This window comes from Gadus morhua, chromosome 14 (assembly GCF_902167405.1).
Source record: "Gadus morhua chromosome 14, gadMor3.0, whole genome shotgun sequence".
Lineage (NCBI taxonomy): Eukaryota > Metazoa > Chordata > Actinopteri > Gadiformes > Gadidae > Gadus > Gadus morhua.
In genome coordinates, this window is record NC_044061.1 from 8,307,268 (window position 1) to 8,374,882 (window position 67,615).

Sequence of the window (67,615 nt, forward strand, 5' to 3'; positions counted from 1 at the left end):
CACTCAGATGCCTAATGGAAAGTAGCCGATGCCAGCTGTGTGCCTGTGAATAAAATCACTTTAATTAAAGGAGCTACAATGGACAAAAAGGAGTCGGGATGTGTGGGGAAGAATCGACAGGAAACGGCCTCTCTTGGTTGACACACAGGCATGGATTAACGAACATGCACACGCACACACAGACGCACACAAATTCATGCAAAAAGTCAGACAATCAATTACAAAGATGCACAAGAATACAAACACAAGCATATCTGAACACATCTGCCGTATACAGTCTTATAAAGAAACTCACATGAACACCCATACAGTAAACAGCTATTTATTGAAATCATTCATATTCATAATCTACACATGCTTCATTCTACATTACTCGATGTGCTCTGATATTCAGAGACAACAAGGTATGAAGGTATTATTTTTTTTAACGTGATGTAGACAACAGGTGAAGGTTAAGTAACAGCTGGCCAAATGCTGTCTTTAGGATGAACAAAAGGTGATATAATGCATGGACCAAAGCTAAAATGATTCCAATATTAAATAGCCTTAAATAGTCTAGTGTGTGTGTGTGTGTGTGTGTGTGTGTGTGTGTGTGTGTGTGTGTGTGTGTGTGTGTGTGTGTGTGTGTGTGTGTGTGTGTGTGTGTGTGTGTGTGTGTGTGTAATGAGGTCAGCTGTGGCTCTTGACTTGATGTAAATAGTCCACTGCTCATTATGGTGTGTGTGTGTGTGTGTGTGTGTGTGTGTGTGTGTGTGTGTGTGTGTGTGTGTGTGTGTGTGTGGCATTTGTTATGATCTGATAAGTAACCTATAATTAACTGTCACGCAAATACACAAATCCTGGATGTGACAAGACCAGCTAGTTCCTCGGGGACAATCGCCTCTCTCTCTCCTCTGAATATAGGGGACACAAACTGCTTTCTCGAGTGGACCTGATGTGGTTAATTAGAGTGGCCACAAGAGGGAGACAGACGTAGGTTTAAACACCGTGACAGAAAGACCGGCATGTGCAGTATATTCCCAGTGCGAACTGACATGTACCATAGAGTTGAAACCTGGCAGGCAGGGGCTGTTCTGGTTCCTCATTATCCACCGGACTTGTTCTCGGACTGATAGACGTGGATGACATGCTCTGCATTTAATTGCAGTCACTTATGCGGCATTTTCTGATCATTAACTAGGGGAGTTTTGGAGCGCACGGATACTTTCGCATGCAACTTTGCTGCAATCGGAGGAGGAAGAAAAAAAAAGAAAGAAAGAAATGAAGTCAGACGGGTGACATCAAAGCGTCTGCCTGATATACACTGAAGCTGCTTGTTTACACGGGACGGTGTCAGAGCCCTGAGGGAGGTCTGGCCCCGATCTAACGCGACTCAGCTGTCGCAAACAACACCGTGGGTACTCGTGGCAGCGCTGGCGCTGCGAGGAGGGGTAACCCATAGGGACCAACAAGCCTACATCTGCGATTGGAGTTTTACCCCGGTTACCCAACAATATGAGGTTTAAACCGCAACTGATCTAGTTTTCATGTGACGCACTCCTTAATAGTCGATGAAGTTCTTCGTTGTTGTATGGTGTTGCGTGTCCAGAATAGGGATGGGGGTGTTCCCGACAACATCATATAGGCTACGTGTACACATATATAAAAAAAAATATATATATATATATATATAAATATACAAAAACATAGGCCTAACCCATTGATTTATCCACTCTTCTAACATAAAATATCTTAACTTGATTATTCATAATTATGCATCATAGGATTGTGATGTAATATCATCTTGAAAATGTTTTGTATTAGTCATTTTGACAACAAGCTTGACAGTTGGCAGACAAACAGGCACACACATCTCAGAGCGCCGGTCCAAAAGAAGTCATAAAACAATAATAGTATGTACTATTTACACCAGATAGATCTAAAAGACAACATTACCACACGGTCAAAATTATTAACATTAAATCCGAGAGCCATATTAAACATAGCCTATATATCATGTATAAGCCAAACACTCCAAACAGAAATATACAGTGATTGTTGTTTGGACATTGGTAGACGGCCTATTAGTTTTGAAAAAAAATGTAGCCTAACTCCAAGGGCTGAAAATCAGTATATATGGGTAGTATTTGAAATCTGTACATCACCAGCTACAACTCATTTGAAATAATTCTGTAGACCATTTTCTAAAAGTCTAAAATAAAACCGCCGTGTTATACTGCCATCAAGTGGTCGTTTGGTCTAATGCAGAGTACAGTGGTGAGATGCTGAATTAGCCTCAAACGATATCACGTCATCTTTTCGTTTCAACTGACAAGTTTGACTGTATAATAATTGTAGCACTAAGAAATAAGGTAACCTAGCTACATAAATTTAAATTGATAGGCTATATTAATTTAAGTTCAGCCCCGAGAGTGACCCAACAACATGTTGGGTCACAACTAATGCCCTATACCGTCATTAGCTCAAACAGTGATTAATAGTGAGGTAGAGGGCAAACTTCATGTTTTTACATACTTTCACCGTCGTCGTTATGGGTCTGAATATGTTTTACTCCCGATTTTTACTTTGATAGAACATTCACAATGACATGCGTCATAATAACATTTATCTCTAAATATGGCCATTCTGTGCAGTTCAACGCTGCTCGTCTACTTATTTAAACTAAATTGATGCAACCTAGTCGACTAGTTCATCACAACTTCGATCATTGACTTCTTGTTATCGTCGACGCACCTGAGGCATCTTTGTCCGTATCAGAGCCATATTAGCAAAGAAGTTGAGCGTAGTCAAATGTCGAGCAATGATTAAACAATTAATACTGCGGTGTCGTACCAGTACGGCTCAAGTACTTCTTCAAACAATAAATGTTTTGTAAAATACCATTATAAATGGTGTCCATTTACATAAATGGACACCATTTGTAGTGCTTTTCCAACCTGTCGCCACTCAGGTGCTTTACAATTAGTGGCTCACATTCAGCCAGTCATAAGCACATGGCGGTGTCAACCACTCGAGGGAACGTCCAGCTTTTGGGAGAATAGACGAGAGAGCAGAATGTTCATCATAAGCATATTGATATTGTAGTGTAGAAGGTATTGAAAATGGAAGCCGAAGAAGTTGTCCTTGTTTCTCCTGTTTGCTCAACAGTAAACATAGGTATACATTTATATAGGTTTAAATAAAAGCCAGAATATAGAAAATGATCTTTAGACAATCTTTATTGAAAAATATATGTAGCAGCATTTCAGTTTAAAATGTCAAATATAAATCTTACCGTTGGTGGGAAAATACGGTTTGGGAGGGATTAAAAACAACAAAAGAAATACAATCAACCATTTGAGCTTCAGAAGCTTGGCTGGTTCACTTCTCCATTAAGGTAGCAGAGCTACTGGTCCCATATGGGAAATAAAAAAATAATAAATTGTCCCCTCCATCAAAATGGCATGGTAGGAGACACAAACCCATGCAGGCGCACACACACACACACACACACACACACACACACACACACAGGCGTACATTTCCCCACCATTATGCAAAGTCCCCCTTTAATAGCAGCACAGAGTCAAAGATGACCCTGGTAAAATGTTTGTGGGCTAGTGGGTCCCCTGTAAAAACACCTGCAAATAATATAATTAAAAACACTCACTCCAAACAAAGAAAATATTAAAAACATATTTTCAATTAGTTCAACCTCTGCCTAAAAAAAAAAGGAAAAAGTTACAGTTGACAAAAGGGTCCTCACGGTAATTAATCCAAAGCGTATTCTTGTTTTTTCTGGAATTCCTAAAAGTGACTGAGTGGTCTTGTTCCAGAGAGCCTTTCAATTTCCGCCTCAACTATCTGCTCAGCATGTGGACCGAACACCAAACATAAGTGGGCAGATGAGAAGGAGCAGCCCAGGGGAGTATCCATTAAGTTATTACGTACAAAGTTAGCATTTCCCCCACTCAAAGCACCCCCCCCTCCATTGTGTTGAAGTCAATTCATCCCACTCGATCTCGAACAGAACGAAAAAAAAAAGCTTTTGGTCTGGTGTGAGCAGCACGAGCAATAATTAAAAAAGGACCTCTTCAACGATTAATTAACAGCCTGGTTCGCCATCTCAGCCTCCGTCCCGTCAGAGTAATCCACATGTCTGTAATGCTGGCCTCGTTCTTCCGGACGGGCAAAGTGAAGATAACATTTGTTTGTTTGAAAAAAGGGCCTTCCGGTTGCCACTCCTCTAATGACGCGGCCTGGGCTCCGGATCAGAGCTGGCGCTCAGCCTTTGTCCCATGCTGCAGACAGCGGCGACTGCGGCAGCGTTGACTCTGAGCACCTCCTCCGTCTTCTCGCTGCTAAGGGGCGGAGTCAGGACCCCCGAGGGCATGGGGCAGTTGCCAGGGTGCTCCAGTTCAGAGGCCTGATACGAGTGGGCCTTGTCCTGTGAATGCAACGTACATAACGTTTTTATGTGGTGCCATCAAGTGAGCTGCAGGGTCGTTGCTGCCATTTTGAGAATGGGGGACTTAGTATTTTTCTTTCGTTTTGTACACTTTGCTTGACACTTAATTAGCAATTGTATATTTCGGAACAGGTGGTGAACCAGCCATGTTGATCGACTGCCAGCTGAAAAGCCCTAGATTCAAACCTCAGTGTGACGGTATACTTCAGCAAAATGCCCATGAAGTCTATCGTTCTATGCTCACAGCAAATCGCTTCGATGTAAAGTTAACTATATAAGAATGAATTAATAAAAGGGGTTTAGGACTTTGCAGAGACTGAACTATGCCCATCATTCACCTACATGTAGCAGAGTATGGTTCATATTAGAAACAAATATGCAATTCTTTCTATTTGTTGCTTTTCCGTCGGGCCTACACCACAAGTACGCTATCGGCAATCCATTTTTATTGTATTTTCCGCAAATGAAACCATGAACCGAGAGCTTTTCCACATATGGCGGTGTCACAAGCCATTGGCTTTTACTTGCAAATTCGGTAGAACACACATTTATCAATACATTTTCTTATGCTACACAATTCATGCACCTCAATATGAAGGAGAAGCAATTAGTCATATGAAAAGTAATAAAAATAGCCAATCAATACTTCTGAACATGGATTGCCTAGCTGCAATTCTATGTCAAATACTCTATATTTTATGCAATAGGTCTTGTCTTTTTGTTTTAAAATCGCTTTCCATAATAACTGGCGTTCCATGAAATTAAAACAATTTCAGGTTACACAGTAATTGTGTCCATAATTTTAGCAGGGCTCATTTTGAACTCCCCGAGACGTATTGTACCCGCTCAAACCCCTAGCACAGTGTATGCGTGGTGGTGCTAAGCCTTACCAGCCATGTCAGGTAGCCGGTGTGTATCTGGATGTTGTGTACGTCGTCCTCCAGGACTCCTGGGAAGGTCCTCATGGGGGAGCCGTCGCCTTCCTCCCGGAGGGCCATGGCGAAGGGCACCATCCACCTCACGCACTCATCCACCTCCATCCTCTTCAGGGCTGCATTGACGCGAGCGAGAGAGAGAGAGAGCAAGTGGGACCGTCAATATGGAGCTGGTCCCCCAAATACAAGGGACATTATACAAATATGAATGGCTTTCAGGAATACAAACACCTTTGAATAGAGTCAAATTGCTACGGGTCTAGTGGATTAGGGGTTTTGTCTTTGACCAGAAAGCTCCTGGCTCTGATCCCTAATGTTCATCTTAAAGTATCCTTCAGCTTAGGTCACATAGTATGGATAAATAATTAATAAGTAAAATAGATGAGAAACTATGCATACACTGATTAACGGTATCCTGCTCAGAAAGTCAAAGTCCTAATGCTGTGCCAGATTCATAAAATTTGTGAATTCAGTAGTTGCACCTTGTTACTTGCAACTAGCACACAGATGCAGTGGACTGGCTGAACGGCGTTAGGAAGGACAGATGCTCCCTTAACCTCTGCGCATGTCTTTTACCTGACACGTTCTCCACCAGCTCCAAGGAGGAGAAATGGAAGAGGGCCGAGGCAGCGAGAACACCGTATGGAAACTCTAGACACCGCACGTCCAGCATGCAGAGGTCCAGCAGCTGGGGAAGAGAGAAGGGAAACGACCACTTCAAACCGCATGTTCCCATTTAGATACATACATCATACAGCTGTATTACCATGTGTCTATACCATTGCAATAGTCAGTTTAACATTTATTGTAAATTGACTGGCACTATGGTTTAGGGAAGAATTACAATCCCTGAATCCAGATATAGAGCACACCTTGGTAAGTGACACATTACCAAGAATTCAACAAGTCTACTCGTACGCACCTTCGCGATCTGTGTGAATGTGGCTTGGGGGTATCTGGGGATGAGCAGCTCCTCTGTGTCCTTCAGGTAGGCCACCTGCATGTAAACGTTGAGCCAGGAGATGGGCGTCTGTGGACTCAGGCTCCAGTTCAGCTCCTGAGCACAGAGGACGGCGTTGAGAGAAAGAGAAGACATTTGAATAAGCACCTGACAGGAGCACGTAACGCAAACTACTGCAAAGATGGAGGAGCATGTTCCCTGCATCGCCATCTTGCCCTACCTTCATGATGATGACCTCCATACTGAGGATCTCATCTTCAGTGCAGGCTTCGTCCGTCACATAGGCGAATTGGTGCACCTTTGGAGGGTACATCTCCTGAAAAAGAGAGAGGCCACAATTGATCAGAAGCAGCAATGACTATAGCGGTTGGAGCAGAGTGTGTGTATCTAGAAAGTCACAAGTTTGATCCCTGGCAACTACTGGAGCATAGCTCCCTGATCCCATTTCCCTTTAAAATGATTGATTGGCTCAGCAGAATACCAGGTTTATGACTCATATTCACACAGGGAGAAGCTGGTGCATCCAAGTGCTGAAACTGATTACAGACGAGAGCCGAAGACCATCTTGGATCGGGCAACACCCATGTGTTCATAATTAAAGGACTGCGAGACACTGCTGATAAAAATCGTGATCTATTCAATAACTACACCACACTTTTAACAACTCCATCACATCAACAAAAAGAAGAGTAGATCTTCATTGTGAAACATTGCATAAAAACCCGCCACACCATGCACAAGCAACATAAACAACGCACACGCCAACAGGAAAAGGGCAATGTTTCCCAAGAGCGGCTATCATGCTAACCTCCATCTTGGCGGCGATAAAGAGGCAGCTGATGCCAATGAGCTGCAGCGTGGACTTGAACACGTTGCTCTGCGTGGCCATGAAGCGGTCAAAGTAGTCCTGGGCCAGGTGATACGTCTCCCTATGCAGCTTGTACACCTCACTGACCTGGGATTCAACACATCATTGGTCACTTCATTGTTGTGGTCAGAAAACGTGTATGCATTATGACAGGACATTCCATTTGTAAAGACAAATACATGAGCAAAACAACTAACTATTTCTGCAGAGTGTGGCATGCAAAACTAAGATTAAAATGCATCCTTTCCCTTAAATTGATGAGTAGACTTGTGGCCTCCCCGCAATCCCCCTGAACCATACTGTGCAACTCCCACAGTATGAGGGAAAGGGTGGAAATGGGCCTAATGTCTTAATGGTTAGAAAGAGTTCCTTCTAGCTAAGGGGAGTGCTTCATCATAACTATTTTGTGTTCAAATAGTCCCAGCCCTACTGAGACACAACACGGAAATACCACCACAATGGGTAATGCACTGGGCACGGATGGATTTATGAGCTATACGACTACATGACACTTCAATGGATGTTTTGAGCAGATAAAGACCAAATGCCAAACAACTTTGTATGAGGCATCAAGTTTAATTGGATTTTTGTTTGACAGACCTCCATGAGCCAATCCAACAGTATGGCCCTCATCTTGGGCTGAAGATGCGGATGCTTGTCCATCATGTGGACATCCCTGATGTAGCTCTTGTCCTTTTCCAGCATGTTGTGCCACACAACGTCCTTACTGGCCCAGCTGAGCGTCAAATTAAATAGGGTAGGAAATACATTTTAATAAATATCTTTTTAACACAGATTGACAAACCAGTTATATCAATTTTTTCGTTACGACAGTCACTGATTATATCTAAATATATCTAATACAATAAATATCTAAATGTTCTAAAGACGTTAGGATTTCATCTTAACTTCAAGTCCTTTACCCAATGTTAAGGAACATTAGAAGGTAAAAACTTGAATTAACTTCCCGTTGACCACAAGGCGTGCTCACCATAGTGCAGGAAGCGGGGATGATCGCACAGGGGTGACAAAAATGTGGCCAAATGTGTAGTGAGGGAATCCCCCACTGATCAGGGTAACCGGTTGGTCCTCTTCCTGATCAGGCGTGGGGTTCCACCTCTGTGGACTTGTACAACCAGTGTCGGGACACCTGCCATGCTTGAAAAGACAGAGAAAAAGAATCTTAGGTTGACGACACAGAAGCCATTTACGATACTAAATGAAATACAATGAATACTGATTTCCAGGGACGGCAGCATTTAAAACCTGGAAAACTATTGGGGAGCAATTACCGTTAATTAATCTTGGAAAGTTCATAAGATTTCACCAACATTTGACTAGCCGCAGGGCAAATGTGATACAGGTTTGCCCTGATGGGTGAGATCTAGGTAATTAGCTACCTTTGAATCCCGAAGTTTCTTCTGGGTCATCTCGGCCACCTCCTCATCTGGATCACGCAAATACTGAGGAATGAGCATAGAGATAGGTGAGCTTCATATGCTGCTGCCTTGATATAAATGTGGATGCAATCTGTCAAGTATTGAATCAAGGTAAATATAAAAAACTGTACCCGCATCATCATATGCCATTCATGTCAAGTACTTTCCAATCACATAACTTAATTAATAAACACAAATCAGTCTAGCAATGTGACCTAGACAGCTTCATCCTACTGAAATATATGCTTAGGACACTAGTATCAGACTAGATTAATGCGTTCACTGTATTCATCTACCCAAGTTCTCTATTCAATATAGCTACGTCCTCCGTATGTTCATGTCAGACATGTTACGCTGCAAAATAAAGCTAGAGCAACAATCAACAAGTAACCAGCTTGCCATCCAACAACTTACAATAGCAACATCTGCCTTCCTCTTCCTCGACCGCGTTGCATTATCATGAGGAAGCGCAGCAACAGACTTTGGTTTTGCCTCTTGCCTGCGAAGAAAATAAAATAAACATCTGTAAAATGCAATGTAGACAACGTTGACCTTTGCATTAGGGTTGAACCCCATTTCAGTACAAAAAAGGGGAGATATAGTAGCAGCGGGCTAACTAGCTGAGCCCGCTAGCAGCGCACCAATCCACACAACTTTCTTTGACGCCACACTGTAGGCTCCATAATAACGTTAAACTTACCTTGTTCCTAGCATTATACCCAAAGGCGTATCCCTCTGTCTGAGAGCAAACCTAAGGAGACGATGTTGGCTGTTAGTTTATACAATTTTCCACTTTTAAAACACAGTAAAACACAGTCCCAACCCCCACTCTCAGCTCGTTTTCTGCGGACACAAAGCCCAGCTCAGCGCGGGGAAATAAATGGAAGGCGGACATGATGTGTTCACGTCAACAATATACACCGAATATTGCAAATATAACTCATACAATCACATTGATGGCAAGACCGAAGCCTACATGTTGAACATCGTATGTTGGTGGAGAATATCGTTAATAGGAACACCATTATTTTTTGCCAACTTTGGACAGCTGGCTTGCAAGATAATGGCCGAACACCAGGCAGCTGGGATCTCTAGAGTTCCATTCATCAATTCTCTTATGCGACTTTAATTGCAATGACATGTCGGTGATGGTCATTGGTAGGGATTAACTCGAAAATATGCGCAAGCATTTTAATTGTTAGACCTTAATTAGCATTAGCTTAGCAATAAAATAGCCCAACAAAGTTAAAGTGTACACTGTACTCAACTCACCTCAAGATTGCCCGCTTGAAGTACACTCTTATTGCAAATGAGCTTTGCTTTTAGTACGCAGGAGTCGGCAAATTGTTAAAACACTAAGAGTGTCAGTATGGTTGGAGTCACACAGACGGTTGTGTGTGAGCCGACAGCTTGCTGGTTCTTCTGAGCTGCTGGCGCGACTATTTTGCGCCTTCTTTGGTAACAGATGACTTGATGCATTACACGTCAGGAGGTTGGATTTAACTTGGCGCTAAACAACACACTGCCGGTCCTCTTTATACCGCTGTACATACAGCACCTCGAACCCGCTCGGTATTCTCCCTTCAAAATAGTGTTTCACAACACAGTTGCTTTAATAAATACCCCATAATATTAAAAAAACTAAATTTCACATTTTACCGGCAAATCAAGTGGGGGGCGGGTCGGCGGCAATGACAGAAGGGGCGGGGCTTACAAACAGGAAGTGTTGAATACCGCGTGGCTACGCTGTCAGATGTAAACAAAGTGCTGTAGCCTTCTCCAAGCAGCCAAATAAACCATATTTGATTACTTTATTTCGCAGGGATAATGGCTTAATCTTACGGAATCATTTGCAGCAACAGAGGTCCCATGTTGTCATTGTGTATAAATGTCTGCTTTGGCAATTATTATCAGGGTTGGCGTGTCAAATCGCATACCTTGCACGTCAACGCGGGGGACAACAATCTTTAACGCTTTCAAGCATAACATCCACGGAAACCTGTTAGGATGAATTTGATACATATCCGTTTCAATTGCGATCTTCAATCTGTTAAAATAACTCGTTTGGTTAACTATTTTGATTAGTTGTTCAGTAAAGTAAACTTGGACATCGGACTGTCACGTGACCCAGATAGCCTCTCGCTCAAAAAATGGTTTCAAATCTGTATTTGCATTTCTTGACCGTACGAAAATGAAGTTCTCGCAACTTTTTGGGCGACTTAAATCTGTAGTTATTGGAATGATTCATGTCCAAGCCATGCCAGGTAAAGCTTTATTAAGAACTACTGTTTTCTGATTTGTTGATTATCATCCAAACGTTGTCTTTGTACTTTGAAATGATTGAATATTTTATGCCATGCTGTATGATATCCCAGGTACGCCTTTGAATAAGATGAACATTTCCCAAATTACCTATGAGGCATGCAAAGAAGCAGAGATATACCTAAATGTGGGGATTGTAAGTAGATACATTGCACTAAGAATGGTGAAGAACAGCTATCAAATAGTATGTTTGATTTTAAACAAAACCTCTGAAAAAAGTGTACAGGAAATAAGTAAAGTTTTGTCTCTGTGTTCCTTTTTAGGATGGCTTGATCATTGAAAACATGCATGATATCCCCTACTCCTTATCCGTGGGGCCCGAAGTGTGTGCCTCCATGACAGCAGTGTGTACCACTGTGAGGGGCCTCTGTCCTACTCTGCCCCTTGGAATACAAATACTGTCTGCTGCTAACAAACCCGCCATAGCTGTGGCTCTCGCTTCAGGTACAACACCCGCTACTATGTTTGAATACATCTGTTCTCTGTTCATGCATCTCAGATGCATGATCATTTGTTGTCATTCAAAATCCCACATAATCCATGAATGGGTTTTTTGTAGTTCACCCACATGTTGCTCTATATCCGTGTTTTCGTCTGTTGCCTTTTTATCAGGTCTAGATTTCATGCGAGCCGAGGGCTTTGTGTTTTCCCACGTGGCGGATGAGGGCCTTTTGAATGCATGCGCTGGGGACCTGCTGCGGTACCGCAGGCAGATAGGAGCAGAGCATATCCAGATCTTCACTGACATCAAGAAGAAACACAGGTGTGCTCACGAGAAGTAGGGAATGGGAACATGGGAATGAGTTGGGAGTCCGATTCCCTAGGCGAAAGGCCCTGGGTTTGGTGTCCATAGCCCAACCTTTAGGCCTCCTAGATGCCTTGGATGCGAAGTAAATCACACACTTTCAAAATACCTCCATATTGCAATAGCTAAACATTGTCTACTACTACAAACGAAGACGTATGTCATTAAGAAGCCTTTTCACAGGCCCTCTAACCACTGTACAACATGCACACCATCTAGGTTGATGCTTGAATAGGGCCTTGTCTTGATCTTTCAACAAGTGCGTTTGTGTGTTTGCTTTCCAGTTCTCATGCCCTGACGTCTGATGTGAGCATAGAAGAGACAGCGAAGGCAGCCGAGTTCTTCCTCTCAGACGGCATCATCGTCACGGGGATCGCGACCGGGGCGCAGGCAGATCCACAGGAACTCAAAGGTGGTTTTCGCTAAAAGATGATGTGTATAATTACTGTCCTACTGTGTACACTGTCTTTCCAATGCCTTATGCAGAAGTTAAAGATAGTTTATTGGTAACGGTGACACGCAGCCCAATGGTTGTGTGTTTGAACCCCTGGATTGTGACTGACCTAGGGGTCGTGCACCGTAGTGTAATGTGGTAAAGGGTACAAGGCCCTCTCAAATGTGATCAAAAGGATTCACCTTTGATTTAAGGAGCACGGGAAGCACTCCCAACATTCCTGATGTAACTCTCATGTCTGCCAGCCAGAGGGCCTCCGTGAGCGTAGCAGGGTTTTGAAATCCAGACTTGGCGTCAGCTTCAGAGTTTACATGGGTTGTTGTTACCCAATAAGGCAGGCGGAAATATGGTTGTTGTGCTTTTGAGATTGTGCTTTCTGAGGAAAGCATTTGTACAGATACTGTACACAGACCACCACAGGCATGCTCCTTGTGAAAGTTTTAAATGAATAACTAAAATAAATTATCGAGTTTATAATAAGAATATGAAACATACTGAGCACTTAGTGACAAAAACAAAGTTCAGTGACCATATTTGGGTCAGTAGGACATTCAAAACCTCTGACTTACCAACAGTCTGTGATAGTTAAATTTAAATTGAATGTGGGCAGGACAACCTGTTCAATGTGTGAAGCATACTGTACAAACCTGGCTGTTCCCCCATGATGTGACACTCCGACTTAGCTCGCCTGCATACAAGGCTCAGTGTCCTTGGGACTTTCCAAGCTAATTTGGGCCTCGGCATTACTATTTAAAGCCCCCTGACCAACCCACCACTTCAAAATACAGTATATTTCTTATACACAAAGACAAAGACATGCAGGCAAGAGCTGGGAGCAGGGATCAAATCACAGTGTCAGGGAGGTTAGCTTGTACAAAGTCCGAGGTTCCCCGGGTGCATGTTTGCCAAAACCTTAACGCTTCTGGGAAGTATCCTACGCATACGTGACAACTGCAAGAAACCTGCACGAGTGTCAGTCAAAGAGAGAAGAGTGCCAACACAAAATAGGTCACGTTGATCCTTGTTCCCCCGCATGAGATGCAATACATCTGGCTATAGCTGGCCGATGCCCTTTTGTACAATACTTGGGGGCATGTGTGTTGGGTTGCAAGGGCCCTCAGCTGATTGGAAGGTTTGTGATTTGAAGTGTTGTTCATCTCTGTGGTTGAGGTTAATGAGCTATATACTGGCAAGGGCCCTGACTTGGCTGATTCTTGGCTTGGGGTCTTTGTGGCTGAAGGGGCTGCGGAGGGTAAGGGCCCAGGAGATCTGTGGATTTGACAGCTGCTTCATAGTGCTTTCAGAGTGTGATTATGGAAGCCACTTGTGAACACTGTATACCATTTCAAACTGCTATAGCAAGTCATGATCATAATTCAATAATGGCTTACCTTTAAGAACATATATGCTTGTTGCATCCTTTTTCAAAATCATTGCCGTATAGAAAAAGCATAAAATAAGCTAAAGAAATCTTACCGGTTAAACAGACAACATCAAGAGATTCCATATCAAGAATGATTCCAAATATTGTTGTTAACATGCAATAAATGACAAAATGGTCATCTTTTTGTAATGAACCATTCAGCGGTTGCCCTGAGTGTGAACATCCCTGTGCTGATCGGCTCAGGAGTGACGTACGACAACGTAGATCACTACATGGACGCAAACGCCATGATCATTGGCTCTCACTTCAAGAAGGACGGCCACTGGGCCAATCCTGTCGACCAAGAGAATGTCAGGAGATTTATGAGCAAGATCAAGCAACTTCGAGGATAAGGCTGTTGGGTGGTACTGACTTCTTATTTCCCCAGGTTGGAATGTGTCCAAGTGTTTTCCTTTCGTAGAAAATGTTATTGTCTTATAAGTTGTGTGCTTGGATGATCACTTAACCTGTAGGCATCCTAGAGACAGATGCCTTATCCCCACCTGCTCCTGTATTACCTTTATCACAATTCACTGCAAGATGCTATGGATACAAATAACACTAAATAGTACAAATTGTTTTTTTTTTACTTTATATTTTCTCAATAAAATGACACCCAGGCCACAATTTAAAAAACAAGATTTATTCGATTTTTTTTGTACATTTTTATAAATATTCACAAATACAAAACGGCTGTACATAATACAATTTCATACATTATGTAAAGGCTTCAATGATGTAACATGTTAAAAATAAGAATCCACTGAATATTATAAAATGGTATACATTCTGTAATCTTTAATCAGAATTAATTTTAATTGCAAAGACGTTTAAACATTAAAATGACAAGTTATGTTTCTTCACATATCATAATTTCTGTTGTTTTGTATGTTTGGTAGCGTGGCTCATACAATGTTCCCGAAAACATTTGATGCATACGGTGAAAGAGTGAAACTGCCGTGTACCAACAAGAGGCAAACATGTTCATGCATACACAAGGAACGTTTGTGTCATAATAATTTTTGGTAACCATAACCAATAAAGGTTTTTAGATGTAATCTGGCTAGCAAACCCAAGTACGTTCATGTAAAAAAAAAAAAAATTATCCAACAGTACATTGAGCGATTTGCCCCGGGGTCAAGGGTCAAAGCACTGTGCCGTGCCGTAAATCCACATGTTTGACAGGTCAACCACAAAAACCCACCCCACCCACCAGGCCAGGGATCAGGCTTCTAGTAGTTGTAGAGGCGCTGACCCGGCTGCTTGAAGTATCCGTAGCGTTTCTCGCTGGGGGAGAAGCGTGTCTTGACCAGGTTCTGCCTGTTGAGGGCGCTGCGGCTCATCTTGTGGCGCTCCCCCTGGCTCTGGGACCGCTGGAGTGCCAAAAACTGGACTGCACTCGTGAGGGGGATGCCCCAGGCAGCCAGAAGCCATGAAATGTGCCGCCGCACCGCCACTGACCTGTTGGGGAACACCAAGAGGGGGCAGTAGTGAGCTTTGAGTAACGGTAAAACAGTATCGGATGTGGGGAGGATCTTGCTAGACCTGCGTTTTAATATCCATCCGTCTCGGAGGTCCGAGGACGTTGCCTAGTGACACGCACAAACACGCCCCTTTTCCTCGGACGGCGAACTCGCCATCTCGGTTGAACTCAGTGGTGACAGAGCAAAATTCCGAGACAGAATTCAAGATGGCTGCGCCCAGTGTGACTTGAAGCATAAACTGTTTTCATTGTGCTTTGACCACTTCGGTGGTTTAAATGCTAATTTCAATCACTCGTATTACTGCAATACCTTACTGCGTCCGTATCTCTGCCTATGTACACAAATATATTGTATTTGTGTACAGCACTTTGGTCAACTACTGTTGTTTTAAATGTACTATATAAATAAACTTGACTTGACTTGACTATGGCCTATTGCCTACTACTTAAACGCGGGACGTGGGCGTGGCGTCAGATCCGAGATCCGAGTCGGCTCGCAGAGAATACTCGAACGCATTATAGACAATGGAAAGCCAAGGCAGGAAAGAGATGACAAGTAAAAATTGTATCAAAAGAAAATACATATTTGTTTATATTGGCCTTATTGGTCAAGTGCAGGACACATTGGATCAATTGGCTTTTGGACGTCTGCAAACTGTAACTGACTTGAGACAGTATGTTTTGCTTTGCGTTCCTGCAAATGTAGTAAACGTACCTGGCCGTGTCGCCTTCTTCATCGGAGGCCAGACCCTCTCCTTCGGTGGTCTCACATCTCCTCTGGTACACAGACATGCTGGGGTGTTCAATCAACAGGTTCTCCAGGGGGTCCACCAGTGGCACAGACAGAGTCACGTCCTCTGTGCATTGATACGTACATAATAAGTACATAATATATCCGTGCAAACAGCTCTGTATTATTTCTGTCATTAGTTGGCCGTTACAATATTCCATACGGCTGCAGTGAAAAGCTGATAGTTTAGCTTTTTTTTTTTTTACATTTTCAGATGATTGTGTGGATCTTCACCTGAGACGTTGACTATAACCCAGCCTCCCTCCTCGAACTCCATCAGGTCTTCATAACTTTCTTCACCAGCTTCAAAGTCTTCAGCGGAATTTCCAAGGAGATGATAAAGAATCTTGCCAATCATTTTTTCACCTCTATCACAATCTGAAAACACAAAGTAGTTAAAAGCAGTGGGGTTGATTATTGGTCGATTGGTAAAACGACGATCTTTACAGTATATGATCATCATGTGAAATGGCGCCCCCTTGCGGTCAACCCGGAGCGTTTGAGAAGAAGCCTCCAACGAAAACATTTTGCCACTCCCCCAGACTCAATGGTCAGCATTTCGATCTAGGCTTCCACCACCGCTGTCATTTGCTTGCTTAACTCATCTGGGAAACCCGAGTCGCTTCGAGGCAGACGATCGGCTGAATTGCCAAGGGCTAGGGGCCTGGAAGTAAACAAAGTTCAGTCTCACGAAATGGCAGTGCCCCAGCTGTCACGCCTCATGGAAAGTTAGGTTAGCTGGCTTGTACGTCATCAGCCCGATTGTATAGTTTAAACCCTCATTTTTATTTGCTTGTTTTGACGAGATGGTTTTCATCATTACATTTTGGAATCCACTAGATTTATTAGTAAACATTTATTTGCATGTTCGAGAATATCCATCAGAAAAACACACCATTAAATTTAATCGCAACATTGCAATTCGTAGGCTTTGCTCAGCATACTGAAAGATCGAATCATTTGATCACTGTATTCAAAGTAGTGTTCAGATGATTTCATAGAGATATGCCCCTGGATATTTGTAAAGCTTTCTAATGCTATATTAGGGAAAATTAAAATCAATCCATAGGTCATTTGGATTTTTATTCACAGAGAGCAACAGCTGATTAGCCTCCTTGTTTATCGTCTATCGTCAAAAACTGTCTACCAAAGATACAGACCCAGGATTATGCCATATTGTTAGGCTTTTTGCAGTTCAACAGAGACACAAAAGCGAAATGGCTTTTTCTGTGCAGAAAAAACACTTATTGTTCGAATCGCTTTAATCAGTCCAATCTTTGGTGAACAGGCGGATTGAAGAACAATAGGCAGCAGAATACAAACCACTTCCCAAACCACAGGCCGACCCCAAAAAACACAATAGAAATACAATTGGCTTTCTGTTGAGAAAATGCTCATGCCTTACCTTTCAATTATACCAAAAAAAGTATATATCCTTTGAAGCGCCCTCACGTTGAGAACAGTCTTCAGGGATTGTTTTTATCTTTAAGTTGTTTACGTGCCCGAGTGCGTCCCCATATACCGGATACGTCACAAAGCCCCGCCCCCAAGGCGTCTGTGTTTACGTCCACTGCTCTCACCTCTCAAAATGACTCATTGTTTCGCAATGCCTTGCATTCCTAAACAGAGACGTAAAACTCACAAACATGTTTTGATCTCTTTCTCCTCTCAGCACAGGAGAGACGCACTTTTTTGTATTATTATAGCTTCATGCTCTCCTGTCCTGACCTCTCTGGCCCTCATTATGCCAATTATTAAGTATCCTTTTTTGATTGAATGTGTCTAACCCTTTTAAACAATTGATTTTTTAAATGATTGTAGACCATCGATTGAATTGTTCTACTTTGTAATAGGTTCTAACTATTGCTAAATCTGAATCCAGTAGGCTATATGTACCGCGGTTAAGACCAAAAAAATCAAACCTCTGTTCCGTTTTTTGAACAATAATAACTCAAAATATTCGACTTGCGTTATTCGACTTTGTGTGTTTTTTATAATGTGTTTATGATATTTGACATTGGTGAGGAAGCGATATCTGTATAGCCTGCTCTCAACGCGAAAGCCCATCAACATCCTGGGTTCCCCTGTCATCGATCCCATGATGCATTGCTGCTGAACAGACTAAAGTTTCCAGTTAAAATCGAGTTGAAGAAGGTAAGATTTATTTGTGTATTCAATACTTTTGTTCTGTCATAACGAATCGAATTTGTTCTTCGGTCGGTTTGTGCTTTTATGACCATGCCTTACTATCCCTACTTCCACACATGTATCTCACCGCTGCCTTAGGTATCAAACCTTGTCTGGTTTGTGTTCTTCTTACTTTATATGTGATATTTTATGAACTGAAAATCGAGTAAAGAAAGGATAATTATTCAAAGGGTAATCATAATGTGGCTAGAGCTACTGGACCCCTATTGTGTGAATTCGCTTCAACATATTCTCTTGCTTCCTACTCGGCCTTTGACAACACTAAATGTGGATTTATCAACTGTTTATCTAACCTTTGTTTTTAATCCTCAATATATATTACGGTCTATATAAATTGTCTTTCTATTAAGTGCTCTGTGGGATTGCCTACTTATCAAATTATCCTTATTTTTCGTAACTTGCCGAACTTGAAAACGAAACCTTACCAGCAGATGGCAGTGTGCAACCAATAATACAATAAAAAGTTCATGAATATTTTTTACACTTATAATGTAAGGATACTGATAATAGATAATTTCCCAGCAGCTCTTCCTAATGTCGAATTCCAATATGTCATGTTTATTTTTATTTGCATGTAAAAATTGTTGTTGTCTCCTGTTTTCCAGATACTGGCATATTCCTGGTGAACTGTGAACAGAATACTCATAGGTGATGTATATTAAACTAACATATGTGTGGGGTTTCCATCGATATTTGTGTCACATTTAGTGTTTTTTTCAACTTCAATTTTCCTTTTTAAAGGGGTGACATTATGCCACATGATGTGAGTGTGAATAGCCATTACAATTATTGTTATGTCACTAAAACACAAGAAAAGGCAGATTTCGAAACAGCTTGTAATGGCTATCTCAAAGTTATTGTGAAATAGGATAAAGGCAGTTGTACTTGTTTGTTCTGAATGATTACTAAAGTCACTATGGATTAATCGGACAAAACAATGATCCTTGATCAGAAGTGATTAATTCACTGCAATGCTAATATCCCAATAAGCAGTACAGGGTACTCAGTACATGAATCAATGTAACGTAAAGTTAAAACGTTTGTTGTCTTATTTTATCTCCCCAAAACCCCAATGCAGGGATGTCTCCACGAATGGAAGACGTCATGCGCCTCTGCTGTGATGTCTCGGCTCAGCAGAACATTAATATTACATTTCGGCAGTCTACCAAAGGAGCTATGATGGCTGGAGGGTGTGCCTTAATAGGAGGGCTGCTTGGCGGGCCACCGGGAATAGCCGTCGGTAAGAGTCTTCTCCCAAAACCCCCAAAACACATTAACGCCATTTCAAGAGCCGGGAGTGCCCTGATGCCTAACTGAAATGTCCTCTGATATGACCTCTAGGATTAAGGATGTTTACGTGCAAACATTTATGTTCTAGAATCATTTGCTTTCAGATGCCCTGACAATAATCAACCAGTCGAGTCACTCATCTATATCCAAATGTATTATTGTGAGTTTATTGTCTTTTTCAGTCTGTAAACCTTTTAAAAAACTGCTTTTTACAGTATAATACCTGATATCTTAGGCCCCTTCCATACTGGCAAAAACAATCTTTTCCCCTCCGTTTTCCTTTGATGCGTTTCAGGAATATCTCTGTAAAGACGGAATCATTGCGAATACGCATCTAGCTGTAGAGACACTGTAGTACATATTGAAGGCCACTCTGTGGCGCAGGTTCTCCACCAATGAAAGAAGACAGGCGGAGAAAGCAGTTTTTAAACCTTTTAGATTGAGCAGAAATTACTTTATAATGTACAGTTAGTAGGATTTATCAAGGGGCTGTATTTAAAGCTACAAAAAGAACACAAATCAAATCAAACAAAACCAATTCGACTGAGGTTCCCCTCCTGGCCGGGGGGGACGACAACGTCATCGTCTGCGTTTTTGGTGTCCGCACGAATCCGAACACGAAAACGCATAGGGACGTTTTAATCTTATCCACCCTGGGACCTGGTTTCAAAAAAGTGTGTTATCGGCCACCGAAACCGCCCGATCCGTCCGGACGGTCGGCCCAGCGCTAGACGTACGCGTATTCACAAATCGTTTCTTTGGTGCACGGGGCCTTAATCTCAAGCAGAATAAATGAAATGAATATCTGGCCGCAGGCGGTGCTGTGGGGGGCCTGATGGGCTGCTGGGCGACGGCGGGGGAGTTCCGGCCCCTGCCCCAGGTCCTGATGGAGCTGCCTCCCAGCCAGCAGAAGAAGCTCACCGCCTCCGTCATGGCCATCCTGAGCAGCCTGGACTGGACGGATGTGGCGCAGGTCGTCGCTTTGGTGATGGGCAACGCCACGCTCCAGCAGCAGGTGACCGCGGCGCTGCTCAACTACGTCACCAAGGAGCTGAGGGGGGAGGTCCGTTACGGAGCTTGAGCACAGAGAGATGGCCCCAACCACGGCTTGGTCCTCCGGCCTACATCCAGGATGGACAGATGTCTTCAGCAAGACTGTGCTATGCCGCTATATTTACATTATATAGCCGTCTATAGCCGTTTGTTGAATGTGCCTAGAACGGGTTAACTGGAATTTAGAAGTACCCCTGTTTTACCACCAAGGGATGTTGATGTTGATGACCCAATGGTGAAATCACTCATGGGGGTTTCCACCCAGATGTATGTCATCCTACCAGCCTAGCTGACTGGATCACCTGGTAGGCTGGTAGGCTACCTCCCAGATGTGATGATCCTGAGGGTTGGTCAACTCAAGTCTTGGGCATATCTCCAAAAACAACACAGGTGGCTGGCACAAGCCAGGTATCCGAGTGCTGCATAAAAAAGTGAATTAGTTGCAATTAAATAATCCACAGACTACTATTGTGGCTTGGCTGAGGCTATATCTGCTTCAGTGGTTGTTATTGTGTTTAGTTTGTATCAGACTGATGAAGCACTTTAAATGATACTTGTGGTACCATAGTTTAAGGCTTCACCTGGATGAGTTTATATATGACCATATGTTATTCTATATGGTTCATAATGTAGCAAGTATTATACATTTAATACCATTTGATCATATATATACTTCAGTACAATTCTCCTTGACCATTTAGTTTTAAAGATACATTTAGTCTTACATTGGCTTTGTTGATCTAGTTGAGTTATGAGAACAGGAAGCACCTCCACAGGGTTTTCAGTAAAGGAGAAGTCTGGCATGTAAAATAGTCTGGAAGGCATCTTGACCTCAATGATAACATCTACATTACAGCACATTACTTTGAACAGTGGCGCAACAGATTTTGCGATGGAGTTTTCTGATTGCTTTTAATTTCCTTCCCTTTTATTTGAAGACGATCATGTTTTAATAAATACTTAGTGAAACACTTTTTTATTTTGTTATTGATTTAAGTCAATCAGCAGATACTTTTATCGAAAGTTATGCATAAAATAATCTGCCTAGAATAGAGTTTAGTGTAAAAAATATTTGATAAAGAAAATACTTAATAGAATGCATGGTGGTCATAGTAATCAGAAAAACAATAAAGATACATCACATATCTACATGCGCTTTCTGTTGAGCTGTTGAGCGGAACAGCTGCTAAACAAAATGGATTTAGTCAGTTGATCCAATGAACCGGTTATGCACCATGACTAAATGCACAAGTGAGTACCAGTAACCTTATGTTATTACAGTGGGTTAAAGCAAGTGCCAGTTAACCCTTTTAAAATTCTGTGAAAGTGGTGTCTGTGACTTATCAGTCCTTATATAGAAGGGCAAATAAGAAAAGCAAATAAAAGCTAGTAAGGCTTATCGATTTCCGGTAACTTGCCTCTTGTGGCATCCCATGTATTGCGCCATGCACTCAGCTATAATAATAATAAATTGGAATTATATAGAGCTTTTCGCGCACTTAAAGCTATGCATTGAATGGATGTTTAATTAAGGAACCTGGTAGCCTAATCTCTATAGGTTCCCCTGAAAGGGCCGGTTGTAACTGTAAGACTACATAATTTAACTATTCCTTAAGATATTGTTAAATAACTGTCTGATTATTATATATTCAGGTGCATAAATATACATTGCATACTTGTACATGCAATTACATACATTTGAATATATATGCAAGCAACTAAGAAAATTGCTCTGTTACATTAACATAAATCCTTTTAATTTATCAAGTGAAGAAAACCAACATAACTCAAAGATCAAACTGTTCAAGTGAATAAAAAAAAGTAACATAAGTTAAAAAACATAAGTTATTAAATAAACGTTACCAAGCTCAAAAACTTGTTTGAGGACTGCAGTCCTACCACCTTAATTCTGTGTAGGGTATGTCACATCTCAATATTCTTAGCAACCTCCTGCAAAAACTGCTGGAACTGGCGCAGATCCAGGCCACGAGCCTGAATCACTGCCATATAATGACCAGTTGACCGTTGTCATTTTATCATCCAGTTCTAGAACCATTTCCCACAGGGCTTTTTGGTGGGGAATGCAATGATAGGTTATCAGAGATGTGTGGCAGAACTTTTTTGCATTTTTGTACGATTTTCAAATTCATTTGAAGCTACTGCGGGCCACATAAAATGAGTTAGCGGGCCTGATTCGGATCGCGGGCCTTGTGTTTGACACCTCTGCCCTAGATCAATCCACACTCCCCCTTTAAAGTGCATTTCGAATAGATTTTGTAAACTACTAACAATTACAAATGATGCTTCTTGCGACAGACATGGTTGGGAAACAACTTCCTTCGCCACTTCAGTGTACATATATATTTCTCAAGTCCCGCTCTGTTTTGTAAATCTTTTTAAAACAAAAATCACATAAGAATGTCTGGAGAATTGTTCATTTTCCCAGGCCGCAGGTGTGCTGGCTCCTTAAATACGCACGGGGACCAGGTTTATGGGAGTCCAACCTGCTGGGCCCTTGGAAGTCCATCCCCGACCCCCTCATCATCATCACTGACTTCCAGGCCCTCCCCCCCTGCTGTCCCCCATCCTTTCGGTCCTCTCCTGCCCCTTGAGGAGGCTTGTGTGGCACAGTTCGCACACCCTCTGGGGCTCGCGGCGGTGGATGTTGGGAAGCACGGCCTGCTGCTGGGAGCACGCCGCGCACACCAGGAAACCGCAGTTCCTGCAGTGGTGGCGGCGCTGGATGAAGGAGAACTTGTTGGGACATCGCATGCACATGGTCGACACATGGTCTGGGATCCAGGTGGGGGCGTAGGGTTGGAAGGTGGAGCTGTGCTGGCGAGTGGCGGCGCCCTGCAGCAGGCGTTCGCGGCACTCGACGATGCGCTCCATCCAGGCGCGTTTTTCCTCGGGGGAGCCGGCCGCCACGTAGAAGGACTTGCGAGGCGTGCGGATCAGCCAGTGGTTCTCCATTGGTGGGCTGTCCTCGTGGTCCTCCAGCTCGATGTCCTCTACAACCATAATATAGATTTATATTATTTGAAATCCTTTTAATATATCTTTAAAAACGAAGATTATATCTTGATCTCTCTCTGACACACACACACACACACACACACACACAAACACACACAGTGTCTCACCTAGACGTACGATTCTCCGGTTCTTGTGCCACTGACACGACGCGACGACTGTGCCGTACACCAGCACGTCGTTGAAGAGAAAAAATGCTTTGGGCTGATTCCCGCCGCGGCTGCGCTTCAATAGCCGTCCCTCTCCAACCAGCACCCTGCCAGCCTTGCAAAGGGGCCTCGCACCGGGTCCGAACGAGCGCTCAACCGCCTTGATGCGGGCATGGTTCACCTTGGTGAACGATCGGTTGTTGGCTGCCATGACTTGACTTGCACTGTTAAAAGTCTAGTGTTAAGACGTTGAGCAGCGAATGCAGATCAATGAGGTTGTGTGGACAGATTTTGGTGTGCAGTACATTTCAAGACTCATTACGAGGATGTTGGCACACCATGCTCCTCCCCCAACAAATGACAACCCTGAACTCCCAAGGAGGCCAAGTTCCCCAAAATGTGAAATCTTCACCCGAAGGGTAAAAATAGGTATTCATCATTATTTTACACATTCAGATTACTCAAGAGTTGTATTTATTTGGAACCCAAAAACAATAGACTCACAAAACGTTTTGTGGTCACTCGTTCTACGAAAGAGGTCACTCCATATGCTTTATCGATATGACAATAGGCCTACGTTTAGTGCAGGTCAACGTCATCACAAGTCAATATTCAATGTGGAAAAAGCCCATCCGTCTTATCATGGCAACACTGGTACACATGCTTAACCACTTGCACAGAATAGGTCATGGGGCTGAGCCAAAAATAAGTCCAGTAATGCTTCATGTTACTGGAAAGTATTTGATTAGCCGTAATTTAAAAAGAAAGAAACATACATAAAAAAGGATCATTTAAATGCTGAAGAATGTGCTGGTTTAGTTGACTACCATAAAAAAACCTTGAATGCTTTGTCAGCAATGTCAGGTCTGTCACCATCTCCCAACTCCAGTACTGGCACACGCCATGCGCCTGTGAAGTCTCGGCTCAGCAGAAAATTACTGTTTAATTTCAAACGGCTACCAAAGGAGCTATGATTGTTGCAGTGTGTGCCTTTTTTGGAGGGCTGCTTTTCGGGCCTCGTGAAATTGCCGGTGGCAAGAGTCGTCTCATAAAAAACCCAAAACACATTAACGCCATTCAAAGAGGCAGAAGTGCTCGGATTTCCTACCTGAAATGACTCTCTGATATGACCTTAAATGACCTCTAGGGTCAAGGATACTTGAGTGCAAACATGTATGCACTAGAATAATTTGCTTTCAGTCTAGAGGCCCCGACATTAATTGACCAGTCGAGTCACTCACATACATATCAAAATGTATTATCCTGAGGGTTGATTGTCTTTTTCAGTCTGTAATCCTTTTTAAAAGCTGCTTTCCTACGTAATATTCTCTGATGATTGAATCTCAAGAGGAATAAATGGAATAGATTCCTGGCCGTAGGCGGTGCTGTGGGGGGACTGATGGGCTGCTGGGATGTGGCGCAGGTCGACGCTTTGGTGATGGGCAACGCCACGCTCCAGCAGCAGGTGACCGCGGCGCTGCTCAACTACGTCACCAAGGAGCTGAGGGGGGAGGTCCGTTACGGAGCTTTAGCACAGAGAGATGGCCCCAACCACGGCTTGGTCCTCCGACTTACATCCAGGATGGACGGATGTTTTCGACAAGACTGTGCTATGCCGCTATATTTACATTATATAGCTGTCTATAGCCGTTTGTTGAATGTGCCTAGAACGGGTTAACTGGAATTTAGAAGTACCCCTGTTTTACCACCAAGGGATGTTGATGACCCAATGGTGACATCACTCACGGGAGTTTCCACCCAGATGTATGTCATCCTACCAGCCTAGCTGACTGGATCACCTGGTAGGCTGGTAGGCTACCTCCCAGATGTGATGATCCTGAGGGTTGGTCAACTCAAGTCTTGGGCAAATCTCCAAAAACCACGCAGGTGGCTGGCACAAGCCAGGTATCCGAGTGCTGCATAAAAAAGTGAATTAGTTGCAATTAAATAATCCACAGACTACTATTGTGGCTTGGCTGAGGCTATATCTGCTTCAGTGGTTGTTATTGTGTTTAGTTTGTATCAGACTGATGAAGCACTTTAAATGATACTTGTGGTACCATAGTTTAAGGCTTCACCTGGATCACTTTATATATGACCATATGTTATTCTATATGGTTCAAAATGTAGCAAGTATTATACATTTAATACCATTTGATCATATATATACTTCAGTACAATTCTCCTTGACCATTTAGTTTTAAAGATACATTTAGTCTTACATTGGTTTTGTAGCTCTAGTTGGGTTATGAGAACAGGCACCACCTCCACAGGGCTTTCAGTAAAGGAGAAGTCTGGCATGTAAAATAGTCTAAGGAATCTTGACCTCAATGATGACATCTACATTACAGCACATTACTTTGAACTGTGGCGCAACAGATTTTGCGAGATTTCTGATTGCTTTTCTTTTGCTTCCCTTTTATTTGAAGACGATCATGTTTTAATAAATACTTAGTGAAACATTGTCTTTACTTTGTTATTGATTTAAGTCAATCAGCAGATGCTTTTAACCAAAGTTATGCATAAAATAATCTGGAACATTTAGATGTTGAAGAATGTGCTGGTTTAGTTGACTACCATAAAAAAAAACTTGAATGCATTGTAAGCAATGTCAGGTCTGTCACCATCTCCCATCTGTCACCATCTCCCATCCTGCTGTCCTCTGGTGGCCACTAACAGTGGTACGGCCACACAGAAAATAAAGTCTAACAGTACTGTTATTGTTGTCAGTTTTTCAGATGGATAGCCTAGAGATACCAGGCATGAATGTGGGCAACACTGCTCAGAAAGATTTACTATGTGTATGCCGTGCTAAAATCCTTAAAGGTACTTTTCCTCGAGTGCGAACATGCAGATCTAGCTCATCTTATTTCACACCATGGTGCCCAACTACAATCAAGACGCATAGTACACTTGACAACAGCTGGGGCCCCAATACGGACAATCCAACTCATGGCTTCCCAATACCAACAACAAAGGATTCGGTACACAAGCACCAACTTCACCAGTCCACTGAGGCCCATGATAGCTTTGGTTCCAAGGTCCTCCCTCCAAGTCCAAAAGTGAGTAATCCATGACCGCCGTCACAAGTCAATGCTGCCCTTGACTTTAAACTTCTTGACCGAGCGCTCGCTGGCGCGGTACTGAAACTTGCTACCGTAGATATGGGAGACAAAGCCGTTGACTTCTACTGCAAACACGCTGTTCTTCTTGGGGATTACTACGTACGCAAAGACAAGAGTGGAAAGAGGGCAGGGAGATGGATTAGAAGAGACGCAAAGTTATTATATTTCTTTAAACAAGCTTCTCTTGTGAATTAGAGAGTTTATAAGATCGGACCACAAGTTTGAAGAGGACTCACAGTCTGTGAATAAGAACCTAGTTCATCAGTCCCAGAGATATTAACTGAGACATCATCTCAATGATTGCTCTGTTAAAAAAATATCTAAACTTATACTGCAATCAAATTTAATATTTCTAATACAAGTATGTGCAGCCATGTAGAGCTGGAGTTCTGCTACAAGTCATTACCTTTAAGACGATCCTCCTTGGTGATTATTTTAAAGATGTGCTTGAACTCCTGGACGAGAATGCCTGTGGCTCCAACATAGGATGGGCACTTGGACCGGACCACTGTGGAAGGAGAATCCAAGTTTATGGTTGTAAACACACAGTCCCCATCAGTGTCCTAAACAATCTAATATGTGTGAAATGCAGCAACAGAACACTAGGGATGGAAGATGTAGCAACAAATTGGAATCAAATACAGTGTCCATATCCCAGCGGGTACTTTTGTATTCATTTTGTATGCCCTTACAATTGTCTACTGTTGTAGCGATATCAGGATACACTTTTATTGTTATATCCACTGGGGACAGTTTTAAACATGAGATGCATCCATTTTAAATGCATTTTTGTTAGTCTAATGTTTAGTGCAGGGCACTTTGTAATGTTTAGTGCAGGGCACATCTTCAGTAGAAATAATGACCAAACCAAGTCTCTCAAGAGGAGTTGGTCTCCCCAGAAGGTAAACGCTGCTATACTCACTCAGACTCATACTGGTGATCGTGTCTTTTAGTTCCATCTGATCGCTGTTATTCAGTGCCTGAATATCTGGCTGAATATCCATCTTTAAAAAGAAAACCGACCATGCTATGCTGGCGTAAATTAAGCTTTTGATGTCGGGACAAAATACTGTATGAAAGAGGTCAGGACCTTCCTTGTAGGCGCCCACAATTGTATACAACTTGAACGCCTACCCGGGCTCACTCATCCAGTGTGGAGCACCCCCTTAGAGGAGAAACGGCTGCCAGAAGGCCCAAGTAAGAACACCACACACTGGCTGTCAAAGTGGAGAGATGCGGATTGATGAAACTATCTAATTACAGACTGGGGTATGATTAGGGGGCCATGTTGGTACAAGAGCCGGGTTTGGAATTTAACCAGGGCATCAGGGTCATCACCCTTCTTTGGCGATGAGTGCAATGGGATTGCCATGGTGATCGCAGGGAGTCAGGACCGGGGTTTAACGTTGATTAGGAATCGAACACCCTAACCACGACAGGTTTTTCCAGCTGCAAGGTTCCTGGGGCGTCGGGGGCCGATCATGCTAAATCGAAGATGGATAGTGAATGGTCAAGTGAAGCCTACCTGTTAGGATGGCCCCGTGGAAGTCTGCTTTCAGTAGCTTCTGCTGGATAAGTTGTGGATTACTGTAAAATAGAATGAGATTCTCACGAGAGACGCAAAGAACTAAATCTTGCGTATTAAATCTAAGGTTATAAGGCCCAAGGTCAAACAAAAGAATATGAAATCCAATCTTTACCTCGATGGTCTCAATCCGTTGCATATGCTGAGGATGTACTGTTTCCATAAGTCATTCAGGGGTAGAAAAAGCTCATATCTTCAAAGAAAACATAATGGGTATTATATTCAAAGCACATTGTGCAGAAGTACATCCTGTAATGCATGCCCCCATCCCAGAAAGAGCTGTTTTGTTTAAATTGATGTTTCACACAAACTTGCATCTTGAAGTTTGACTCTTCGTTATCTAAATTAATACACACTAGAAGGGTTTTATTGATATTCAAAAATTAACACAAAGTATGTCTCACAACAACAGAAAACAGTAATAAGTGAATTGGGCAATCAATTTCCAGTATGTTACACGGATTTTATATGGATTTAGCCTATGCCGCATGGGCTGATGAAAGTTAATGTTTTCTTGGTAAACTGAGTTCCTCTATATTTATTGAACCAACCTCTGGTGTTCCGGCTTGATGTCGAACACCTTGAGTCTCCTTTTCTCCCCGGCACTCAGTGCCTTGCTTTTCCTCTTGGCCGTGGGCCGTTTTTTCCGGGCGTACTCCAGGACCTCTGCTTTGCCCTTCCCCTCCTTGCTTTTCCTCTTGGCCTTGGGCCGTTTTGCCCGGGCGTACTCCAGGATCACCGCTTTGCGGGACAGGGCTGCCTCCAGGAACGGTGCCTCCGACTGCTTCATGCTGTTCGCAATGAAATAACGGGTGAAACGCTCCGCCACCTTCAGAGTTTTATTCTGTAGCAAGAAAGAGTAGGCCTCAGCAAGGTTGGCGAATACACCCCCCCCCAAACACACAAAATACATTGAGAACAACTTGGGACTATTGCGAATGCGCATTAGTATTTCACATGCACACATAGCCGTTACATGTGACATACAAGATTAAAATTGCATTAATCCCTCCGCCTCGATTAAAATACAAATATATACGATTAATTCTGCACGCAAGAAGGAGCAGGTCAAAGCAGGACGATTACACCCCCCACACAATCCCTGTTCCAAAGAAAATACATGGAGAACAACTTGGAACCAATGTGAAATACCACACATAGATGTACCACACATATAACTTCAGTTCGTCACAGAGATAGTAGTGACGAAATATAATCACTACGATAGTAGTGACGAACTGAAGGATGGCCCATTAAGGCCACGTTTATACGTATAAGGGTATTTATAGAAACGAATATTTCCCCCCCTCCGTTTTCAAAAATAACATCGTGCACACAACATCGTTTTCAAAAAAGTTGTCGTTTAAATCAAAACGCATAAATACGCCGTCGAGCGCCATTATAACTATGCCAAACCTATGGGCGACATTGTAGGGAGAAGGATAAAGCCATGCAAGCCAATCAGAATCAACAACAAAGAATAACACGAGGGTCTTCCTGTAACAAACAAACTGTAAACATAGGGCGCTCATATGACGTTAAGCATTTCCTGGCGCATAATGTGACGTTTCAGTACCTAAAACCCTGTTTCTCATGGTTTCTCCACGTTGACACGACAACACATAACCACTGTTTTCAGAAATCTCCACTTTGGCCGGAGTTTTTTTTTTTTTTTAGAAATGATCGTTTTCTGTGACAAAAACTGCGTTTTCGTGTAAATGAGAGGCCAAACCGCGTGAAAATATCTGCGTTTTCCCTTCGTGTGAACGAGGCCTAAGAGATTGTTTCAACAATAAAAAAGTAATGACAGCTGAGGATAATTGAATAATTAAGTTTGAGTACTTACGCCAATACCAAGAACCTCTCGGATCTCGGGGGGATTCTTCAACTGCAGAAGTCTCTCTGCAAAAAGAGAAAGTTACTGAATACTGTAAATAAACGACATGCCCCGTCACTAGCAATAATAGGCTACGTTAGTAATGCGGAATTAAACATCTCACTTGATACACGAAAATACCAAAAACGCAAATATATAACAGAAGGCTTTATTAATAAACTCACCTTCCATCGTTGTGTTTAGGAAGTGTCCTTTGTCTCATCAAAATAGTTACTTTAGCAATAAGGCGAAAATGTTGGCATAATAAATAACTAGTGAGTTGCAACGGCAGCATGGACGGCAACAGAAGGAACTTCTTCCGTTTTTACTTTGGTTTTAGAAAACAACTGCAATGGCGCATCATCGCCACCTACTGTTGGCAAGTACCGGCTTGGTAGGGCTTTGCTATGTTACTCCCATTTGTGCTGAATGACAAAAATGTTTGGATTTCTGTTTTTTATTACCTTGACTGATTGAGTGCAGTTGAAACACTACAACAAAACTATAATCAAGCAAAACTATATAAATAACTAACTTCATAAATAATTTAAATTCAATATTTTAATGTTGGCACTTGGCAGACCTGAAGAACGCATGAAATGTCACCATAACAGTCTCCTGCTCTCTGTTGGGTCATATTTATTTTTTTCAGCAATAATGTGATTAATTTCATCAAATCATAACATAACATAACATAACAATCATCTATTTTGTAACAGTTTATTTGTTCAGGTAGGTTTTCTATCAAGTGGTTTTAAATCCCATTGAATCGTTTACAAAACAACAAGGCATACAATTTTAAAAATATATCCCCACCCATAAATAACAAGATCTAAAAATATCATAATTTTTCCCCTTTATCTTTTTTAATAAAATATAATCTCAACAAACTGGAGGCCTGTGCTGCCAACCCTTGGCAGCACATTGGAAAAAAAACATCCCGCCTTGGATCCTTTAAAATTATTACAAAACTATTATTAAGTTTTCTACTCTTTGAAAACTAGTATGAAATCAGCTTTATGCTTTATGCTTTGATTTGTTTTGCTTTGTTTACAGCTCTGAAGATAAAGTTGGCTATTGTCTCCGAGGATAATGTAGTTGTTTTTTCTCATCAAGTTAACACATGTAGCCTCCATACAATTTGTGACGGCACACTCATTTACTCCTTTTCTCATAATTAATTAAAAACAGATACATTTTCCCAGTGGTTATGTCAGAAAATCTGAAGTACATACACAACAGCTTCAATAACTAAAATTAACTTCGACAACAGTAGATATGGTTTCATCACTGCTTGTGATTTTAGTGAATCTGCTGATGGAATACTTGGCTATGGATATTGAGTGTGTGTTTGTGTTTATGTGTCAACAGTACAGTGTATGTGTAGGTGGGGATGTTGCTGCAGTTGTCTAAGTAGCTCCTCTTCGGTCGGTTCCTCAATGTGTTCTCTGAAGACCGAGACAGAGAAGAGATACAGACAGAGACAGACGAGAGACAGAGACAGAGACCGACGAGAGAGAGAGACCGAGACAGATGGACAGAGTCAGACCGGCAGAGACAGAAAAAGAGAGTCAGACAGAGACAGAGACAGAGAGAGAGTGAGAGAGAGACAGAGAGAGGTCAGAGACAGTTTAGAGGAAAAATTGAATTAGGCAATGGCAAATTAACGAATGCAATAAAATAATAATACAATGAAATTATTTAAGATTCAACATGTTAACAGAACAATGGGCTATTTTGACTACACACATTCTATGCTTGGAGGTTTCCTATCAAGTGCAAACGTAGCATTTTAGGCAACATTAATCTTGTCAATCTTGTACAGATCATCATTATGACCCCTTGAGTACAGCAAATAAAAAAGGTCACGCTTTTTATTTGACTGCCAAAACCTACAGATACGCATGTCGATGTGGGATGGCTTACTTAAACATGAGTTGCACTGAGGTCTCGTATCTCGTCTTCTCCATGTCTGTCACCGAGCAGCTGTGACTGCGGTCCCACTTGTAGATGAAGTTCTGATAAAGAAAAGGGTTGAGATCTGAGCCACCCTGAATACTTTTGCTGCTCATCCGTTGTGCAGTGATTTAACTGATTCCGATTAATTTTAAACAGCTTTTCACAATTTGAGTCGTTTCTCAACAATGAATACAAATGCATCTCTGTCTACCACCCTCTCTAAGTTCCCATCCGTCCATTCATTTTTAATATTCAACAACTATTCAATCACTTTTTTATTTAAACAAAGAAAATACATTTCAAGCTCAGTTAGAAACCCACTGGGCGTGTTAAAAACCACACCACCCACCATGACATAAATTCCATCCATCTCATGGGTAACGTGAACCTACCTCTAAAATCAGCGCCACAAACAAGTTGACCCACATCACGGAGGAGGTCAGCCACCAGCACACAAAGTACACCTTGGCCCACCTGGAAGGACACAACCAGAAACCGTCAGCAGGAGTACCAGCCACAGCTCCTACTACCAGCACTACCATCCAGGCAGTAGGACCTACTCTGTTGTGTATCTGCTATAGGCGTCCATGAAGGCCTGCCAGTTGTTGACCACCATGACGTTGTATAGGAGGATGATGGCCGCCTAATAGAGAGAGGGAGGGAGGGAGGGAGGGAGGGAGGGAGGGAGGGAGTGGTGAGTCAGTGAGTAGGGGGCAGAGGGTGCGGGTGATTTTGTTAATGTTGTTCCATGATGGGACAACGTTACTGAATGTGACGGATATTTCGGGTTTTACTCACGGCAAAGTCATCAAAGTTGTTTGGCCAGTACTCTAGCTGTTCATAGGTACCGCAGGTCGTGGTGTAGTTAGATGTGATGTTTTCTATTGTGGAGTTAGAGATGATACTGTTGGAGGAGGAAAAATAGTAACAAATAGCAACCATCATCAGGATAAGGACAGGAGAGTGAAGTAGTTAATATGAAAAGGACTGAGGAGTTTTTGTCAGTAAATGTGTAATGGGATACCTCATCGTGGTCGGAGGCTTGATCGCTCCCTCAAAGAGCCAGATTCCAAACACAGCGAACACATAGAAAACCACCTGCAGGGAGACAAAGCCAACCGCTCATGAATGACACGCTTCACTGCTGCCTTGACTTACAACCAGGAGACACCGTGAGGTTAAAATCTGGGTAAAGTGCCATTTTTTTTTTTATTTCCATAACACAAAAAAATGAAGAAAAATCTGAAAATAACATAACTGCAAGGACTATAATATTTTAAGATAAGATAAGACAACTCCTGAAAAATGTATGTGCAAGTGAAATAATCAATGTGGATACTACTTGAATAGAGTGACAAACCAAGTAGTGGCTATGAATATATCAAAAGGTTATCAAAGTAGGAATATCAGCTAGTGCATTATCAGTTGGTAACCCTGGGGCCATGGCCCAATATCTTATAAGTACCTTGGTCAATGTTTGATGTCAATAAAGTGAAGTAGAGCAAAGATAGTTTCGGTAGATGTGGGATTAGGCAAAATCTCAAAATAAAATGCAAACCACCGCTAAAATTACAATATAAACTTGATGAGACACAAGCATGTGGATATCTATTTCTACATCTGACCCTTATATTTAAAGGTCTCGGCGAATATAATTAAATTACAAGAAGCCAAACAATCAAAATTGCTCTATATAGCCACTAGATGGCGACGAAGGGCAAAAGGCCCCATGGACGAGTACATCCTTAATGATTATATTGAATTGATATATCCTTAAAGTATAACTAGCAATCACAGCCCCACAAAGTATAGCAGACACCTTTTCATTTTAGCTTCTAAAAATATACTAACATTTTTATATTGTAGGGGCTACGACTTGACTTGATTTTTCTCCTTGATTATGAAATGAATAGCAGTGGCGGTTCCCTATGTAAGCATATCCTGGTTAACAACAGTAAAACAAGAAACTTGAAGAGAAGTGTGAGAGAACACTCACCACCAGTATCCCAGCAAAGGCGCGGAGGTTCTTCACGAGGTCAAGAAGAGTGCTGGCGACAAGATTCATGAGCTGAGACCGACAGAGAAGAACCATCAGGAAGGTATAAGGCCCATCACTAAATCTACTGAATAATTAATGATATAAATGATAATTAATGATAAACTGTCATGGCTCCACTTTTAGTTTAGGTTCAAATTACATTCGAATTTGCGTTTATTTTGTAACATCAACCCTTATTTCCCGTTTTAGGTATTTTACTGGTATATAACTACTTCTATGAATGGTGAATTGATGGGGTTACACAAAGGCTTCTTGTATTATTTGCTGATGGGAAACGCAACAGCCGTCACAACTGTACCTTGATGTCTGGAATGATGCGCAGAAAGCGGAAGACGATGAGCAGGTTGATCAGACGCACCATGTCCCACAATGACATCGCATGAGATATGGGCTGCCTGGGGGACAGAACGACAGGCAGAGAGACAGACGGACAGGCAGAGGGAGACAGACATACGGATAGGAAGCCAGAAAGACAGCCAGGTAGAGAGAAGGACAGACAACAGGCAGACAGAGAGACAACAAATGCATGTGATTGCAAGTTTTTAAATCAAACCTGAAACTATACCAAATCTCAAATGAATTCAGTGTGATAGCAAAAAGAAACATACCACTTGGAAAAGGGAACACTGTAGTTGATCAATATAGTGATCTGCAGCACCTGACGGAAACATACTTAAAACATTATAACAGAATATTGACAATGACAGTTTTCAGCACATTGTTATGTCGTTATCATGCCTGATAGTCCATAATCTGCTACATCAGCGAAGAGTATTGCCAGATAATAAATGTTTCCAGGAGGACGTGTTGGCTCTTGTCATAACAGGGTAAAAACAGGGCAGTCCCGGTGCATGATCGTCTTACCATTAGCAGGATTGTGAGGAAGCCATCAAAGATGTTATTCCGGTAGGACAGGTAGCCTTTCAAGCCAAAAGCTAGAAGCTTCAGAGACATCTCCAGCAGGTACCAGAAGATGAAGCAACAATTGATCACCTGTAAATTAAGATGGAACAAAATAACATATTCAAACTATTTCTTTTTTATTGTAAAAAGAAACAGAATATTTCATAGCATTTGGTTAATACTCGTGGATTATCTCCATTGTAAGTGAAGATTTTTTGCTATCACAAGACTACCTTTGTGTGACATCTGCAATACAAATAAATAAGTAAGAAATGTATTTTATTTAGAGCTATTGCATTTACATGCAACAATTAATTGATTTATTAAAAACCAAATCAAATCAAGTATATCAAAAACTGAATAAGACCAGTCCCAGAAAATGACCGACCTCCAAGTAGTAATCATTTCTCTCTGCAGTAGACTTTTCGGCATTCAACACCAATATTGTCTGTTGGGACAAAACAAGAAGTTATGTTCAGGAACTTATTGGTGCATTGCCGTATGCACACAAAGCAAACAGAACTTACGCATATGCAGATGACGTTGGCCAGTGCAACTGCATTGCCGGCCAGAGTCGTGTAGTAGTGACTGAAGATAAACTGGATCTTCTGCAGGCAGGTGTAGTTATACTGTGGTGGGGCAGGGTGCTGTAGGGGAATACACGCGCACGCGCACACACACGCACACACACACACACACACACACACACACGCACACACACACACACACACGCACACACACACTCACTCACATGCACACACACACACACGCACACACACACACGCACACGCACACACACACACAAATGAAAAAATAATAGAAACTCAAATACAACGCAGGCTAGTGAAGGAAGGTGGTTCACCTCAAACCCCAAAGCCCACACTCATCCTGAGTACACCCTTGAGCAGTATGCCTCTCTGTTACCTGCTCCTGTATCTCAATCTTCACTATAAGGCCCAATCCCATTTCTTCCCCTTACCCCTTCCCCTTACCCCTTCAAAACAAGGGGGAGGGGTAAGGGGAAGGGGTAAGGGGTAGAAATGGGATTGGGCCTAAGTAGCTTTGAACAAAAACGTCTGCTAAAGAACCAAGAACCTACTGTTGCATTAGATGTACGGTAAAGAGGGAGAGGGATGGAGCAGCTGTACCTCTTTGACCCGGTCCTTGTCCAGCTGTTCGAATAACGTCCCAAAGGCCTTGTGATCCATGTGCACATCGGATGCACGCTGCTGCACTTCCTGGAAGCAAAAGAGAAGGTGGTGTTATAGAAGTAACAGTGCATAATGATGGCGGTGAAGGGAGTACACCAGGTTAGATATACAATATAGAAGGAAAGAATAGTTTAAACTCTACAATAAAAAAAATACGTAAATCTTATGAAAGTGCAGCACATCCTCCACTACAGTGGCCCCATGTGTTAGCCCTGACCTTGATGATGGCAGCTCTGTAGTAGGACTTCATGTTGACCTTGTACATGACCTCCAGCACGGTGTCCACACGAACCTGCTCACTGTGGGGGAACAACAAAGCTAGTAAGACCCAGCACAGTGACCCAAAGCTGGGAAATAAATAAAAAGAGGCAAGCTTGTGTCCATTTGTGTTTGTGCGCGCCTGTGTGTGTGTGTTTCTATGTGCCTGTTTGAGTCACACCAGGATGGGCCACTTCATAGGTGAAGACCAAGGGCCCTATTTTGCATCCAGCGCAATTGACTTTCTACACGCGTGTGCGCTCGTCTATATACGTACACGACGGCAGCCCTGGTTCCCTGGCAGCGGAGCACCTGGAAGGCCGCCCTGATCCCCAGACGTCTCCGCAGGATGGAGGTCTGCACCGACATCTAGAGTCAGACAGACACACAAAGGGGTCAGACAGACAGACACACAGGGGGTCAGACAGACACAAAGGGGGTCAGCCAGACAGACACACAGGGGGCAGACAGACAGACACACACAAAGGGGTCAGACAGACAAACAGACACAAAGGGGTCAGACAGACAGACACACACAGGGGTCAGAAAGACAGGCACACAGGGGTCAGGCAGACAGACACACAGGGGTCAGACAGACACACACAAAGGGGTCCGACAGACAGACACACAGGGGTCAGGCAGACAGACACACAGGGGTCAGACAGACACACACAAAGGGGTCCGACAGACAGACACACAGGGGTCAGACAGACAGACACACAGGGGTCAGACAGACAGACACACAGGGGTCAGACAGACAGACACACAGGGGTCAGGCAGACAGACACACAGGGGTCAGACAGACAGACACACAGGGGTCAGACAGACAGACACACAGGGGTCAGACAGACAGACACACACAAAGGGGTCAGACAGACAGACACAAGGGGTCAGACAGACAGACACACAGGGGTCAGACAGACAGACACACAGGGGTCAGACAGACAGACACAAAGGGGGTCAGACAGACAGACACAAAGGGGGTCAGACAGACAGACACACAGGGGTCAGACAGACAGACATAAAGGGGTCAGACAGACTGACACAAAGGGGGTCAGACAGACAGAACCAAAGGGGTCAGACAGACAGACACACAGGGGTCAGACAGACAGACACAAAGGGGGTCAGACAGACAGACACAAAGGGGGTCAGACAGACAGACAGACACACAGGGGTCAGACAGACAGACATAAAGGGGTCAGACAGACTGACACAAAGGGGGTCAGACAGACAGAACCAAAGGGGTCAGACAGACAGAGTGGGCAAATGCGAGAGCACAGGCTACTGCTAATGGCTGAAAACTACAGAAACGGTTTGTAACAGGACGTGACGACTCACCATCAGGTATCCCCTGAACTGGTTATATATGATGGCGGTCAGCAGGTTCATAAGGAAGTATGTTCCTATGAATGCAGAAAATAACAAAATCAGCTTTTTCCCTCTTCTCCCTCTCCCCTAATGCATACGTTTCTGGAAGGGTAGAGCTAGAACCAATAGCTTACCGAACACACTGAAGGTGATGAAGAATATGGAGTATGCTCTGTTCAGGGTATAGGCAGGTATCATCACTGTGATGGAGACAAAGACGCACATTTGGGTTTACAACCATCATCCTCATCATCTTCCATCCAGATGCGATGGACCATCGATACACTGGGCCTCGGCTAGCGTGCTAGGAGCTCAGGAAACAGGGGTACCATCAGGGTTGTTGGCTGTGGTGAGCAGCACCAGCAGAGAGGTGATCGCCTGGGGCAAGTTCCTGAAGTACAACCCCCACTCGCCGTTCCTCTCCGGCTCCTGGAAGGCAGGAGAACAGCAGGAGGTAAGGCTGAGAGATCAATGAATGACGGGAGAACCGTCTGCTTTGTAAGGTGTTGTTGTTGTTGTTGTTGTTGTTGTTGTTGTTGATGCATTTACCAATGGAACGGAATATTACAAATGGGAAACCTAGATGTTTTTCCAGTGCTGACTTGAAATAAGTGCAAGAAGCGAACTGAAGAATGGTAGCAGTGAAGGGGATGATACAGTAAATAATATATTTATAAGAAAAATAAAGAATCCATGTGGCCATACAGTAAACAATGTATTGTTTATGTTAGGCTACCCCCTATTCATCACTATATAGCTTGTTTTACGGCAGTGCTTAAGATCATCTTCAAATAAATATGTTGTATGCAATGAATATTGAATTCATACATTCTCAGAATACTAATCAAGCACCCTCCTAACTGCCCTTGACTAATTCCGAATGACAGGACAAACCTGGGAAAAGAATAATCCAGAAGACACATACTACTGCCTTGAGTAAGTATGTCCGGAACATGTCTAAGCCAGTGGTTAGTGAAGAGGCGTGAGTGGTATTATTACTGTCAGGCAGGGTGTGGAAGGCAAAGTGCTGGGACTCACGTCTGTTTTGGCAAACAGCAGCATGCCTATCATAGTGAAGAGGCACAGGTGGAGCGCCAACAACAGGATCACACTGGGGACCGAGGGACAGAGACAGATGAACAGAGAGACAGAAGGTGAATAGTTGTGGTTGTGAGTCCCTGAAGGACCATATCGAAACCAGTTGGGTTTCGACCACCAACATGTGGAACCAAAGAAAGAGAAGTGAGAGCACGATATGCGAGATGTTAAGAAAGACCAATTTTAAGCGTTAACAGTCTCGCCTATCCATCAATGTATCTATCTATCCATTCATGCATTTGTTAAGATAAATGGAACATTCCTGGGAAATAGTTCCCCATATTTAAATTCAGAAGCATTTCCAAAACAGGTTTAATGATTCCCACAGAGGGGAGAAGGAGGGAGGGAGAAGGGAAAAGGAGAGGGAATCACCTGGCTATCTCTGGCAGGGTCCGCTTGATGCACTTCAGGGTCTTTTTCATCAAGGACGAGTTTTGGAGGAGGAAAAAAGGCCGCAGCAGGCGCCGTACTCTCAGTTTCTTATGATAGGGTTAGGATGTAAGGATCAGCTGAGATGGATAACTTTAGTAGCTTTACATTAAAAACATCTGTCATTCTTCTTTTTGACTGATGCCATCACTCAGGGATAACCACACGTAGACTTCGGCCATTGGGGTTCGAACCAACAACCTTTTATCTGTCCGTCACCCTGAACACTATTCTATCACGCCCCGTGTACTGCATGCACGACTACTGATACAGTTGTGAGACTCACCTCATCACACTCCATGCTGACGGACAACATCCAATCAATGATGGAGGCAGCGATGACCACGGTGTAGCCCATCAGCCATTTGCTCTTCCTGAACTCCTCCCAGCCAATCAGATAACTCTGTCGATAGCAAAAGGACATTATTAGCTTGAAGCAAAGCCCATCCCCTTGTTGCGGCTTCATATATTTGGTCTGAAGCTTTCAAATAATGTGTCAGCTATGAATTAAAATAAGGTTTACTGTGTGTGTGTGTGTGTGTGTGTGTGTGTGTGTGTGTGTGTGTGTGTGTGTGTGTGTGTGTGTGTGTGTGTGTGTGTGTGTGTGTGTGTGTGTGTGTGTGGGAGTGTGGGAGTGTGTGTGCCTGCTTGTACTTTGACAGCGAGGTCCAAGGTGAAGATGAAGAGGCAGAGGGCCTCTATGCCTTCAGTGAGGCCGCACGGGGGCTCCCAGGGCGGCAAGCGGTACCGGGGGTCCGATGAGGTGGATAGGGAAGAGGGCTGCTCCACAAACGCCAGCAGCAGCACCACCGCTATGGCCAAGCCCAGACCCCTGGGAACAGGTGGAAGGAAGGAAGAGAAAGAGAGAGAGAGAGAGAGAGAGAGAGAGAGAGAGAGAGAGAGAGAGAGAGAGAGAGAGAGAGAGAGAGAGAGAGAGAGAGAGAGAGAGAGAGAGAGAGAGAGAGAGAGAGAGAGAGAGAGAGAGAGAGAGAGAGAGAAAGAGAGAGAGAGAGAGAGAGAGAGAGAGAGAGAGAGAGAGAGAAAAGAAAGAAAGAAAGAAAGAAAGAAAGAAAGAAAGAAAGAAAGAAAGAAAGAAAGAAAGAAAGAAAGAAAGAAAGAAAGAAAGAAAGAAAGAAAGAAAGAAAGAAAGAAAGATTGGGGTGCCGCCGGTGTGGATATTACATCCCCTTGTAAGATCCCAAAGGGATCTACAGATACTGTACATGTGATTAACGAGCAGGTTGAGGGTTAGGGGCCCTCTAGCTCAAGGATTCCACCAGCTTAGGCTGTGGACAATGGGGGATTCGGACCCCGTTCCTGACTGTCAGGAGTCCAACGTCCTGGCTAGAATCACATCCTGTCTCCCATCCTGGAAGGCGGAGGGAAACAGAATCACGGAGGAGAACGCGTGACACACAAAGACTTACCATTGACAGAGCCTTGAGTAGTACCAACGATGGAGGCGCAGGGAGCTGGCATCTACACGGTGGTTGATGGACCGATACTGTGGACGTCACAAACACACACGCACACGCACACGCACACGCACACACACACACACACACACACACACACACACAGCTTAGCATGTGCGTCTTTCGACATTAAAGTGCAGACAAACTTCTTCTGTTGATAAATACAATTGTGTGTGGCTGCCTAGAGTTAAAATCCAATCTCTGTCTTGAAAAGCGTTATTAATCAACCAATTATTACCATTACGTTACATTACTTTATTTGACATGTAATGGTAATATATGTCCATACCTCCGCTTGATTCTGAATCTGCATGAAGGTATGCATGTATTCATTTAGACAACGATTTATAGAAAGGAAAATGGCAGAAAGTGTTCTTATTGCCAAATCGGTTCCATTCCCAGGATGAGTTTCTCATCCTGGGAATGAGTGTGACTGTCCAAATATCATTTATGGGCCACAATTTCCAAATCACATTACAAACAACCGAAATAATGGAGTAGGAGGGTAAGATGTAAGTGTAGCCCTACGTGTATTGCGTCCTCTATGAAAACCACCGCTTGTTGCATGTAGAGAGCCTCGTCACCTGTGGAAAAAAGCAAGGAACAGGTAAAAGGTGAATCAGGCTGTCAATATGGACAGCTCAGCATATCCCCAACATCTATAAAGCAGCTTCAAACATGGACTTTTGTTTTTGGGATGGTTGCATGGGGAGATCAGAATAGGCTGGCTGGGTAAGAAATTCTGATGACTGTTTTTTTTTCCCCCTATCCAGTGTGCTACTTACTAAGAATGTGACTAAGTCCTCGACTTGAGTTTCCCTTCATACAGACAATTTTTTGAGTCACACTAGGATGAGTCACTTCATAGGTGAAGACCAGAAGTCATTTTCACAGCCAATTTCAGAAAGGGCAGTGCAGGTTTTTGCAGATGTGGTTTGTGGTGCTGCGGCAATGCATTGGGTCTTCCTAAGCACATACATTTTTCAAAAAACGTTGGGCTATTGTGTTAAGAGCCTATGAATAGGTTAAAAAATGAACACCGGCCAATGTCCGGTGCGTTTGGGAATGACCGGTTAGGAGTGTTATTGAAATCATTTGCGTGTGGATTATAAAAATCTGATTGGGATAAAGAAGCCCTTCTAAAGGTGAATTGTGAACCCTGCTGTCTATGAAATGACTTAATATGTTAAGGCTACAGGTTATGGCATTGGCGAAACACCCACACTGACAAGCCCGTTTGTTTAGGGTAGTAGGCAGGCACTGATATATGATTATCCTACATATGTCATTCCAAAATTACTTTAATAATCAACACAATACTGGTAAGCCTCACAAAGTGCCATTCTCCGAACTAATCACAAATCGGATTGCCACATAACCAATGCAATATGTATGTTGTGCCTTGGGCTTCAGGAAGTTCAAGGAGGAAACATAAGCAAAACACAGGGGGTATACGAGGTCCAGGGGATCAGACTGCTCCAGTCCAACTCACCTCCTTTAACCGGACACGACTCGTTATCGCCGACTGAGTTAGGCGATCTGGTTCCGAACCCGGGAGACCCATTATCGGGATGTCCATGTTCTGCTGAGCCCGAATTGGCGCCGTAGTCCTGCGGAACGACGTTAATGCTGCCAGTAGCCAGTAGCGTATCTGTTTCCATTCAGGAAACGTAGTTAGACGTATACCTTCAGATCACAAGAAGTGTCTGATCGGGTGTACTGATCATGCTTCACAGTTTGTGTTTTAAAAAAAAAAAGTACAAGAAAACTCGTGACGAGACGAGCTAGCCAGAGGAAAAGTGTTTTTTCTGTAGGAAATGTCGCTCGTGTGTTCCTCCTCCCACCCCTGGCTATCCTGATGCGGCGCTTCGTTTCTTCACTGCTGTTTGCGACAGCGCAGAGGCGGCCAATTAAAAACACGCACCTTAAGCTCTACACCCATGTCGGAAAATCTTTGTTTACAAAGTAACGTTTGGAGATTGTGTTTTGTAAAGACAATAAAAGGAGTGATCAATTTAATGCAAATTGTGAAATAGACATATACATTAGCCTATATCTTATTAAATTGAGTGGAAGTGAATGGAAATAATTGACTACAAAGACAGTGTGCAAGCAAAGTGACTTACTGGGTGGGATAATAGTGACAAATAAGCCACTTATTAATACATTTAAATGTAAGACTTTAACGGCCTGCAGACCTTGTGGATCCCGAAGTCGTAGTTTATTGTGTCCCTCTCTGATAAGATGCAAACTTTTATTGACTTGGCTCTGAATAATAGGTTGTATTTTATTTAAATGTACCACTGACATTATGCTTTAATTTCTTTATACAACCATTATTATGCAATTCTTCATGAGTATCATGATTATTATGAAAAAAAAAAAATCATCACATGCTTGGTCATCAAGGTCATCGTTTATTGATTCCGAGTAAAAGAGGAGGGGACCAAATGGAACATTTCATGAGGAGGATGTCCCCCGTCTCCCGCCCCTAAATGTCACCAATGCTTAGGATACAAAACAAAAGTATAAAACAGTGGACTAGAAATGACCATTTTCATATTCTTTTTCATATCAATCAAAGAACGAATTTAAAATCTCATAAAACATCTCATATTTAAACATTGTGCCACTGTTATTATGTAGATTGTATCAGATGACCGTTGGTGCAAATCAACATAAAATCAATTAAGCATTAACTTTTGGTATTTTGGACAGAAAAATGATTGGAAAAGCATCAATGGTTATGCGTCTCCTTCCTCCATCTTAGACACCTAAGAAAAAATACAAAAATAAATGAGATCTTCAAATAGATATTGTTTCGAAATCAAGGACTAAGTATAATTGAGCAAGATTTGTCTACCTGCTCATTATTGTACATAAAAATAAAAGCAATAGCAATAAAAGTGATGCTAAATAGTAGCAAAAACAATTCAGTTCCCATCGAGTTCCACCCTACCTCGTCGTCAATGCAGCGGAACTGCAGGCTCCAGCGGGTGTTGTAGAGGAAGGGCCGGAGGTCGAAGCGGTTGTCGTCGGGGCTGTAGCTCTCGGCGTGGTAGGACGGTGTGATGGTGGTCATCTTGTGCCGGTTCACAGAGTACCTCCGGAAGAAGTGCTTCACGGTCACTGCAACCTAAGAGACCAGAACGAACTTGTATGCAAATGTAGGGGAAGCTTACCTTCCCCTTAGCCTACACAGGTTGTTCAGCAAGAACGTGTTCAAATGAGAACCTTTAATCATTTTAAAATCACAGGGGAAGCATAGAGTAGTGGGCATGGTGTTTGACTCATAGCTGAAAGGTACTTATTTTGATCCGCAATGTCTTATATTTGCCTGTAGGCATTTTTGTCATAGATGCCAACTCCTACCTGCGCCTTAATGACAATGTATCTGGAATCACTGTAAGCCATGGATAAATGACATGATGGTAATGAAGCACAACAACAAATGCATGGTTCCAATGTGGGCAGATGGAAGGTCGATGCGATGGAGTCAGTCAAAGTATGTTTGCGGAGCTGAATGCAAACTAATGCCGTAAGCCAGTTTATAACCTTTATCAGAGTAGCAGCTCTCCAGACGTGTACAATCTATGATGCATCTAAACTAAATGGCTCATGGGAATGCAGTTGAAGCTGACAATGGTCTTATGATATTATCACACAATGTGCGTCATTGATCTCATCCAGAAACAGGATCCCTTATCACTGTTTTTCTTTTTGTAATTTAGCCTACGGAAAGGCTAGACTGGGGCATGTAAAAGCTACAGCCATGTCACATTCTGATATATATTTTTGTTTTTTATTTATTTATACCTATATTATTTTAACTATTTCTGAGGGTGTTCTAAGGAATGCCTTTCATTCTATGCTATGTAGATGACTTGCCATCTGAAATTCCTTGGGAAAGAATAGCAGTAATAACACCAACAATAGGGACAAATCGGGTCAAATAATCCAATAAGGCTTCAAAAGAAAAATGTGGCTTTAGCTGTCAAAAAGAACCAATATGATACCAGAGCATGTAGGTAAACCCCAGGCCTCAGAAAGCGAGTGTCCCACCTGCGTTGGGCTCAGGGTCTCCCTCCAGGTGTGGATGAGCTTGCAGAACATGCTGTAAGGACCGCACTTGGAGATCTTCCTCAGCCTGCCCATCACAGACAGCTCCGCGTAGGTCATCCCCATGTCCGTCTGGGGGGGGGGGGGGGGGAGTGGAGGAGGAGGGGATGTGGAAGGGGTCAGAGGTCAGATGTAGGGAGCAAAGGATGGGTCATGGTGGTATGACGAGCGATGGAGAGGAGATCGGGGTAAAGTGTTGGACAAATGTAAAGAGAAAACCGGTAAAGGTCAGATGGGCAATTTCAAGAGAGAGAAGTCAAGGGAGAAACTTGTGGGTTTGGGTAGAACGGTAGGTTGAGCTACACTGGTTCTCTGAACTTAGCAAGAGTCACGTCGGATAAGAGAAGTCGCAGCATACATTTTACGTGGATAACATGTACTTGGTGGCATAACAACTATTTTCACCATTATTTACTGAAAAGAGAAAAACTGTCTCAAGAGCAATGGGAACAAAAACATTATTTGCCATAATATCTTCTGATGTTGATTCAGGAATTAATTATGGGTTTGGTTTCCTGTAATGAGGTTAAGCATCGCATCATCTTCCCGAGACCTCTGTAATTACCTCATCAGTCTGCGACACCTGTCCCTCCATCAGGGGCTCAAGTTCAGCAGTAGGCGGGGCAGCCAGAATGCTAGGGCCAAACAAAACAATGATGTCAGCCTCTAAATGACTACAGGCAAATGGGATGAAAGGCCAATACAAACTTTAATAAAGAAAATGATAAGGAATACAAACACATATTGCCTTAAACCAATGCATTTACTCATGGTCCCCTAACAAAATGTTTGTGATTACATATTTAGAATGACCTGTAAATGGGGAAAACATTTTCAGAAGAACTCTGCTAAAGCCAAACTGAAACAGGTTACATTCGTAATCTTTCATGAGCAGTAGCATTATTTGTATTACAAAAATAGTATACAAGATTATGTAGATCCTCTATTTAGTTCCCACATTGATTTCGCCTTAGATTCAAAAGTTATACTCATGGCATGAGATACGGAACATACAGGAAGTTACAATAGATTGCGATGAGCAAGAGCAGGCATTGTCACGTACGGCTCTTTTCAGTTCACACATTCAAGACCTGACAATGGCTCAGCACACAACGGAAAGACAGACAGTGCTGTTTCCAGTTACAGGCAGCGTTTTGAAAAGTGACAGTGCAAAAGGATGAGAATAATGTATGCAGAAGACTCACCCTTGTTTCTCCTGATCCAAGTTCTACTACTTTTCTGGTATCATTTATCATTTATTAATAGAGTTAGGGGCACTGAAGGAACGATAACAGGGGATAAAGTGTGATAAATTCAAATATTTTTGTTTTGTATCAAAAAGTTCATTCTCAAAATTATTCCTCTGTATTTTATCTTTTAAACGCATCATATTTGGACAGAGACACACGTTACCCTCGGAGCGAGTGGAGCTGGAAGTGGTCGACGCAGTAGTGAAGGAAGCTCTTCAGGTCTGTCTTGCTGATCCCTCCGATCGGGTTGATGTCAGCACTGGAACAGTCGTACTTTGTGAAGTACCCTGTCAGACTTAACACACAAACACGGTCAGTATAGGAATACACAGCCAGTAAGAGTGGATAATGGAGTATGAAGAAGGATATTATAGCCATTTGTAAGACCAGTCCTTCATAGAGACGTAATCATATTAGTTTCCCACTCTAAATTTTTCCTTGTTTAAAAAAAAGGCACAATTTCCTTCTTATTTGAATAATAATAATTTATTGAATTTATTTAGCACTTTTCAAGGTACCCAAAGCACTTTACATAGTGAGTTTGTGCATGTGTGTGTGGGGGGTATGACACCTCATTACACTCTGTGACCTAATGCAAGTACCTCTCGTCTACATTGGCTGAGCCCAACACCAGCAGACCTCCTGGCCGGCCCTGGGCCCAGAGACTCAGCTGGGCAAACAAGTAGGCCAGCACCATCCTGATACGGGCCTAAACACACACACACACACACACACACACACACACATTATACGTGGCATGTTTTTTGACAGTAACACCTAGCACTGCTCTAGAGACAGTGCGAACAATGTGGTCGAAGCTGGAAAATGTCTTCTCAAAGTGTGATAACGTTGTGTCATACCGAAGAAATGCACCAAGTGAAAGACAGTAGCAAAGGAAATAATGAGAGCGAGAGAGAGAGCGAGAGAGAGATAGAGCGAGAGAGAGAGCGAGAGAGAGATAGAGAGAGAGAGAGAGAGAGAGAGAGAGAGAGCGAGAGCTAGCGCAAGGCCAAGAGTAAGACAGAATTCAAGTATGAAAAAACAAAAAGACATTAGTATGCAAATACGAAATCAAATCAAGAGTGAGTCTAACAAACCTGAATATTCTGCAATGCAAGGTTCTCTCGGTCACTACCGCCATTGGCGCGAAACGAGGGCAATTTCCCTGTGACCAAGGAGAAAATACCCAGCATGCCCTTCACCGCCAGCTCTATGTTGATTGTCATGTGTGTGCTGTAAAGACAAACATTGGACAGAAATTGAGGAATTGTATAATGTTTTGTTGGAAATTCTCTATGATAAAGAACACTTATAATTAAAGAAAGAAAGAATGTGAAAAAGAGAAAGAACAAAGGAGAAAAATATAAATATTGAAATAAAGAGGAAAAGAGGGAAGTTTACAAAGAAAGTCAAAAAAGAGAGAGAGAGAGACAAAAGAGATCAATGACGTTGAAGGCTTGATAGTCACCTGCCGATCTGATTGGCCAGCTCCTTGGCCCTGTTGTGGGTGTCTTCTGAAGAGTTCTCGCTGTCCATGTAGCAGGTGGTGAAAACCCGGCCACACAGCTCTCTGGGTTCCTGGGGACGGTAGGACGGGTCGCACACCACTCGCCGAACGTCCTCCAGCACCTGGTTGTCTGAGGTGGACGAGACGTTAGAGGGATAAACATTTCAAAATAAAGGCACAGCATTCAGGTGAGGTGGTCCTCACAAGCTGGGTCGAGTCGGATGCATTTTGTTGTTTGGAATACCTGTTCACGTACCGGAGTGCTGTCCAACAGAACCTCAACTCTATTAAGGGGGACTTTAGTAGCCGATGTAACATTCAGTTTATAAGTATATATCATATTAATTGAATCCAGAAAAAAAATAACAACATAAAGGTAAGTAAATGCTCGCTTCAGGATAGGTACTGGCTAGGGTGTTTTACAGGTGCCGTGTTCGATTCCCAATGTCTGCCGCATATCCGTATGCATCCTTGAGCACCAATCCTAACCCCCTACCTGTTTCTTCCTCACCTGTATCTGAATTCACAATTAACACACTGAAGAAAATCCAAACGACTTAATAAACATATGTTCCCTTTTATTAGTACTTACTACCGTCCTGGACCGCCCGGCAGACGAGAACACACATGGAGTAGACGATGCAGGCGGTGGAGGAGCTGTCCACCCCCCCACTCAGGGGGACCAGGAAGCCAGCCTGGGACACAAGGCCACACACACACACACTGAGCAGACTCTACTGTACTAGATCTATATCTATGTATATGTTCCATTACATGGACAATTTCACAGGTTGTCACACTAGTTTTTACCAATTTGTAAGTCGGTTTTAATATGATGTACTCAATACAAAAATAACAATAGATTAAGGCTGTGAGTTACGAATTTTAGGATTAGTTGTGACAAGCATCATCAGAGCAAATTAAAAGTAGAATTAGCAGAATAGAAATCGGTCATATTGCTATCCTAAATGGTAATGGTAAACAGATTGCATTTTAATAGCGCTTTTCAGACCATTGGCCACTGATTGTGCTGTACAAATAATGTCTCACATTCACCCATTCAGACATTCAGACATTCAGACATTCATACAACAACGGCGCTGTCAGCAATGCAAGGCAACAGCCAGCTCGTCGGTTGCCAGACAACCCTCACTTCCTCCTGGGATACAGAATCTGGGATCGTTGTCAAAAGGATATTAAACCCAGATTGTTAAACTCTAGCTCAATAGGCCTTGTACATCACAATATCACATTGCACCACCACCAGTTTTAGAGCATTGGAATGTTAGTTATTATGTCAATTTGTATTGGGGAGAGAATTCTGTGTTTGAAACCAAAAAAAAGGTTTTCATCAGCTGACTATATGCATATTGATTTTGATTTAGGTACTGCAATTTGAGTCCTCTGAATACGACGTACAAGCCCTATCGACAGTTTTATTGAGTTTAGACTCTGGCCTCACCTGTCCACTTCTCCTGAGGTAGTCCCACAGCCAGCAGGCCGGACCGAGACTGGAAGACAAGTTACCAGACAAAAAAGGATTAGGTTTATTTAATGATCACTATTAAAGATGGAAGCTCTTTCTGAACATCATCGCTTGTGTTGCCATAGGAAACATTACAAGGCAGTATGAGGCTGACAGATCTAAATACAAGTATATCTCTATATTAAAGTTTACGTTTGAACATGTATAAACAAATGATTACGTTTATAAGTAAGGGTAGGCTATTTATTGTTGAAGCATTGTCCTCTTGTTGTCTTTACATACCGATAGCAATAAATTAGCCAAGACACATAAAATAAATCAGGTCTCTGTGGCTGTTGATGGCCTGCAAGAGCCAATACAATCATTTAATTCAGCCAGAATGACTTGATGGATGGCCTACCGGTCTGTCTACCTACCTACCCGCCTAGCTGCGTGCACTCTGCCCATTCATCCATTGCGCAGAACTGGAACCTTACACAGGTCAAGGCAGACCTATTGCTAAAGCCAGCGAGCTATTCATATGTTTTGGGGTAGCTTTTGATAGACATGAAGGGAAAGGTGATTTATTTTTTTCGGTTGGATGCATTCAAAATCTAGCTCACTCTGGTTGGTTTCAAAAAGCTGTCTTATCTAGCTTTAATGAGAAAGAAAACATCTGAATTGTCATTTTGGACGAGGTAGGCATGGTAAGATAGAAACATATTCTGTGTTTTGCCCCCATTGGTGGAGTGACCAGTGAAGGGGATACCTTATCTCTTCCTCCAGGGTGTGGAACTGCCACGTGATTGGTTGGTGGGTCGGAAGGCCGACTCCATCTCCGGACAAGCTGAAGTCCACCTTGACTCTGTGGCACGGTTTGAAGTCCAAGTCCTACGGCAGTGCATATAGAGACTGTATGTCATGCTGAACAAGACATGCCAGAGGCTGGAGTCAACCATGCTATTCTTGGTAGAGGTCAATAGGCAGGGAACTGTGACGGGTGTTAGCACTCATCTGTAAACAACTGCTTACCATGCAGAATGTGTGCATAAGAGACCTTGCACTTGCACAAGTCCATTCAACTCAATGGCGGTATATTGCATAGTCAACATTGTATAATTCTGAGGTCAATTCAAGTAGAGTTGATTACTGGACAATTAATTGATACTGGATTGACTAACAAGTAATAACCGTTTATATCCCGTCTGTCCTGTCTTGGGGGCTTAAAGGTAAACTATGTAACATTGACAGTTTTTAAATGGTTAATGCAGTCCAAATATTTGAGAGTGGTCTCTGCCCGCCTAATCTCCCAACACTCAAAGCTAACACGGGTCGCCATGTTAAGGTCAATGAACAAAACTGACTGCAATTTTTTTTTGAGGAGCACAATTATTCTGTTTTGACAATGACAAGCTGCCAGTATATTTTCCTTAAGGTTGCAATCTCAAAAGATTTTCATCAGAGTAAAAAGTATGAAACGACACCATCTGTTTACCTGCTCAGATTACTTTATGACCTCTTTAGTAAAGAGGGATCATGTTACAGAGACCAAAAAGTACTTGGATATGTGTATATGTGGATTTCTTTATTGTTTCTTTATCTTTAAATGACAGGCTTCCACTCAGCTGCAACCACTCCAACATTAGGTGTCAGCAAAGAGCCCAAGAAGAAATGTTAAAGACAAGGAAGAGGATCTGGTGGGTGCGAGCCAAAACGTTTATCTCGTTTCAAAACCCGTTTGACAGTTCATCCGGTTTAAAACATGTCTTCCCTATATCAATGTCAACGCTGCAGAGGCCAAACCAGAGGCAGGTGGGCAGGGGGTCGGACAGTATCGAGGAACTCACCAGGTGTGGCTGGCAGGTCTCTCCTCTGTAGCTACGCACATCCTCAAGGTCAAAGGTCGCAGTGACTACTTCCTGCAACACACAACAACGCATCTTCCTTTAGGCAGCTTTGGATATTACCCCTAGATTGTGTGTGTTGAAATAAGGTTCATGGACAACTCCTTTTAGTGTTTAGGAACAATAATCTTGATGTTTGTACAATGTACATTTTTTATATTAAGATATTTTATATATTAATTAGAATGGTAATGTATAGTATTTTCCAAACACGATTTAAAGTATGCGTCAAGAAAGAGTGAAATTGCAACACTGACTTGGTAAACTCAAAGTGCTTTCACACTGCCCCAAAAAACACAGACATCAGGCCTGTGTAGTTGTTGGTTGGCTGTCAGATTAGATTTCTGTCAGTGGGAATGTTGAATCGTGTCATGTTTGTTTGGACATTGTGCAAGCAACTGTAAAAATGGGATCAGTTTTAAGAAGTTCACAGAAAATATGACCTTGTCTTGAGGTAAAAATATGTCTGAATTAAAAGCAATCCTGTTGTGATGCCCAAGATGCTTTAAACTAAACACTAGTCGTCGTTCTCCCATACCACGTCGTCCAGGGAGAACTGGGCTCCGCGTGCCACAATGTCTCCGTTGACAGCCAGCATGGCACAGCCGTCATAATACAGCCGGTCCCCGTCGCAACCCTTCTGGTTAGCATACAGATAGATACCCCCGCACTGAAGAAACAAAACACACAAAACAAGTTATTGGACGAGATATCCATCACAATGGTTGCAGCTGAACCTAACAGTTGAGGCTAGTAGGTCCTTATTGAATCTCTAGGTAGCTAAATCATTCTTTGGTCTCAAATAAAAACTGACTAGGCACGACTATCTGCGTTTTCTGATTCATTTGAGCACTTCGTTGGTATGATTTTGTTTTGGTATTGAAAATGCACAAAACCCCCCCCAAGAAGTAGCGTTTTAACACTGCCATCTAGTGGCTACTTGGTGTTAATCGCATGCAGTCAAGATAGTTATTTTTTGTTTGTGTATTGAATATTCACAGTACCTTGTGGGTCGCAGACATGATGAGGTTGACTCTGGCGTCAGCCTTGCGTAACTCATGGTGGCTCGCTGAGGAGTTAGTTATGATCTCCACTCCGTCCAGACTCATGTCTACATGAGGGCTGGACAGAGCACAGCAGCAGGATTCCTATTAGGTCAATCTGTAGACAAACGCTACTGTACTGTTGTGTATGGGCCGAGTCAACATAGTGATCTTCATGCATTCATTTCAAACCACTTCAATACTAGGAAGAAAGGATGCACCGGGAACGATGTCAGACTATATTTTGTAAATGTCTAAATGTGACATATTATGTTCTGATGAAAACAAACACGGGGTCTAATGACTGTAATGACTTGACCAAATACTGGTTGTTAAAATCGCAGTCAATTCAAACACACTTTTACATGCTTAAAGAGGAAATGTTAGTGAAAGGAAGGTGTGAGTTGTGTGTTCCTGTTTGGAACTCAGGAGGTAGAGCAGTTGTCTTGTAACCGAAAGGTTGCTAGTTCGATCCCCGGCTCCCCCTAGCTGAGTGTTGATGTGTCCCTGAGCAAGACACTCAACCCTAACTGCTCCTGACGAGCTGGCTGTCGCCTTGCATGGTTGACTCTGCCGTTGGTGTGTCAATGTGTGTATTAACCGATGTAAGTCGCTTTGGATAAAAGCGTCTGCTAAATGCCCTAATTGTAATTGTAATTGAAGCACTGCAAACAGTACCTCCTGGGGCTCCAGAGCTCAGCACATATCTCACTGCCGATGCACGTGTCTTTGGTGGAGAGGACGCAGTCACCAAACGGAACTGTGTCCTGCAGGAATGAACACAACGGTGGAAGAGGTGGAGGACATCAGCCAATACTACTTTTGTCATTTAGCTTTTTCGCAGATTCAGATCCCTAATTTCCAGAAATGTCATTGACGGTTTGGTTGGATTTAGAGACCCTGTTGTAGATTGCAAAATCTAATTGAGTTAAACCGTATGGGGATGGTTTGTTTCCAGGTGGTGAGATGTGGCTCTTTACCTGTCCTGTAACCTCCTGCAGCATCCTGGGTAGAAAGTACTCCTCCACTTGTCTAGAAAATAAGAAAAGGTTCTAACTAGTAATAGAGGTGGGAATGATTTAGTAAAATATTTCACATCAGATGAATCAGATTTATCTTAACTTGTTTTGGTGCATCAGGGTGATACAGTTGAGAACGGACCCTAACTTGTTTTGGTGTATCAAAGGGATGCAGTTGAGAGGCGGACCCTAACTCGTTTTGGTCTAAGAGAGGGATGCAGCGAGACACACCTTAACTTTTTCCACGGTGAGAACCACCGCAGCTCCCTGTAGTTTCCGTGATTGGCCATCATCATTTTAGGCCTGATCAGCAGTATTTTCCTACAAAGAAAATAATCACACAAATACTATGAGCTGGAAATGTACTGAATGGCAAATCAATGACGTGAATTACAAAGTAAAATTAATGTGAAATATTCTTCCAGCCTTGATTATGTTTTAAAGAATTAAAGATCCTAGTCTTTATATGCATCTCAACATAGATCAACTTTAACTTTAAACCTCTTTAAACCAGGAACACTAGAGAATGAGCTGGTATACCTGTTGAGGAATAGGACTCTGCAGTTGTACCGCACATTATGATGCATGATGGGCCTGAAAAAAACACGAATATAAAACACGAAAACATTACAAATACTTAGAATAATTTGGCAGTATTATGAGGCAGCTAGGCTTATTTTAAAAAGGTATTTGTAAAACCGTCCACTAATTTGTTTTATATTTGGTTTAGTGTTTTGCCAGTTACGGACATGCCCACATCACAGATGATGTCCTGGGTGCTTGGAGACTCCAGAAGCTTCTTGAGAACTTGGAAGCTGTGGAGCAACGTGTCAGACTCATAAAAGTGGTCTCCACAGCCATAACCACTAAGAGAGAGAGAAAGGGAGACACACACAGCAAAACACAGACACACACACACACACACACACACACACACACACACACACACACACACACACACACACACACACACACACACACAGAGTTATAACAATGATACACTCAAAGCGAATAGTTACATCCTAGACCCCTACCAAAATGTATTCCAATAAGTTAGCTCAGTGGGTAAATATATATAATACCAAATTTTACCAGATTTCAAGCTCTGGTCCTAGCCTGTATTTTGCCCCACGTGACTTAGAAACGTCGATACCTAAGGAGAGAGAACATAATTATGCAAGTGTTGGTGTTATATCAGACTTCTGAAGCGGGCAGGCATAGTGGAATAATCCTGCTGTTGTGGTGGAAGTTGCAGGACCAAACGAATTCATAAACCCCTGTTTAGAGTATGAACTACGTTTGAACTTCTCCTATTACAACTACGGGACTTACTTTTCAATATCCGCTCAAAGTTGCCGTCAAAGTCTAAAGCCCATTGATTTAATGAACAGGTAGCGAGGGTGACCTTCCGTCCCATGGCGTTTGTAGTTTACACCCAGCCACACACACAAGCATTCGCAGTTTCGCACACTTCAGTTAGAAGTTATGACTTTGGAAATCTTAAAATGAATAGGTGCGTTATTAAACGATACATTCACCCTGCAAACACAACAGGGGACGTACTTCTTCCTTCACGTAACACGTCATTTAAAGACACAGACACAAATAACCTACTCAAGCTATTTAGGTGATGTTCAACATCTGTTAGACCTAATAAATATTGTATTACTAATAGTGATAAAATACATGTTTTAGATCGAGCTTTCCAATTTTTGAACTGGCTCTATAAACATCAGTAGACCTACTACGTATTGTTTAAGATATTTTAACACTAATAAGTACCACTCATATATACTCTCTTTTTTCCTGGTGATTGGTATTTATTATTAATAACCAACCTAACCAAGTGATAGATATTTGACACACATCAAATAAATTATTTATATTTTGTCATTATGAGATCATCAGGCGCTGGTGGCTCCAGTTTCGGATCACCAATCAGATGCCTGAGTCTACTCTGAAGCCCGCCTTGCTGACACACCATTGGTTCTGTTATTTTACGTAATCGGGTTATGGGCGGAGTTTATACAGCGTTTTGCAACGCCCAATAAAACTACCTGGAAGGAAGGGGCAACGGCAGCTGTCTTCACGGTTGTCTAGCGGTAAGTGATATCCCACATTATTTCAACTCATTACTAATCTAACATTGATTGTCTTTATTAGCATGAATGTAAGAATATAAACCATATCTAGGATGTGGAGCATCTCTTTGTAGCCAACAGTCTTTGAACAGGATCGATGAGATATTATTGGGTTATTATTACTTATTATCCAAGGTGGTATAAATGAATTGTCCAGTAATCAACTCTACTTGAGTTAACCTCAGATTGGACGATGTTCGTTGTGCAATATAAAGCCTAACCCAGTAATTATGCATCAGTCTTTGTTTGGGCAGGAATCCATGGGTAAATATTTATGGTGGTACAATACATTTGGGAACAGATGTCAGATATCTGTCCTTAATAAAGTCATGTTGTGAATGCTGAATACTGCTAAAGGACAGTCAACAGCAGAGCAAAGACCGTTTTATAACCCGTTATCCGATACATACACCGTGCAATTTGGTTTGTTTTGTATCCCAGTGGATAGCATATGCACTTTGATTCCCCATATCACCGTTAACCTGCAACACGCTTTTCTCCTGAGACTAGACTCACCACTTAGACTCTAGTTTACTCCAGGTCTCTTAAACCAAAGGAGAAAAGACAGTGACTTCATTGTAGCATTCACAATACAAGTACTGTTTTGTTACTCCTAATAGTGGCTGAAAATCAGCACGTAGCTTATCTCATTTCTCATTTCATAACATTCCTGACGCCTGCAATCTTCTTCTGAATTCCTGACCACAGAGGAACGGTGCAGTGGCAATGGAAGCAACCAGGAGGAGAGGCAAGGTGCACAGCAATGGGAAGACGGCTGAAGAGACTGAGCCGACGGCACAGTGGGGGAGAGCCTGGTAACATTACACATAGGTTTAATTTCCACACAATTTTGTCAACATCTGCTCTGCAGAGCATCAAGAAAGTAATTTGATCCTGAAATCCTCTTTAACATAAATAATCCAAAATTGACCTCAAAGCGACTTTGTCCAGTAAAGCTGTTCCCTTCCCTGTTTCAATTAGCAGACACTTGATTTCAATGTGACAGTAAATTAAAGTACCGTAGTGTAGAATGTTGGTGTATTTTAGTGTCTCTCTGTGTTCCCATTTCTAGTCTAGGAACAGGCCAGTGCCTCTCACACCATCCGCGTTTACATGGACACATCTGATCCGCATAGATTTCTATGCGGAATAGAAAATGATATAAATAAATAAATAAATGATAGAAATCTATGTGGATCAGATGTGCAATCTAAACGCGGCTACTGATGCAAGGTGATATTTCCAACATTCCGCCATTTGTTATGTCTCAAAAAAGGATGAACCAACCTGGTTGTCTGGGAAATAGCCAGGGCCATACACCTTATCAAGGGTGAGAGGGCTTCGGTTCTCTTGTTCTTCATGATTTCTTTAATATAATACTCGCCCCAACCCTTTGGTTCGGGGAGAAGAGGGTTCGACAGCCAAGGAACAGCAGCCGAACCCAGCCGGGGCCCTGTGTAGATTTCAAATTGCTCCAACGCCCATCCTGCCCCTCCCTTCAGGCCTCCCTTCCAAGCCACTCCCCAAAAGACATGACTCAATAGCTTTAACAAAAGGTCTGTCTGGCCTTGTGGAAGACACAAGACAGACAGGTAAATCATCCAATTATTTAATTCGGGCAAAATTAAATGACAAGACAGGCTTATTACAGACCTGCGACAGCCAGATATCTTTCTATTTTTGTCAGAACATTTAATTTAGTGATAAGACTATCGGGAGACAATGAGAATTTCAACCAATATTCTGAAAAATGCTTCTCACACAAATGCTCTACCCTAGCTTTAAGGAGAAGGTAGGTTGGGAAGGGCATCTTTCTCAATTATGACAGCGGGTATCCCGTGGACATCGACGGGGATCGAACCCAGCACCTATTGACTTGAAGTCGACCGCCCCCAAAAACAACCCTACGCTATACTCAACCAAAGCCCCACCTCTTTGTGAAGAGGGTCCCTCCACCTCCACCCAGCCCGTCTCACTCTCTCTCCCCTCCTCTCGCCACGCTGTCCGCAGGGAAGTGGACTGGTTCTCCTTGTCCAGCGTGATCGCCCTGCTGTGCTTCGCCCCCTTCATCGTGTACTTCTTCGTGATGGCGTGTGACCAGTACCAGTGCTCCGTCAGCCAGCCCCTGCTGGAGCTGTACAGCGGCGAGACCACCCTGTCCGCCATCTGGGCCCGCTCCCCCTCCTTCACCTGGGGGGCCGCCAAGATCTACGCCGTCTGGGTCGGCTTCCAGGTAACAAGGGGGAGGAGTTGAGAGTGAGGGGGTTATTTACATAAGGATATATAATAGAATAAGATATGTGATGTTAAATTCATAACCATGTAATTAAGGTTAGATGAGGTCCCAAGGATAAATTAATGCAACTCTTTTTTTTCCCTTTTCCCTGTTTGTCTCTTAGCTGTTCCTGTACATGTGCGTCCCTGACATCACCCATAAGTTCATCCCTGGCTACGTCGGTGGGGTTCAGGACGGATCTCGCACCCCTGCTGGTACTACGCACACACATGCATGCACGCACACACACACACACACATGCACATACACACACACTCAACATAGGTTGTTTTGTTAAAATAAAATAAATCGTACCAAAGAAATCACGACTTTTGAGATTATTTTGACCGTTATATGACATGATTGAAAACAAATCTGTAACAGTGATACAAATAAATCAATCAATCACACAGTACAGTCTCATGTGTGTCCTTGTGTGTGTGTGTGTGTATGTTTTTGTTTGATGAACCCCCCCGAAATACACACAACTCACCCTTGTGGTCTCTCTCTCTCTCCGTCTCTCTCTCTGTCAAGGTCTGATCAACAAGTATGAGATCAACGGCCTGCAGTGCTGGCTCATCACCCACGCTGTGTGGCTGGCCAACGCACACTACTTCCACTGGTTCTCCCCCACCATCATCTTTGACCACTGGATCCCGCTGATGTGGTGCGCCAACATCCTGGGCTACCTGGTGGCCTCCTTCGCCTTCGTCAAGGCCTACCTCTTCCCCACCAGCGCGGACGACTGGTGCGTGACAAGCATAAAGACAGCCACACACTAGAGAGATGACCATATGTGTTGTTGAGGAAACGCAAGCTATACAAATAGATTCAGATAATTAACATATGCCGTTCCTGTATCTGTGAATTATGAGTTGGCTAATTATAATAGACATAAATAGGTAGTGTTTTGTTTGTTTATATGCAGTTGTTACGGTCAGAGTTGTTCTGATGATGCAACATTTTGTAATATGAAACGTGGTAAATGATTAATTCAAGGAGAGAAAACATATCAGCAATAATGTTCGCTATGGGTATCCCAGACCCAGACGTTAATATAATTCTGTTCTCTCCTACAGCAAGTTCACAGGGAACGTCTTCTACAACTACATGATGGGCATCGAGTTCAACCCGCGCGTGGGCAAGTGGTTCGACTTCAAGCTGTTCTTCAACGGGCGGCCGGGCATCGTGGCGTGGACCCTCATCAACCTGTCCTACATGGCCAAGCAGCAGGAGCTCTACGGGCACGTCACCAACTCCATGATCCTGGTCAACGTGCTGCAGGTAGGGGCCAAACACCACCCAAGCTCCCCTCCATAGTGGATGTCCAGCTGCACTTTCCGAACAACTCGAATGGGCAATTTTTGATTTGCAACATTTACGCACCAAAAAATTATAAAAAATTCAATCTTCGAAAAGACTGGAAAATAACAAAACACATTTGCTTTATACAGTGTACCCTGGGGTTGAATGAAGAGAAATACAAAATACGAAAAAATTAAGCACTTTAGTGGAGTCTAGTGTGTAGGTACTGATTTGCACAAACAAAAAAGTACCACAACACAATGTTTATCCCCCACAGGGCCTGTACGTGCTGGACTTCTTCTGGAACGAAGCGTGGTACCTGAAGACCATCGACATCTGTCACGACCACTTCGGCTGGTACCTGGGATGGGGAGACTGTGTGTGGCTGCCCTACCTCTACACCCTGCAGGTAATCAGCCACGCCCAAACACCTGAGGCACGCACACACATGCACACCTGAGGCACACATACATGCACACCTGAGACGCACACACGGGGCGCGCACCTCACACAGACCTCACATACTTACAAAGGCAAACACACACACTTTCACACAACGACACACCTCACCTGCACATGCACATCTCAGAGACACGCATGCTTACACTGACATGCACACGCATACATACACACACACACACACAGACAGACACACAGACCCACACAAACACAGTACATATATCCAGCAGATTACGTGTATAAATATGATGCTCTCTCTCTCTCTCTCTCTCTCTCTCTCTCTCTCTCTCTCTCTCTCTCTCTCTCTCTCTCTCTCTCTCTGTCTCTTTCTTCCCCCCCCCCCCCCTCCACAGGGCCTCTACCTGGTGTACCACCCGGTGCAGCTGTCCACCCCCTACGCCTGCGCCGTGCTGGCGCTGGGCCTGGCGGGCTACTACATCTTCCGCTCCACCAACCACCAGAAGGACGTGTTCCGCCGCACCGAGGGCACCTGCGCCATCTGGGGCCGCCGGCCCGCCCGCCTTCATCGACGTGCTCGTACCGCTCGGCCGACGGCGGCGTCCACCGCAGCAAGCTGCTCACCTCGGGCTTCTGGGGCGTGGCGCGCCACTTCAACTACACGGGCGACCTGATGGGCTCGCTGGCGTACTGCGCGGCGTGCGGCGCGGGCCACCTGCTGCCCTACTTCTACGTGGTGTACATGACCATCCTGCTAGTGCACCGGTGCGTGCGCGACGAGCACCGCTGCAGCAGCAAGTACGGCGCCGGCTGGAAGCGCTACACCGACGCCGTGCCCTACCGCCTGCTGCCCGGCCTCTTCTGAGCTGATGCGGGGGGGGGGGGAGGGGGGGCGGGGGAGGTCTGTGTGTACGAAGAAGAATTGCTGTAGTGGGCACGGATCTGATGGGATGGGCTGGTGTATGTGTGTGTAGGCACTCTGTGTGTGTATACATGTTGCATAGCATGTGACTTGTCTGTCAGATTGTGTTGAGGGCTGATTTGATACACAAATGTGTGTTTTTGTGTGTGTGTGTGTGTGTTTGTGTGAGTGTTTGTGTGTGTGAGAGGGTGAGAGTGTGTGTGTATGTGTGGTGTGTGTGTGTGTGTGTGTGTGTGTGTGTGTGTGTGTGTGCGTGTGTTTGCGTGTGTTTGCGTGTTTGCGTGCGTGTGAGTAAGTGACTGCATGTCCATAAAGATACCATTCAATTCCTTCAGGTGACACAACCAAAAGGTGAACAAGTCCAGATTTGGGGGTTATGGCTGAACCAAGTTTTTGTTTTCCTTTATGCCTTATGATGAGTTATTACTTACTGCTGGTTCCTCTAATAGGTTTCAAGGATTAATCCAGATGTTAAACCAGACTGAAATAGGCTGCTTTTGAGGATGACGGACACTCAATTGTATTCACTTGAAGAAAACCTTGCTCAGATACTGACTGAAATAGCAGAAACAATATAGTTTCCCATTTCCTCACTGAAACCAGAGGCCTTGCCCTTGAACCAATAGTGAAGCTCTCTTTTTAGGATTCCTTGTGCAATTTTTATCTTGTACAGTACTTTCTGGGAAAGAATTTTAGTATTTTTACAAGAAAGCAATCCTTTTCAAGCAAGTGTCGATGTTGCTGTGTTACTGCCATGTACAATTGTGAAATGTTTGGACCTTTGTCATTTGATTTCCGTTTACATTCCATTTTCCATTGCCACTGCCTGCTTGCTGATTAGATCAGAAAATAAAGCATCTCCATCATTGGTTATGGACTCACAGTGCTCATTATTTCTGCAGTTATGAAAGCTTTTGCATACAGATTGGAGACTGATACATCCATAAATACAATTCACACAGTTCATCTGGTAAAAGATTTGTATCTGATAAAATGTTTATTTTGTTGTATTAACACAGGTAATATTAAGTCTAGCCCAAATGTTTGGTGATGTTAGGAACGATTGGTTAGAAAATGGCTCTAGACTGTAACCCAGGAGGCGCCATTCAGCATGTATAACCTCAGCCCAACTGTGTCGCAAAATAGGTCTGGTGACAAGAAGAATCCGCTATGTTTGAGTGAGAGCATGATGCTCAATGATGAAATTTGCATTGGATTTTTCGACATGAGAAACAATCAATTGTGGCCCGTTTTGTATTCCATACAGTTTAACTGATTTAAGTCGTGAAAATAAATTATATTAATTGGTAAACGAACTCATCATGTTCATGCTGCTTACGCTGTAGCAGCAGACCTACACCACAAGATGGCAGCAATGTGCAACAAATATGAAAAGCCCGGCGTTGACACCTGCACTTTCATTTCCAAAATCATTGGGTTGTACCAGAATTATTCTCAGGATAATGGTTGTCGACACAGGAACAGGTTATTTGGAATTTAAGAACATTTATATTTGCACCATCTTTCACTAATATATCTGATGTTTGAGATGGCATAGGCAATTTAAGATAGAAGCTTATTTTCATTCAACAACGGTGTGAGCATGTTATGCCATACATGTTGAGTCAATTCTAGCGAATTTGCGAGCGGATACCTGCTCCATGTACATGACCTGTGGCGATAGGACTCTAACTCATTTAAGCCCTATCAAATCAATCAATTTTATGATAATCGCAATTTTTTCTTTTATGATAATCGCAGCATATTCTATCAGGATTTTTTTTTCTCAAATATAATGTCATGTAAAGTAAAATTCATTACACGGCAATTCCTCTGGTAATTAACTGCTTCTCAAATTAACTGAGAGCCAGAGAGGCGACGGGAGGATCTGAGTTGCTAGAATCACTCATAACAGGGTTTACTAGATGGGCACTCTCTCTTCTACTCTCTCTCTCTCTCTCTACTCCTCTCTCTCTCTCTCTCTCTCTCTCTCCTCTCCCTCTCCCTCTCTCTCTCTCTCCTCTCTCCTCTCCCTCTCTCTCTCCTCTCTCTCTCTCTGTCTCTCTCTCTCTCTCTCTCTCTCTCTCTCTCTCTCTCTCTCTCTCTCTCTCTCTACCTCTATCTATCTTTCACTATCTGTGTGTGTGTGGTAGCTGGTGTGTGTGTGTGGTGTGTGTGTGTGTGTGTCGTGTGTGCTGTGTGTGTTGCTGTGTGTGTGGTGTGTGTGGTGTGTGTGTGTGCAATGTGCGTTGCGTGCGTGTGTGTGTGTAAAAGAGCAGACCATGAAAAGAAAGGCACCGAGTCCTCAAGACTGCTAAAAGCAGGCAAATTGAATTTAGCCATGTTGATGATCGAGCGCTCATCCAATTTAAATTCCTGCCTACGCATAATGACGGCATTGTAAAAATCACATACAGCTGCAACATCCATCTGAGGCGGGGGGGGTGGTTACTTTTGGACTGGATGTAATGGAGAGGTAGCTGATGGGGCCGACTTCAGCAACAAAGAGCAATATTTCCTCACTAACCCTAGCCCGAAGTCGACCCATTAACCTTGCTCAAGGGTGTGTAGGCCTTCAGGCAGACGGGCGACATTGGGGTTCAAACTTTGAACCTTGCGGCTAATTTAACGTCCCAACTTTTAGACTTCTCTGTTTTGGCTCTGCATGGTGGAACGAGCTCCCTGCCGATGTCAGGACCACAGAGTCGCTCACCAGCTTCCGCAAGACTCAAGACTCACTTGTTTCAGAGTTCACCTGGACTCTCCCTAGCATCACTCCCTACCCCCCACTGCCCCTTCCCCTCCCTTACCCTCCTAAAAACACTTATTTGATGTTTGCAACGTCCCTAGCATTTAATGTACGTGCTTATTTTATGTTGTACGACCTGGCACTTAAAAAAGTACTTAGCATCATGTAGCCTCTTAGCCTAGCTTTCTTTGTTTTATACGCGTAATGGGTTCACCTAGCATTTGTAAGTGCTTGGCAGTTGTTCTAGAACATCCCTACTGTTCAGACAGTGATATATTGTGGTTTTACTTTCTTTGGACAAATGTACTTCTGTAATTGTAATTCACTTTGGATAAAAGCGTCTGCGAAATGCCCTACATGTTAATTTAAATGTAGACTTAAAAAGTAAAGCAAAAAGATTGAATCTGAGAAAAGTATTCTGCATTTTTCCTATTTCATAGTTATTCAATCTATTTCTAATACAAATAGTTTGGTTGCCTCACTCTCCTTGGGCACTGTTCTTTTGAATGGCATACTGCGACACTTCTTGTGCATCTAGATTGAGGTCATACCTGCCAGGGGAGAGAAACCCAACGTGATCCCTGAGAGAACGGGATGGTCTCAAAAGGTGAAATGTAACAAGCTGGAGCTTGTCCAGGATTTGAACCCGTGAAATCGTGCAAAGACTCTGGGTCAAAGAGGCACTGCTGTGCACCGATCTGACAGACTGGGCAGATGTATCTGTTGTTTATGTAAATAATATCTTTGTAATCATACACACACACACACACACACACCACACGCACACACCCACACATACACACACACACACACACACACACACACCACACACACACACACACACACACACACACACACAACACAAACACACATTTATTTTACTATTGCAGTCAGCAAGACCGCTGACTGACTCTATTACAATAACCAAATAAGCTGCTTTGAGGATGATGAAATACTCTATTGTATTCACTCGACTAAAACCTTGCTCAGATACTGACTGAAATAGCACAAAACAATATAGTTTTAGATTATCCTCACGGAAACAAAAGGTTCCCCTTGAACCACCAGTGATAGCTCTCTTTTTAGCATTTCCGCCTATTGGTTGTTTAATCTCGGTAAAACAGGTACGGCATTCCTGCAATGAAATCACACAAGCTGGTGAGACTATCCTGATATTCACGCTGTGTTCTGCCTGAACATCAGTCTGGCCTCGGATGGGGCGAGGCCAGAGCCTTACTTTGATCTGAAAAGTCCTGCCATTCAGACTGACGGTTGTGTTCTCTTTGCTCTGGCAGATTCCTGGTTGAAGTTAAAAAAACAAATAATCCGAGATTATTTTCTGCATATTTCTGCAAAAAAATATTGACCATTATTCTGTCTATTTCTAATAAAAATTTGTTTGATTGCTTCAATTTCCTTGGCATTGTTTTATTGAGTGGCAGACTGCAACTCTTCTTGTTCGTCTGGTTTGAGGTCATACCTGTCAAGAGAGCGAAAACCAATCGTGATCTCGCAAGATCGGGGTGGTCGCACAGACGAAATGTCACAAGATTGGAGCTTGTCAAGGATTTGAACCCGCAAGGATCCTACCCTTTCTGCCTGGACCAACAAGCCAGCCAAGTGAATAGTAGCAATAGCAATAGCAATAGCAAAAGCGGAGTCAGCGTACATTGGAGAAGCGGAGATGGAGGTACTGAGTGGCACTTGAAAATGAGATACACGCAGGGATAGTGGAAGTGCCAGCCTTCAAATAGATAAAAAAAAAAAAACTTTGTTGTTGATTTCCAGGGAGGCCAAATAATTTTTTATTGGCAGTTTGGAAGGAACGGCAATGCTGAGGTGAGGGATTTGGTTGGAGGGTGAAGGGGGGAGTGTGTGGCTGGTGGTGGGAGAGAGGGATGTAGTTAAGAGGAAAGAGCCAGATGATTATTAACATTGCTTGTTGTTTGAAGTTTTAAGGAATTTCACTTTTTTTGATTAATGGCGGACACCCTTAATGATATCCCACTGCACATTCCTCATTAGCTGGATAGCTTCTTCGTCCAATAAAAGTACATCCAATTCACTTTTTAATCCTCTTTGTGGTTGTGCCTTGTTTATATTGTCTTCCTTGTAATTTATTATCTTACTAAAAATAATATTGCCTCTTTACCTTCCCTTACACCACCAGCTCCTTCCCTCGTTCATCTTTCCTTACCTCCTTCCCCCTTTTCTATTCAACCCTCACAACATCCGTCCTGTCGCCCTGTGACCTTTCACCTTGCTTCGCGGGGCAGATGACAGACTGACGACGGCGTCGGAAAAGGGAGGTATCGGAAGGATAAACAACACAGATACCCACAACATGGGTTCTCCAAAGGTCAGGATTCCTACGGTCAGTCCGAGGGGGGGGGGGGGGGGGGGGGGGGGGGGGGGGAGGGGTGTTATCTCTGACTCCACAGACAAGGTTATTCCACTTTTGTAAACACCTACTTTTTTATCGTTAAATGGGGGGCCTTGGTCAGGTTGTCTGTTTTTGCTCCATGTAACAGCATTCCAAAGGGGAACTATGGGGTCCAAGAAGGCAAATCCCTGCACATCCCCCGTTCCCAGGCGTCCTGCCTGGAGCTCCACTCCACACTGAGGGCTCGGGCGTCCCTTCATTACAGTCGGGACCGTTGTGGAGCTCTTCAAACAAGAACCGCCTCCACCACATTGAATGGAGGCTGTTGGTGATGGTCGTAGTCCCTTAAACGCATTTCTGATGATACGGACAAAGATAAATCATGGCTGCACAGCAATGTGGTGGCGTCTTGCCCCACAGACAATGAGTCAAATTAAATGTGCTAAGGTCAACGTTTAACGTGTTGATATCGTGTTGGAAGTCACAACGGGAACTTCTCTGACTCAACAAATCATTTAAGCCCAACAAGACTATGAAGTTATGATATCGTTTTCGGGTTGTTTTGTTCAAATTTATGAAAGGAATCACACCCAAAGTAAAAAGAACAAAGCCTGACAGGTGCAGAAAGAACAGGAAGAAACCGACTGGTGCAACAAACACACGTTTGCGCTGGCACATCCCCAAACGTATTTACACACAGACATGCAGAGCAGGTGGTCAGTTTCCAGGGGAGTGCGATGAATCTGTCTGGCTTGTTTGGTTGCCTAGGAGATGAATGAATCTATGTTTGTATGTTCAGCGAGCCTGTTTGTGTCCCTGTGCGTGCGTGTGCGTGTGAGTTTGTGCTGGGTGGGTGTGAGTGCAAGGGACAGCGAGTGATCCAGCGAAGCAGTTAAAGTCCCAGCCAGTTGTCCAGGGGGCTACGAGGGGCATGCTGGTGAGAAGAGGCCTCCAGAGAATAGAGTATGAGCCCCACTAGGAACAGCCCCAAGGACGGCCCCCTCTCACAACCACTGCTGCCAGGGCCTCATTCCCCCTCCAATATGTGGATGGGGAGAATCCCATGCATGCTGCCAATCCCACTTCACCAAAGCCATAAGAATGGTAAATAGACAGCATTTAAATGGCCCTTTTTTCTAACCCGTGGCCACCCAAAGCACCTTACAATACTTCAACCTGACATTCACCCATTCATGCACACATTCACACACCGACGACGACGCAGTCAGCCATGCAAGGTGACAGCCAGCTCGTAAGGGAGCATTTAGGTTTAGGTGCCTTGCTCAGGGAACACCTTCGACACTCGAGGCTAGGGGGAGCCGGGGATCGAACTAGCAATAACCTTGCGGTTACCAGCCAACCCGCTTTACCTCCTGAGCTTCTGCCGCTCAAAAAGACCATTCCCCATGAAGACCGATCGATGTCTCTTTAAGACGAGCGCGCTCCATCCGTCTAGGCCTGGAGGTCCTTCTCAGCTGAGGGTTCGGAAAGGTCAGGTCTCCCGGAAGGAGAGAGATGCTGAGCAGGGACTTGTGCGTTTTCCCCCATCTCGCTCATTAGCTGACTGCTTTGAACCAGAGCTAATGATTATCAGAGTGGACGAGGTGTCTCGTGGCACCAGCCTAGCACTCTGGCCGCTAACGACTCTCGCCTCTTTAATAAAACACGAGGAACCTGAACGATCGACCCAAAGGATGAACCGCCGTGATAAAACGTTGCGCTAAATAATTGTAATGCTGACTGTCATTTTAAGCCCGAGCCATTCTATCTTCCAGAATGTCAATTTATTAAGGTGAACTACAGTGATTCCAGATTCCAGATCCGGGTTATTAACAGTATAGTAGCAGGAAGGGTTGAGACGTCTTGCTCAACGGCAGCGGACATTAGGGTGGACAAACGGGTTCGAACCCAGAACCCTTACAGCATGGAGTCAAACCCCCTAACCGCCAGCCTATGCTGCTCCAGTATCTCCCCATGCATGTGTATGGAACCCACGACATTGTGCCTTCAATGGCTGACTCAGGATGTGTGCAGTCATTGTTTTTTTTCCTGTGAATTCATTTGCAACACAAGCCACACCTTGTCCGCAATAACTCCCGCTCTCCGCCTC

The 67,615-nt window shown here is 43.3% G+C and overlaps 9 protein-coding genes across 12 annotated transcripts; 3 read left to right on the forward strand and 6 right to left on the reverse strand.

Moving 5' to 3' along the window:
• Nucleotides 1–3,195: 3,195 nt before the first annotated feature.
• ccne1 (cyclin E1) lies at nt 3,196–10,256 on the reverse strand. The gene is made up of 12 exons (XM_030377426.1): nt 9,923–10,256; nt 9,351–9,401; nt 9,065–9,149; nt 8,612–8,674; nt 8,203–8,369; nt 7,812–7,947; nt 7,152–7,298; nt 6,564–6,659; nt 6,305–6,439; nt 5,959–6,070; nt 5,338–5,498; nt 3,196–4,426 (listed from the first exon to the last, which is right to left on the reverse strand). Exons 2-12 carry the CDS (start codon nt 9,362–9,364, stop codon nt 4,226–4,228), a joined length of 1,317 nt encoding a protein of 438 aa, XP_030233286.1. The 5' UTR covers nt 9,365–9,401; nt 9,923–10,256; the 3' UTR covers nt 3,196–4,225.
• A 134-nt stretch (nt 10,257–10,390) lies between these two features.
• zgc:162297 (uncharacterized protein F13E9.13, mitochondrial) lies at nt 10,391–14,750 on the forward strand. 2 transcript variants are annotated; one of them, XM_030377427.1, is made up of 7 exons: nt 10,391–10,914; nt 11,026–11,135; nt 11,236–11,416; nt 11,585–11,735; nt 12,062–12,189; nt 13,817–14,093; nt 14,138–14,750. In XM_030377427.1, exons 1-6 carry the CDS (start codon nt 10,842–10,844, stop codon nt 14,005–14,007), a joined length of 834 nt encoding a protein of 277 aa, XP_030233287.1. In that variant the 5' UTR covers nt 10,391–10,841; the 3' UTR covers nt 14,008–14,093; nt 14,138–14,750. The 2 variants fall into 2 exon arrangements, with proteins under 2 accessions (XP_030233287.1, XP_030233288.1); XM_030377428.1 differs by having other exon boundaries at nt 10,392–10,914; nt 11,026–11,108.
• Nucleotides 14,282–17,480, reverse strand: si:ch211-260e23.9 (tumor protein p53-inducible nuclear protein 2). 2 transcript variants are annotated; one of them, XM_030377433.1, is made up of 5 exons: nt 17,333–17,444; nt 16,529–16,591; nt 16,162–16,305; nt 15,853–15,994; nt 14,282–15,115 (listed from the first exon to the last, which is right to left on the reverse strand). In XM_030377433.1, exons 2-5 carry the CDS (start codon nt 16,530–16,532, stop codon nt 14,887–14,889), a joined length of 519 nt encoding a protein of 172 aa, XP_030233293.1. In that variant the 5' UTR covers nt 16,533–16,591; nt 17,333–17,444; the 3' UTR covers nt 14,282–14,886. The 2 variants fall into 2 exon arrangements, with proteins under 2 accessions (XP_030233293.1, XP_030233294.1); XM_030377434.1 differs by lacking the exon at nt 16,529–16,591 and having other exon boundaries at nt 17,333–17,480.
• A 107-nt stretch (nt 17,481–17,587) lies between these two features.
• Nucleotides 17,588–21,452, forward strand: LOC115558898 (protein C19orf12 homolog). The gene is made up of 4 exons (XM_030377435.1): nt 17,588–18,081; nt 18,741–18,783; nt 19,214–19,375; nt 20,241–21,452. Exons 3-4 carry the CDS (start codon nt 19,216–19,218, stop codon nt 20,504–20,506), a joined length of 426 nt encoding a protein of 141 aa, XP_030233295.1. The 5' UTR covers nt 17,588–18,081; nt 18,741–18,783; nt 19,214–19,215; the 3' UTR covers nt 20,507–21,452.
• A 759-nt stretch (nt 21,453–22,211) lies between these two features.
• Nucleotides 22,212–25,448, reverse strand: plekhf1 (pleckstrin homology domain containing, family F (with FYVE domain) member 1). Its single transcript, XM_030377432.1, has 2 exons — nt 23,622–25,448; nt 22,212–23,489 (listed from the first exon to the last, which is right to left on the reverse strand). The coding sequence occupies exons 1-2, from the start codon at nt 23,869–23,871 to the stop codon at nt 23,026–23,028; spliced, it is 714 nt and encodes a 237-aa protein (XP_030233292.1). The 5' UTR covers nt 23,872–25,448; the 3' UTR covers nt 22,212–23,025.
• A 609-nt stretch (nt 25,449–26,057) lies between these two features.
• Nucleotides 26,058–30,589, reverse strand: pop4 (POP4 homolog, ribonuclease P/MRP subunit). 2 transcript variants are annotated; one of them, XM_030377429.1, is made up of 7 exons: nt 30,432–30,589; nt 30,217–30,272; nt 28,922–29,214; nt 28,486–28,563; nt 28,311–28,372; nt 27,192–27,293; nt 26,058–26,880 (listed from the first exon to the last, which is right to left on the reverse strand). In XM_030377429.1, the coding sequence occupies exons 1-7, from the start codon at nt 30,436–30,438 to the stop codon at nt 26,744–26,746; spliced, it is 735 nt and encodes a 244-aa protein (XP_030233289.1). In that variant the 5' UTR covers nt 30,439–30,589; the 3' UTR covers nt 26,058–26,743. The 2 variants fall into 2 exon arrangements, with proteins under 2 accessions (XP_030233289.1, XP_030233290.1); XM_030377430.1 differs by having other exon boundaries at nt 28,922–29,161; nt 30,432–30,573.
• A 278-nt stretch (nt 30,590–30,867) lies between these two features.
• On the reverse strand, nt 30,868–42,871 carry tpcn2 (two pore segment channel 2). The gene is made up of 25 exons (XM_030377425.1): nt 42,499–42,871; nt 41,535–41,590; nt 40,959–41,035; nt 40,186–40,363; nt 39,818–39,934; nt 39,475–39,581; nt 39,043–39,115; nt 38,334–38,433; nt 38,139–38,204; nt 37,975–38,039; nt 36,914–37,005; nt 36,596–36,677; nt 36,316–36,405; nt 35,695–35,814; nt 35,556–35,615; nt 35,129–35,257; nt 34,873–34,922; nt 34,563–34,659; nt 34,202–34,273; nt 33,230–33,303; nt 33,004–33,109; nt 32,766–32,848; nt 32,598–32,679; nt 32,173–32,264; nt 30,868–31,694 (listed from the first exon to the last, which is right to left on the reverse strand). The coding sequence occupies exons 1-25, from the start codon at nt 42,665–42,667 to the stop codon at nt 31,604–31,606; spliced, it is 2,328 nt and encodes a 775-aa protein (XP_030233285.1). The 5' UTR covers nt 42,668–42,871; the 3' UTR covers nt 30,868–31,603.
• Nucleotides 42,872–43,402: 531 nt separating this feature from the next.
• Nucleotides 43,403–54,885, reverse strand: nadsyn1 (NAD synthetase 1). Its single transcript, XM_030377436.1, has 21 exons — nt 54,646–54,885; nt 54,406–54,466; nt 54,063–54,179; nt 53,854–53,907; nt 53,545–53,634; nt 53,275–53,326; nt 52,973–53,061; nt 52,256–52,373; nt 51,790–51,921; nt 51,195–51,266; nt 50,117–50,238; nt 49,345–49,393; nt 48,475–48,577; nt 47,844–48,012; nt 47,473–47,608; nt 46,978–47,084; nt 46,539–46,670; nt 45,691–45,760; nt 45,069–45,197; nt 43,966–44,142; nt 43,403–43,780 (listed from the first exon to the last, which is right to left on the reverse strand). Exons 1-21 carry the CDS (start codon nt 54,728–54,730, stop codon nt 43,751–43,753), a joined length of 2,094 nt encoding a protein of 697 aa, XP_030233296.1. The 5' UTR covers nt 54,731–54,885; the 3' UTR covers nt 43,403–43,750.
• A 425-nt stretch (nt 54,886–55,310) lies between these two features.
• Nucleotides 55,311–60,578, forward strand: dhcr7 (7-dehydrocholesterol reductase). The gene is given in 9 exon segments (XM_030377437.1): nt 55,311–55,415; nt 56,163–56,269; nt 57,465–57,687; nt 57,854–57,944; nt 58,264–58,477; nt 58,809–59,013; nt 59,312–59,443; nt 59,847–60,020; nt 60,023–60,578. Coding segments are annotated over 8 exon segments (1,422 nt in total). The 5' UTR covers nt 55,311–55,415; nt 56,163–56,180; the 3' UTR covers nt 60,317–60,578.
• Nucleotides 60,579–67,615: the final 7,037 nt, after the last annotated feature.

Bases quoted from the DNA above. Each gene is read 5' to 3' on its own strand.
- ccne1 (XM_030377426.1), bottom strand. The intron at 8,675-9,064 runs GTAAGTTGTTGG...CTCATTCCTCAG, and splicing joins GGAAGGCAGATGTTGCTATT to TATTTGCGTGATCCAGATGA. The intron at 4,427-5,337 runs GTAAGGCTTAGC...TTGCATTCACAG, and splicing joins CCGGCTACCTGACATGGCTG to GACAAGGCCCACTCGTATCA.
- zgc:162297 (XM_030377427.1), top strand. From the start codon at position 10,842: ATGAAGTTCTCGCAACTTTTTGGGCGACTTAAATCTGTAGTTATTGGA. The intron at 11,136-11,235 runs GTGAAGAACAGC...GTTCCTTTTTAG, and splicing joins GATACATTGCACTAAGAATG to GATGGCTTGATCATTGAAAA. The intron at 11,417-11,584 runs GTACAACACCCG...CCTTTTTATCAG, and splicing joins AGCTGTGGCTCTCGCTTCAG to GTCTAGATTTCATGCGAGCC.
- si:ch211-260e23.9 (XM_030377433.1), bottom strand. The intron at 15,995-16,161 runs GTGAAGATCCAC...ATCAATGCACAG, and splicing joins GGTTATAGTCAACGTCTCAG to AGGACGTGACTCTGTCTGTG. The intron at 15,116-15,852 runs GTACGTTTACTA...GTTCCCCAACAG, and splicing joins GAAGAAGGCGACACGGCCAG to GTCAGTGGCGGTGCGGCGGC.
- LOC115558898 (XM_030377435.1), top strand. From the start codon at position 19,216: ATGTCTCCACGAATGGAAGACGTCATGCGCCTCTGCTGTGATGTCTCG. The intron at 19,376-20,240 runs GTAAGAGTCTTC...ATCTGGCCGCAG, and splicing joins GCCACCGGGAATAGCCGTCG to GCGGTGCTGTGGGGGGCCTG.
- plekhf1 (XM_030377432.1), bottom strand. From the start codon at position 23,871: ATGGCAGCCAACAACCGATCGTTCACCAAGGTGAACCATGCCCGCATC. The intron at 23,490-23,621 runs GTGAGACACTGT...TTATGGTTGTAG, and splicing joins CCGGAGAATCGTACGTCTAG to AGGACATCGAGCTGGAGGAC.
- pop4 (XM_030377429.1), bottom strand. The intron at 29,215-30,216 runs GTAAGTACTCAA...TTCTTGCTACAG, and splicing joins GAGAGGTTCTTGGTATTGGC to AATAAAACTCTGAAGGTGGC. The intron at 28,373-28,485 runs GTAAAGATTGGA...TCTATTTTACAG, and splicing joins AACGGATTGAGACCATCGAG to TAATCCACAACTTATCCAGC.
- tpcn2 (XM_030377425.1), bottom strand. From the start codon at position 42,667: ATGGAAACAGATACGCTACTGGCTACTGGCAGCATTAACGTCGTTCCG. The intron at 39,935-40,185 runs GTACAAGCAGGC...TGCTATCGACAG, and splicing joins CCTTGGACCTCGCTGTCAAA to AGTTATCTGATTGGCTGGGA. The intron at 37,006-37,974 runs GTGAGTCGTCAC...GTCTGACTCTAG, and splicing joins AGTTCAGGGGATACCTGATG to ATGTCGGTGCAGACCTCCAT.
- nadsyn1 (XM_030377436.1), bottom strand. From the start codon at position 54,730: ATGGGACGGAAGGTCACCCTCGCTACCTGTTCATTAAATCAATGGGCT. The intron at 53,327-53,544 runs GTGTGTCTCGCT...CTTATTTTCTAG, and splicing joins TCACCGTGGAAAAAGTTAAG to ACAAGTGGAGGAGTACTTTC. The intron at 50,239-51,194 runs GTGAGTTCCTCG...GCACTGCCGTAG, and splicing joins AGACCTGCCAGCCACACCTG to GACTTGGACTTCAAACCGTG.